Source organism: Bos mutus, chromosome 2 (genome assembly GCF_027580195.1).
Source record: "Bos mutus isolate GX-2022 chromosome 2, NWIPB_WYAK_1.1, whole genome shotgun sequence".
Taxonomy (NCBI): domain Eukaryota; kingdom Metazoa; phylum Chordata; class Mammalia; order Artiodactyla; family Bovidae; genus Bos; species Bos mutus.
In genome coordinates, this window is record NC_091618.1 from 66,652,377 (window position 1) to 66,724,465 (window position 72,089).

Below are 72,089 nucleotides of genomic sequence, written 5' to 3' on the forward strand. Positions count from 1 at the left end.
AGCCCACCAGGCCCCTCCACCCACAGGACTCTCCAGGCAAGAATACTGGAGTGGGTTGCCATTTCCTTCTCCATCTAAATTCCATATATATGCATTAATATATTGTATCGGTGTTTTTCTTTCTTACTTACTTCACTCTGTATAATAGGCTCCTGTTTCATCCAACTCATTGGAACTGATTCAATCTTCATCAAGTCCTGGGGATTATACTTCAAAAACAGATTTTCAAATTACCCTGTAGCAAGTCCTCTACTCCATTGTCTCTTGCTTGGATTACTGAGTTAGTTTCTTATCTGGTTTTCACACATTCACACTCACCTTTTGGCATTTACAACCTATTCTCCTACTGAGAAGTGAGAATGATCTTCCTAAATTAAGTGTGTCATGACATTCTTTTTCCTTCTAACATTTTACTTTGAAATACTTTTAGTCTTGCAGAAGGGTTGCAAACATATTCATCTCTTATTGTACAGAGATTTCCTGTAATTTGTTTACTGAGTTCTTCTAATGTCAATGCCTTACATAGCTATGATACAATAATCAAAACCGAGAAATTAACACTATTAGCTAAACTAAGGACATTTCTGGAATTTCTCCAGTTTTTCTACTAATGTCCTTTTTCTGTTTCAGAATCCCATCCTTGTAACACTCTTCTGCTTTTAAAAGCTTACAAGAATTTTCTACTGTACTTAGAATAAAACCCAAATTTCTAATCATGTTTTAAAAAGCACCGCATGGTTTCTGCTCAGCCTTTCTTTGCAACTTCATTTTTCTGAATTCTATCCTTTGCTGTGTTCAACCTTCTGAGCATCTTTCATTTTCTTGAATACCCTGTCTCACACCTCAAGGCTTTTGCATGTCTGTTCCCTCTGCATGGGATGCTCTTACTCTGGTTCATTGAGCAGCCAGCTCCTCTTCTTTCTTTTGGTCAGCTTAAATATCACTTTTACCTACAAATCTTAACACTTAGGCCCCTTGGACATTCTTTCCTTCATCTGTTTGCTTACTTTTACAAAGCAATTATTTTATATTTTTGTAATTATTTTGTCAGCTTACTCTATTGTTTTCTTGCCTACTAGAATATAAGATCTAGGAGAGAACAGATCATGTCTTTATTAGTTTTCTATTGCTGCTGTTACATGCTCCTGCAAACTCTGCATGTTATAACAACACAAATTTATTGTCTAATAGTTCTGTATGTCAGAAAATCAGTGGATTCAGTTAATTTCCTTGCTCTGCCTCTCAAAAGCTGAGATTAAGGTGTCAGCAGAGCTTTCTGGATGCTCAGGGAGAGAATATGCTTTCAGAATATGGTTCCAGAATATGGTTCATTCAGGTTACTGGCAGAATTCAGTTCCTTTTGGTTGTAGGACTGAGTTCCTGTCAGCTGGGGTCCTTCTTTTCCTTTTTCAACATTAATCACTTTATTGTACATGGAAACCTGTGGTAGGCTGATTACACAATAATATAGCAAACAACCAGTGGTATTTTTCTGATATCAGAATAGTATATAAGACTGAAACATCACCAGAAGTACTTCAAAAACCCAACTGCATTCTGTGGTTCATGGCCCATTCCATTTTCAAAGCCAGCTACAACAGACTGAGCTCTTCTGATGCTTCAGATCTCTCCTCCCTTGTTTTGCACTCCATCTCTCTAACTTTAGTTGCGGGAGAGTCTCTGCTTTTAGGGGCTCATGTGATTAGATTGGATCCATCTGTATAACTCAGGATATTGTTTTTTATGGACTAATTTGTGTTCCCCCAAATTTCATAGGTTGAATCCCAAGCCTTCAGTGTTTCTGTGTTTGGAGATAGGGTCTTGAGGAAATCAAGTCCTGCCATAAATCTGGGACCTTACTTGATAGGACTGGAGTCCTTATGAGAGCAAGAAGAGATATCAAAGATCTCTCTTTATCTCTCTCTGTGCACACACAGAGAAGAGGCCATGTAAGGACACAGGGAGATGGCAGCCATCTACAACTCATGAAGAGAGGTCTCACCAGAAACCCACCCTGATGGCATCTTGATCTCAGACTTCCAGCCTCTAGAACTGTGAAAAAATAATTTCTGTTGTTTAAGCTACCAGGTCTGTGTATCTTGTTAATACATCCCAAACAGACTATTTCCATTTCTAGACCCTTAACCTTAATCACATCTGTAAAGTACCTTTTCCATGTAATATAACATACTCACATAGACAGGGATTAGATCATAGACATCTTTGATAGGTCACCAGTTAATCTGCCACATATCTGTCTTTTTGACTGTTTTATTACCAGGTCTAGCTCGTGTAGACATTAAGTAATTGAATAATAAATGATGTAATTGAAAATTGTTTTAAGAAAGCCAGCTGATTTAATCCCAGATACCACAAAGCCCCTCTCATCTGCTCCCTGTACTGATGCCTCATGTTGCTTCACCCTCTGGTATGCTCCTGAGCCCTGACCAGTGGATGGTTCAATTCTATTTATCAGAAAAATTAGGACAGTTGGAAAATGTTCTCAGTCTCTTGAGTTTACAATTGTTGAAGCAGGGATTCCATCAAGGGTATTTCTAGAACTATATTTCTTATATTGAAAGGCTACTAGAAACAATATTTATTTTGGGACTTCCCTGGTGGTATAGTGGATAAGACTCTGCCACGCAGAGGATGTGGGTTCAATCCCTGGTCTGGGAAGATTCCACATGTTGTGGAGCAACAAAGACCATGCATGGCAACTACTGAGCCTGGGCTCTAGTGCCTGCGTGCTGCAACTGAAGCCTGTGTGCCTGGAGCCCATGCTCGTCAACAAGACAAGCCACTGCAACGAGAAATCTGTGTACCGTAACTAGAGAGTAGATTCCACTCGCCACAGCTAGAGAAAGTCAGCTTGCTGCAATGAAGACCCAGTGCAATCAAAAATAAATAAATAAATTGAAAAAAAAGAAACCTTTATGTTTTGATTTTTAAAAAAAGCAAAACAGAAATCCACTTGTCTCCACTGTAAATTTTTTCTGCAATCTACTATCTCATTCTCTGTGCAGTTTAATTTTCTGAACATGACACAGAAAAACCACACCAAACCCCTAACTTCTTTGTTAACTTTTGTTTGAGAAAAATCATTTTACACATCCCTTTGTCTTGGCCCTCTGACTGGGTCTTCACATTTGTTCCCTCCTTTCCATCTTCGCTGCTGCAGCTGATGCCAATGTAGGGGTTAAACCCATGAACTGTGGAGACTGTAGCTTGTGCCAATCCTTTGGCATTTAAGTGTGTACCAGCAGCTGTGAGACAGTGAGTTTCCTCAAACTGTGATTTTCAACTTGCTCTCTTATTTAACTTTGTGTACATATCTCTTGGAATGGTACGGTGAATGGTAAAAAGCAAATGTTTTGCAATCATCAAACTTAAATTCAAATTATGGCTTTAAACATGAATACTGATATATCCTTTAAAGTGTGTGAGCCTTAATTTCCTTGTGTACTTCCCATATCAAGTACCAGGATAATGGTGCTTCCCTCCTTGTGCTCTCATAAGGATTAATTCATGTAATTGCTGCTCAATAAACTCAGAAATAATGTAGGAATAGAAAATTTTCTATATACTTTATATCTTTAGATTCCACAAACACACATACACTCACAGCCTTACATTAAGTTGGAGTCAACAGAGGTTATCGTTTGATTTGGTCATGGGGAAAGAGGTTTGCTGATGATAAGAATCAGAAAGATGAGGTAGCTAAAATGAGTAAGAGAGGGAAAGGAATTTGTACAAATTGTTGGGTCCAGAGGTCCAGAGGGACTGAGGGCAGATCCTAGGAAAGATTTTAAATAGCTTGTCTCTTACTGTGAGAAGGGGGCCCCCAAATTTAAATTGGACCTGACTCATTCTTGGCATTTCCATACAATAGATCGATTTTAGAAAAATAAATAATGTAGGGTGGGGTGGGAGGAGGTGGAAAACAAAAGAGAGATTTTTAAAAGTATTTTTTGCAGTTTTTTTCCCCATACCTTCCCATACTCCTATAATTTTCATCCTGGAAGCTCTCAGCTTTTCAGCTCATCTTGTCTCATAGCTACATTTTGTAAGGCAATACAAATTTCTGAGATACTCTTGATCCCACACTAAAAGAAAAATATGCAATATTAGCCACAAAAAGAAAGAAATAATGCCATTTGCAGCAACATGGATGGACCTAGAGATTATCATACTAAGATAGTAAGGCAGAGAAAGACAAATATCTTATGATATCACTTATTGTGCAAGGACATCCAACCAGTCCATTCTGAAGGAGATCAGCCCTGGGATTTCTTTGGAAGGAATGATGCTAAAGCTGAAACTCCAGTACTTTGGCCACCTCATGCGAAGAGTTGACTCATTGGAAAAGACCCTGATGCTCGGAGGGATTGGGGGCAGGAGGAGAAGGGGACGACAGAGGATGAGATGGCTGGATGGCATCACTGACTCGATGGACGTGAGTCTGGGTGGACTCTGGGAATTGGTGATGGACAGGGAGGCCTGGCGTGCTGCAATTCATGGGGTCGCAGAGAGTCGGACACGACTGAGTGACTGAATTGAACTGAACTGATTGTGGAGTCCAAAAAGAATACAAACGAACTTATTTACAAAACAGAAATAGATGCAAAGATACATAAAACAAACTTATGGTTAGGAACAGGAAAGAAGGGAGGAGGGATAAAGTAGGAATTTGGGATTAGCAGATGTACACCACCATATATAAGATAAATAAACAACGAGGTCTTACTGTATAGCACAAGGAACTATATTTAACATCTTTAAAAATAAAAAAAAAAAGTGTTGAGATGTCCTTGTCATCAGGCCTCCCTACAAAGGCACAGTGGCAGCCAGCACCCCTGGTAACAGGTACTCAGAGGAGCCCTTCCATCACAGACACTAACAGACTCCGACCTTGGGCTCCCCAAGGAGGTTTTCAGTCGTCACCAGCAGAGAAAGCTGAGTGAGGCTGTAAGGAACTGGCGAGTTAAAGATGTCTGTTTTTCTCCAAACAGGTTTCTGGTAATGGAGGAGGAGGTTATGCCTTTTGAATAACAAGGCCTGCTGAGAGTGAGACTAATGCTGAGTCAGGGAGGTGAGGGAATCTGTGCTTTCAGAGAAAATGAGTAGAAACCCTGGCAGCTAAGATGCACTAACATGTTCTTTTGTTTTTCAAAAATAGGCTCGTGTCTGAGCTGGAGATCAACACCACAGGAATCAAAGTCCGCTGCTGACAGATAAGTATGTTCAGAAGAACAATGGCTTGTTGAAAGTTTTGATGAGGAAAAAATAGAGATTATCTTTTCAAAATAAACAAAGAGAAATATGTAGTTTGATTATTTTTCCTAGACTGAAAGAGCCTTGAGAACTAAAATTATTCCTACATAAGATCTTACCCCGTGTAGAATTTGGATGCTATTGCAATATATGTAATTGCTTGTTTAAATTTGAATGTATTTGTTTTTAGGGATCTTTATAAGAAGATAATGATTTCTAGTACCAGGATCAGGCCTCTCGTGTTCCTCCTCTTCTCAGAACTCACATTTTCAGTGATGCTGCTGCTGCTGCTGCTGCTAAGTCGCTTCAGTCGTGTCCAACTCTGTGCGACCCCATAGACGGCAGCCCACCAGGCTTCCCCGTCCTTGGGATTCCCCAGGCAAGAACACCGGAGTGGGTTGCCATTTCCTTCTCCAATGCATGAAAGTGAAAAGTAAAAGTGAAGTCGCTCAGTTGTGTCTGACTCTTAGCGACCCCATGGACTGCAGCCCACCAGGCTCCTCCGTCTATGGAATTGTCCAGGCAAGAGTATTGGAGTGGGTTGACATTGCCTTCTCCGTCAGTGATGCTAATACTTGTAAATTCTTTTAATTTATATCTTCTTAGGCAAGTGGGGGAATTTTACCAGTGTAACTATTAGGGCACTAAGCAGGTTAAAGGGAAATTCATCTTGATTCTAGAAAGAAGATCTAGATAAAAAGGTTAAAATTAAAACTTTGTTAATTGTTTAAAGAAAAAATTAAAATTTAAGAGTCATTGATACTGAGGATTAACCTTAAGCCATCCCTCTTGCTTGCCATCTACATGCCTCTCATGTGAATCAGTTGCTACAAGAGCAGGTGGATTTGAACCATCTAAGTCATGGGCTGGATTCTTTCCTAGCACAAAAAAATAGAAATATCAATAAAAGCCTAAAGTTCAAGTTCCAATATTTTCTTCCTGGTCTGCTTCTTGTTTTACTTTTAATGATCTTGGATGGGCACCTGAAAGCCCAGACACTTGGGGACTGATCATGTGCAGTAGTATCTCTCCACTGGCTCCAGAATCTCTGCTGTTCTCTCTGAACTTCACTCCTAGGACCACCTGGGCTTCTTGGCTGCCACCCATTTGAACTTACCTCCACTTCCCTGGTGATTCAGATGGTAAAGAATCCACCTGAAATGTGGGAGACCTGGGTTTGATTCCTGGGTTGGGAAGATCCTCTGGAGGAGGGCATGGCAACCCACTCCAATATTCTTGCCTGGAGAATCCCCAAGGTCAGAGGAGCCTGCTGGGCTACAGTCCATGGGGGTCACAAAGAGTTGGACATGACTGAGTGACTAAGCACACATACATACTACTTTAGAATGGCCTCTTTCAAATATGGGAATCTGGCTACTGGATTTCTTCCTGGTTTGCACTCCAGTTAATTCCTGGACCAACTCTTGGCTCTGGTGACTATGTTCTACCACATATGTGGATTAAAGGCATGAACACTGTAGATGCCTCACTCTACCCTGTGGCATACCCTAGCATGGAGTCCCTTCCTAGTCCTTTTAAGAAGGGAAACCATAGAGAGAATGAGTAATGAAGTGGTTAACAATGATACTGAAACATCAGCCTCTGTGCAGTGGTAAATCAAATCTTGGAGACAGGATTTCGAGTGAAGTAGAAAAGAATAGCTTTATTGCTTTGCCACTCAGAAACTGTGTCCCAACCTGGGAGGATTTGGTGATGAATTTTATATCACTGGTTCAGAGGTGGGCTTGCTGATAAGGATTAGGGTGTGTAAAGGGCCTGTTCTCTTTTAATCTGACCTCAGGTGGTCTCCTAATGAACTTCTCTTGTTCCTTTAATCCGGCTGCAGGTGGTCTCTTGATGAGCTTCTAAAGATTATCAAACTATAATTTTCCCTGGAATGAAGAAGGCTAACATCTTTCATTTTGGGGGGATTTTAGTTCTGTAAAGAGCTCAAAGATATTATTATGTGTCCCTTGATGCTGAACCAGGACCTTGCCCCAAGGTTACACAATTGTTTCTTGGCTGCTCCTTCCTTGTCTCTGCATCCCTTCCCTTCCCTGATTAGCAACTGTTTGAAAGGCTTCCAAGCCCAGGAGTCCCACAGGGCCCTGCTTGGTTTCACCAATATTCAAGGAACTCCTAACCTAAGAATGTATGAAGCCTTTAGTTTTCATCTTTTGTTTTTCTTTTAGGAGATATAAGTTCAAACATATGTATCAGCAGAGGAAAATTGCCAGAAAAGAAGAGAAAAGACTGTGTCACCCTGATGACTTCCCAATTTGATATTTTATAGTGCACAATGAAGCAGAGTCACAGTATAAGTCATGTTGAGGCCCCATACAAAGTTGATTACATATATATTTCATAAGAACTTGAAAAAATGCTGGGGTCCAAAAGCCTGGCCTCTTATCTCAATTGGAGACAACTTTAAAGGGCCGTCCCAACTGCAGCTCTGTTGTTGGCTTTGGGGATGGAAGATGAGTGATGGGGATGCAATTAGATTGGTATCTATAGGGCTTTTTACTCTATTTTAAATATTCTATTCCTTAAGCAAAGTGGCTAGATGTTCATTATATTACATGTTACCTTGTTACCTGAAAACTGGGTACAACTCTTGGTGGGTTATGAGCCAAAAGACACAGCCAAGTCAAAGAGTGAGAAGCCAGAAGGATTTTGTTATTTGAAACAAGAAAAGAGAACACTGAAGATATTTTCCAAAGTAGTATCTCTCTGAAGAGCAAAATTGGGGAAGTTTTAAGTTAAGAGTTCATGCATATTCATGAGGGGCAGGTATAGTCATCTAGGAAGAGTGAGACTTACCTGTGCTTGCATGGTGAAGAGGTAATGTCAGCACAGAATTGGGACCAAAGTCACTTCAGATTGACAGAATCCAGGCTCTAGTTAATTAAGTCACAAGGACCAGCAAAGATCAGCATCATCAATTTTGGCTTCAGTTACTCTGGTGGTTGAATACTCAAGAAGATCCAAACTCTACAACAGGGGTCCCCAACCTCCTCCTGGCCGCATAACAGGAAATGAGCTGTGGGCACTTGAGTGAAGGTTCGTCTGCCACTCCCTGTCACTCCCCATGCCTTGTATTACTGCCTGAACAATCACTCACATTGCCGCCTGAAACACCGCTACTCTCTGCCCCTCCAATGGAAAAATTGTCTTCTAAGTAACTGATCCCTGGTGCCAAAAAGGTTGGGCCTGCTGCTCTACAAAATAGCTCAAGAATGTGCAACAGACTAACCTTTACCTTTGAAACAGAACTGAGAGTCTTTATGACTGATTTATTATTTCTGTTAGGGTTGCATTTTTTTTTTAATTTTATTTTATTTTTAAACTTTACAATATTGTATTAGTTTTGCCAAATATCAAATAGGGTTGCATATTTTCCCTGGCAATAGCTGTTCTTACATTCTTATGTTCCCCTAAAGTCATTAAATACAGAGACTTGTTCTTCTGTATGGGTGAACATTATGGCCAGGCTTGGATTACCAAGTGGTTTCTCTTATGTCAGGAAAGCTATATCTGGTCCTCTTCCTTTGCCTATACAATCTTTGTGTGTTTCTGAAATATTTAATGATATTAAATTAATTAATATTTAATTAATTAAATTAATTAATGAATTAATAATTTAAAAATGAACTGATATCAAGAGCTTGCAATTTACAGTCAAAATAGATCTAAGCCCAGATTCTATCTCTCCATCTCATTTACTTGATAAATCATACCTTACCGAAACTCAGTTTCCTTTCCAATCATTAAGAGTATGGATCTTATTATGCTTATTTACAGTGCCTACCTTGGTATCTAGCTTTTTAAAGATGCTCAATATATGTTAAGTTAAACATAAAGGTTTGGGAAAGAGATCAGTTGACTGCAGTGTGGAGATGATGGGTCTGCAATTTAAACCAGAAAAGTCCACTCATTGAGTGATGAAAGCCCTGTAATATTCATCTGAAAACTTCAGTGAAGAGCAATAACTATGTGAATTGTAACTCAAAGGGTGAGAATAGGAGTCATGGTCTCCTTTGGAAATGCTTTTTAGTGAAACATGTGGCTAGGAAAAATTCAAATTGCAGTTAGGATGAGATGACAGGAGAACGGGGCTTCCCAGGTGGAGCTAGTGGTAAAGAACCGACCTGCCAATGCAAGAGAGGTAGGAAGAGATGTGGGTTTGATCTCTGGGTAGGGAGGACACCTTGGAGCTCATGGCAACCCACTCCAGTGTTCCTGCCTGGAGAATCCCATGGACAGAGCCTGGAGGGCTACACTTCATAGTGTCTCAGAGTCAGACACAATTGCTGCAAGTTAGTATGCACACATGCAGGGCAGCAGAATATCTGTATAAAGCCATGGGCTTTCAGGAGTTGAATTTGCAACTTAAAAGTCTCTGCAGCAAGCTGGAGTTGGTTGAGAGAAAAATAGCCTGTGGAATGTAGATAAGAACAGGCTTGCAGATCCCTGGTAAGGGCAGGAGGTTGCACACGGAAGACAAATTTGAAGGACCAGGAGGACAGAAATAAAGAGTAGAAGGAAGGTTTAAGGATGTCTTAGTGTTGAGGAATTAGGAGGATCTGCACAGATCTGACTGGGAAGAGGTATTGGCCTTTGCACCCTTTTTCTCCAGAGTCTGATCTGGAAATGTTCTTTCTTGACTCTTTTTTGTCCCTGATAGGAAAATGCAAACATTCTAAGTTAAAAAACCTTAGTGCCATTAGACACTTTCTACTCTAATATTCAATGACACTAAAGAAGAGGAAGAAAACCTATCCTGTCAAATATCCTTCAGGATACTGGCATGACATCATTTTACCTAACAGAGATCTCTTTAAACTAGATACGGAGATTCTCAACCTTGGCTACACATTAGAATCACTTGGGTGCTTAAAAAAATTTCCATGCCTAGGCCCTCACCCTCAGAAATTCTCAAACACCAAACACTGGGGATGGAGCCCAGGCACGTTAAATTTTAAGAGCTTTGCAGGTGATTCTAATTTGCAGCCAAAATAGGTCTAGAATTTCTCAAATCATAGTCCATATACAAACAGCTTTCCAGGCCTGATCCTCAAACCATCAAATCAAAATCTTGGAATTCGGTGGCTGAATCTTGGAATCATAGTGTTCTTATACGCTCTGCAATTGATGCTTATGGAAAATTATGGACAGGTATGGGAACCACTGCTTTCACACTAAAGCATTTAGTTAATTCAGAAGAAAATACATCATTCCTAACCCTTTAAAAGTTTAGATGGATTTTCCAAGAGGGATCAGAACAAAGCCCAGCATCATTTTAGTTTGAATTTCATTCATCAAATTTCATGAGTTGAATAAATTCCTTTCAGAATTAGCATAGTCAGCACAATCTTCAGCCAAACTGAACGGTGTTCCTTGGGGAATCAGTTTTCAAAGATCCTTGAGCTTGGCTACAATAAAGGACTCTGGCTCCAACTGGCATCTTGTTCTCTGATTTCTTTCCTCAAGCAAACATTTGATGTCACGCTGAGCTTTCACTGCTGATCACAAAAAAATCCACTTTGTTGCTCAGCTGCCTAATTGAGTGTCTTTTCTCATGAGATGATCTGCTGCCTCCTGAAGGGTAAGACTTCTGAAACCCACACAGGCTAAGAGCAATAACCTTTTGCTTGCTGCTAAGTCACTTCAGTCGTGTCCGACTCTGTGTGACCCCATAGACAGCAGCTCACCAGGCTCTGCCATCTCTGGGATTCTCTAGGCAAGAACACTGAAGTGGGTTGCCATTTCCTTCTCCATTGCATGAAAGTGAAAAGTCAAAGTGCAGTCGCTCAGTCGCGTCCGACTTGTAGTGACCCCATGGACTGCAGCCTACCAGGCTCCTCCATCCATGGGATTTTCTAGGCAAGAGTACTGGAGTGGCTTGCCATTGCCTTCTCCGCACCTTTTGCTTAGGAGTCCTTAAAATTTAAGTTCGACTAGCAAGACATGGGGAGAAGGCAATGGCAACCCACTCCAGTACTCTTGCCTGGAAAATCCCACATATGGAGGAGACTGGTAGGCTGTAGGCCATGGGGTCGCTGAGAGTCGGACACGACTGAGTGACTTCACTTTCACTTTTCACTTCCATGCATTGGAGAAGGAAATGGCAACCCACTCCAGTGTTATTGCCTGGAGATTCCCAGGGATGGGGGAGCCTGGTGGGCTGCATTCTATGGGGTCGCACAGAGTTGGACATGACTGAAGCGACTTAGAAGCAGCAGCAGCAGCAGCAAGACATGACTTGTCTACACTAAAATAATACACTTCAGCAATAAGTATTAATTTAACAGTAGAATTGTTGAAACACCTTCAATAATTTTTTTAACTTTACAACAGTTCATACAGTTTAGCAAGTTCTAATTATCTTTCTATTTGGCAAATGAAGAACACGAAGTTCAGAGCTGTAAACTAACAACTACATAAACTCAGAGACATACTTGTGTAGTTGAGACTTGAACCCACTTCATCCTGAAACCAAGCCTGGGCTCTTTCTGAAACAGCACACTGCTCTGTGCAATTTAGTGAGGATTAGTTCATGAAACTCACTTGCTGGGTTTCTTTGCATTTATAAATCCTCATGGAGTTTCAGTTATCTTGTCTATAAAAATGTGAATGTATGTCTAGACAGAGGATTAGAAACTGAAAACTCACATCCAAATCAAGGACTAGTTTTATTTGGAAAAGTCAGGTTATGTATGCAGTTAGAAAGTGTGTGGTAATCAGTACTGCTGCTGCTGCTGCTAAGTCACTTCAGTAGTGTCCGACTCTGTGCAAATCAGTACTAGTATTAACCAAATATCTCCATTTGTCTTCCTCAGGCATATAATTAAATTAATTGTATTTGTGTGAGTTGCTTTGACCAATTAAACACACAGCAAAGATTTGAGAGCCAGTGCACAATTAGACACATTCTTGTTTTTCATGACAAGTGACAGTGTTTGGGGTGGTTGCTGCTTTGTCAGTCTGGACCCAGGAGTGAAGGATGTGGAACAGATCCTGCAGCCGATCCACAGCAGACATGTAGTCTTAGCAGAAAATAGTCTTATATTGTTATAAATTTCTAAAATGGTGGTGGGTGGTTGTTACAGCAGCATAACATTGCCTATCCTGGCTGTTATAGAAGTTAGTGCTGGTAGTGAGCTCTACATTACAACGCATCCATCTGTCCTTTGCATGGATAAGTGATTTCACTGACAAAACAGCTGGTCGAGTGGGCACACGAGCCTGGCAGGGCTTAGAGCTCATGATCTGAAAGTCCTCCTGTAAAAAATTCCTCCTCCCTGTCAAAAATTGCTTGTTGCAGTTAAAACAAGTTTGCATTTACCTCATCCTCAGTGTCGATAAACTTCCCACTGATTTTCAGAGATCTGAAGACTAACTTTCCTCAGAATTTCTTTGGAGGCCAAGTTATAGACTCAATCTGTACCCATCAAAACCAATCCATATATAACATCATAATTTTATCAGTTTTTAAAAATTATTTTCACTTAAATGCTTTGCCAAATAACATACCTCTATGAATGAATTTTTTCTATATACTAATAACTTTGTTTATATCTCTATTGTAGCACTTAACCCAATGTGTCTACATTAGAATCAGTTTTCTTTTACATTAACTTGTCAATGCTTTGAAAGATTATGTCTAAATATACTTTTGTACATATACAGATAACTTATTCAACTAACAGGTTGGATTTAGAATATTTAACTAAAATTAACAAATTTAAGTTGGTATATTTAAACTTAATTCAAATTAAAAGTCATTCATTCCATTTTTTTCAATGATTCAAAAATAGTACCAAGTAAATCATTACTTTAAAGTGTGCACTCTGAATTTCCAGCAATGACTTTTACATCCCATCTGAGTTGTGGAGAGTATATATTAAAGCTATTTCAAACAACAAAAATGTACTTTACTCAGAAAGAAATTTGTTTACATTGGTTCTTCCTGACTTGTAGTTTAAATGAACTTGACTGAAATCAAAATCGGTCACCACATATCTTTAAATCAATGAATAAAATACTGGATATGATTAAAATTATTTTTGTTTTTTGTCTCTGATTTCTCTGAAAACTTGTCAACCTCTATTTTTCTTTTACTATTTATATAATAAATAAAAAAACTAATTTATTCAATAACATCAATTTGTGGGACTTGATTCCCTGTAACCCATATTTCAACCAGTCCATCCTAAAGGAAATCAGTCCTGAATATTCTTTGGAAGAAATGTTGCTGAAGCTGAAACTCCAATACTTTGGCCATCTGATGCAAAGAACTGACTCATTTGAAAAGACCCTGCTGCTGGGAAAGACTGAAGGCAGGAGAAGAAGGGGATGGCCGAGGATGAGATGGTTGGATGGCATCACTGACTCAATGCACATGAGTTTGAGTAAGCTCCGAGAGTTGGTGATGGACAAGGAAGCCTGGTGTGCTACAGTCCATGGGGTTGCAAAGAGTCGGACATGACTGAGTGACTGAACTGAGCTGAACTGAACCCACATTTCTAAATAAAGGCAACTCAGACTTAATCTACTAAGTCTTTATTTTTAATCTTTATGTTTTTCTTGGGTGAGATTCTATAACACATAGCCACACAATCTTTAAGTATTGAAAATACATAAACACTGAAATAACTTGAGCATTTCTTGCTAACTCAAGATGAAAAGCTCATTTTCATACTCCACAGAGCTACAAGGCAGGAACTATTGAGATACATGTAGCAATTAGCGAGGTATGTGCAGATCTGCTTGCCCTAATTCTAAATGATCCCAAATTGTGGTGTGTTTGTATGTCTTTTACTAGATTCATTGTATTCTACTGTCAGCATTGTATCCACATGCTATCAGTTCCTCCACATTTTAGTCATAGCCTAAAGTCAGTAAAATCAGCTGAGCTATTCCAAATCCTGAAAGATGATGCTGTGAAAGTGATGCACTCAATATGCCAACAAATTTGGAAAACTCAGCAGTGGCCACAGGACTGGAAAAGGTCAGTTTTCATTCCAATCCCAAAGAAAGGCAATGCCAAAGAATGCTCAAACTACTGCACAATTGCACTCATCTCACACGCTAGTAAAGTAATGCTCAAAATTCTCCAAGCCAGGCTTCAGCAATATGTGAACTGTGAACTTGCTGATGTTCAAGCTGGTTTTAGAAAAGGCAGAGGAACCAGAGATCAAATTGCCAACATCTGCTGGATCATGGAAAGAGCAAGAGAGTTCCAGAAAAGCATCTATTTCTGCTTTATTGACTATGCCAAAGCCTTTGACTGTGTGGATCACAATAAACTGTGGAAAATTCTGAAAGAAATAGGAATACCAGACCACCTGACCTGCCTCTTGAAAAATCTGTATGCAGGTCAGGAAGCAATAGTTAGAACTGGACATGGAACAACAGACTGGTTCCAAATAGGAAAAGGAGTACGTCAAGGCTGTATATTGTCACCCTGCTTATTTAACTTATATGCAGAGTACATCATGAGAAACGCTGGGCTGGAAGAAGCACAAGCTGGAATCAAGATTGCCGGGAGAAATATCAATAACCTCAGATATGCAGATGACACCACCCTTATGGCAGAAAGTGAAGAGGAACTCAAAAGCCTCTTGATGAAAGTGAAAGTGGAGAGTGAAAAAGTTGGCTTAAAGCTCAACATTCAGAAAACGAAGATCATGGCATCCAGTCCCATCACTTCATGGGAAATAGATGGGGAAACAGTGCAAACAGTGGCAGACTTTATTTTTCCGGGCTCCAAAATCACTACAGATGGTGACTGCAGTCATGAAATTAAAAGACGCTTACTCCTTGGAAGGAAAGTTATGACCAACCTAGATAGCATATTCAAAAGCAGAGACATTACCCTGCCAACAAAGGTTCGTCTGGTCAAGGCTATGGTTTTTCCAGTGGTCATGTATGGATGTGAGAGTTGGACTGTGAAGAAGGCTGAGCGCCGAAGAATTGATGCTTTTGAACTGTGGTGTTGGAGAAAACTCTTGAGAGTCCCTTGGACTGCAAGGAGATCCAGCCAGTCCATGCTGAAGGAGATCAGCCCTGGGATTTCTTTGGAAGGAATGATGCTAAAGCTGAAACTCTCGTACTTTGGCCACTTCATGCGAAGAGTTGACTCATTGGAAAAGACTCTGATGCTGGGAGGGATTGGGGGCAAGAGGATAAGAGGACGACAGAGGATGAGACGGCTGGATGGCATCACTGACTCGATGGACGTGAGTCTGAGTGAACTCCGGGAGTTGGTGATGGACAGGGAGGCCTGGCATGCTGCGATTCATGGGGTCGCAAAGAGTCGGACACGACTGAGCGACTGATCTGATCTGATCTGAAAATCAGTATATTTACTGTGGAGAAAAAAGTTAGAGCTAAGTGAGAAAGTACTGAAAGCAATTTTCTCAAAAACCCTGGCTCATTACTTATTTGCTAGATTGTTGAAGAAACATGAAGTGTGATATTATTTAATTAGTTTAGGGTAGCTTTTTGTTGTGGTTGTTCTTATAGAGGTTGGTTAACTTTTTTTAAATATGGCAAAATATACTGAACATAAATGGGCTTCCCTTGTGGCTCAGTTAGTAAAGAAACTGCCTGCAGTGTGGATAGACCTGTGTTCGATTCCTGGGTTGGGAAGATCTCTTGGGGGAGGGCATGGCAACCTTCTCTAGTATTCTTGCTTGAAGAATCCTCATGGACAGAAGAGGCTGGTGGGCTATAGTCCATGGGTGACTAAGGGTTGGACACAACTGAGTGACTAAGCACCAAATATAGAACTTAGTATTCAAACTGCTTTTGAGTGTGGCATTAGTACATTCATATTATTGCCAACCATCACCACTATTCATCTCCATGACTTTTCTGTTGAGGTCCTTTAATGGACTGGAACCTGGTGGTCCAGATTGACTAATAAGAAAGTAAAGGAGAGAGAAAGAGGCTGATATTCCTTGGTTTACACAGAAAGCCAATAAAGCCCCTGCACGGGGCTCACTCTGTTCACGAAGGCCTCAGGTGCCTTCTTGAGAGGGTCTTAGAAGCCAGGGCAGGAAAGTGAACTCAGAGAGCCTCTGTGCTCCAGGGCATGAGCCAGAAAAAGAGGGGGGGGGGAGGGGAGAGAGAGAGAGAGAGAGACACGGAGACCAGAGCTCTGATGGAGCAAAGGTGTTTTAATCAACATGGTGTGGGCATATACACTGTCTTACAAGGTAGTTATCCTCAGCAAAGATAAAGATTAAAATTCCAGACTTACAAAACATAGGCGATCCATATTAAAGAGACAGAGAGTTGTAAACAATCACTTTTACTGTATGGTTCACAAGAAGGAAGAGGGTACTTATCACTGTATAGAAAAACTAAGGAAGGAAATGCCTGGATTCTTCAGCCCCCTGGAGAGGCTTGCTTCTCTTCTTAATTCCTGAATATTCAGGAATTAATAAGGAACAGAGGATTCCTGACAGATCCAAAACAGCACACAGGAAGCCTCCTGTTAAATGCTTCCTGCCACTTTTTCATCATCCCAAACTTAAACTCTATATACATTAAACAGGGACTCCCCACTACCTCCTCCCCTTGTTGTTGTTGTTGTTCAGTTGCTAAGTTGTGTCCAACTCTTTGTGATCCCATGGACTGCAGGATGCCAGGCTTCCCTGTCCTCCACTCTCTCCCGGAGTTTGCTCAAGTTCATGTCCACTGAGTTGGTGATGCTGTCTAATCTCATCCTCTGCCACCCTCATCTCCTTTTCCCTTCAATCCTTCCCAGTGTCCCCTTTCCCTTAGTTTCTTGTAATTATTATTCCACTTTCTGTCTCTATGAATTTGATTATTCCAGATGCCTCATATGGGTGATGGAGAAGGCAATGGCACCCCACTCCAGTACTCTTGCCTGGAAAATCCCATGGATGGAGGAGCCTGGTAGGCTGCAGTCCCTGGGGTCACAAAGGTTGGACACGACTGAGTGACTTCACTTTCACTTTTCACTTTCAAGCACTGGAGAAGGAAATGGCAACCCACTCCAGTGTTCTTGCCTGGAGAATCCCAGGGACGGGGGAGCCTGGTGGGCTGTCGTCTATGGGGTCGCACAGAGTCGGACACGACTGAAGCAACTTAGCAGCAGCAGCAGGATATGAGTGAGAGCAATATGTTAATTTCTCCTAGCATAATGTTTTCAAGGTTCATCCATATTGCAGAGTGTAATCTTATTCCTTTCTAAAGATTAAATAGTGTTGCATTGTATATGTGTGCCACCTTTGCTTACCCATTTATCCATCAATGAGCATTTGGGTTGTTTCCACCTTTTGGGCCATTGTGAATAATGATACTATTAACATTGTGATAGAAATATCTGTTTGAGTCCCTGCTTTCAGATATTTTGAGTATATTCCCCATAGTGGAATTTCTAAATCATATAATTCTGTATTCAAGTTTATGAGGAAATGCAAGTTCTTTCCACAGCTGCTGCATTATTTTACATTCTCACCAAAAATGTATAAGGCTTCTAATTTCTTCACATCCTCATCAACACTTGTTATTTAAAAATTTAATAATAGCTATCTTAATGGGTGTGAAGTAATGCTTTAGATGAGTTTTAAATAATACATTTTAAAATGTTAACTAATTGGGCTAAGAATTATGAGGATATGCAGCATTTGAACAATATTTAAGTGTACCCATCCCCAGGTAAAAGTTCCCAGATATAAAATTAAACTAAGATACACTCATTAACTGAATAAGTATTATACCACTCACTGTGTTGAGAACCATACTAGGCATGAGAGTGTTGTCAGGGTCCATGACAAGTTTAATGTACTTGGGAAATTAGGTTAAATGTCTCTTTAGCAACAGCTGTAACAAGAACAACTTGTCTGTTGAGATGTAAAGGCAATAATATTATCTTACATTTTGTTGTTCATTTCAGAGCTTGTAAGCTATTTTGACATATATATCATATTTGATAGAGTCTTTGTCCTTAAAAGTAAAACAGTGATAATCCCTCCTCTAGAGGTCAGAGTGTAAAACTAAAGTGTATATTGACTGTTATCTGATGGCTTCTTCAGACCCTTAAACATCCTTTGAGCTCTAGAACTTTTGATTACAGTCTGGTTATGTTCTTCAGATTTGAATGCACTTCAGATGTAATATCTTAAATCTTCACTCCTCATATGCCATCTCTCTTCCTTAATAGTTTGCATCTCTTTTAAGGCCATAAATATTGTGGTGAGAAGAAATATAGGTTGGCCCATGGCCTGACATTAATTAATCATGTACTATCCTTTTGGGCCAGTATGTCACTGCAGCATCTTTCTTAATATACACTCTTAACAGCCACTAGCAATTATTTCTATTCGGTTCTCAAAGCTACCTACCAGCCTCCCTTTATTGATATAATGATCTAACATTACAGATGGAGAAACTGAGACTCTGAAAGTTGATTTGTACATTAGTGCTCCTATTATTAGTCTTTTATTAAAGGGTGAGGGATCTAGGCTCAGATAGACTTGGATACTTGGCTGAGATTCTGGGATTCCTGAATCATAAGTCAGTTATATTCCTAGTGGGTATGAATGTGTGCTCAGTCATTCAGTCATGTATGATGCTTTGAAACTCCATGGACTGTAGCCCGCTGGGTTCCTCTGTTCATGGAATTTTCCAGGCAAGAATGCTGGAGTGGGTTGCTATTTCCTATTCCAGGTGATCTTCCCCACCCAGGGATGGAACTTGCATCTCTTCCATCTCTTGCATTGGCAGGCAGATTCTTTAACACTGCGTCCACCTTGGAAGCCTGATTTTCCTACTACCATTGGAAATTACTGACAAAGATGGAGTTTACCTTTCCTTTTGATCCATGATTAAAAGCAATAAAATATATACCAGAACCGTTTTCTTCTTCCTGCTGTAAGCCAAATATCTTTACTAAGACACTAAAGTTTAGGACAAAAGTTCTGACTATAAATTTACATTTTCTTTTTTGCTGAATTAATATTTGTTCAGTACAAGTTTATCTTGAGATTTTTCTGCTAATATTGTGATTTTAAGCCTTACTGAATTCTTGTGTAATTTTTAATTCAACAAAATAAAAAGGATAAATACATCTGAGAATCAAAGCTCCAAAATGTGATCTTCCATAAGTTAAAAATATTGCAGCCTGGCCATGTCTTCTGAACTTCAAATATTTATCTTAGGAGCAATCTTTCTTTGCCTGGCAATACCGGGCCAAACTTTAATTTGGCAGGCAACCAAACCCTCCCAGGTGACTTCGGTCCCTGAGTGACTGACTGCCTTTAAATGGCTCATGTTTTATTAGAGTGTGTGATTAAAACATGAAGACAAGTAGTAAAATCATGGCCAGGCAGACCATCTGAATATATGGTGCAGTCTCAAGAGAGGATTGATTTGGGTTCTATTAAAGTGAAATTATGCTGGATCATAATGTAGAGAAGTTGTGCCATGAGGCTTGTCACAGAGTATTTCCATATGGATGGCACCACCATGTACACAAGTGATCACAATGGCAGATTCATATATAATACCAGACCATCACCTAGAGAGGTTGCTCCCATCTATGGAGCTAACTTCCACTCAGACTTTATTTTTAAAAAATATTTTAATTTTTTAAATTATGAAAGTATGATAACATTTACAAGAGACATGGAAAATACATCAGTTCAGTCACTCAGTCGTGTCCGACTCTTTGCAACCCCATGAATAGTAGCACAGCAGGCCTCCCTGTCCATCACCATCTCCCAGAGTTCATTCAAACTCATTTCCACTGAGTCGGTGATGCCATCCAGCCATCTCATCCTCTGTCGTCCCCTTCTCCTCCTGCCCCCAATCCCTCCCAGCATCAGAGTCTTTTCCAATGAATCAACTCTTCGCATGAGGTGACCAAAGTACTGGAGTTTCAGCTTTAGCATCATTCCTTCCAAAGAACACCCAGGACTGATCTCCTTTAGGATGGACTGGTTGGATCTCCTTGCAGTCCAAGGGACTCTCAAGAGTCTTCTCCAACACCACAGTTCAAAAACATCAATTCTTCGGTGCTCAGCTTTCTTCACAGTCCAACTCTCACATCCATACATGAGCACTGGAAAAACCATAGCCTTGACTAGACAGACCTTTGTTGGATATGTATAGTTCCACTATATATTACAGTTATTTTTTAGGTAGATAAATTAAGATTTTTATTTGGAGTTTTGATATCAAACTTGCAAAAATTAATAAAATGAATATACAGAGAAGTAGAAGGATATAGTAGATCTGAAAAGCACTTTGAATAAATTCAACATAATTAAGATTTACACAATTTTCACACAACAGTAAGATACAAATTCTATTTAAGTTCCCATAGATTATAAACTAGAAGACACTGGAAGGTATCCGGGGACATAAAGTGCAAAAATTTCATGGTCTAAAGGTATTGAAACCATACAGAGTCTGTTCTGTTCTCCTATCACTGTGGAATTATGCTAGAAATCAATATAAAGAGATATTTGAAAGTAATCTACTTATTTTCCACTCAGCCTTTAATAAGCAACATTTGTCTTTATCTATAGTCTTCTTACCTGGTGGCTCAGATGGTAAAGTGTCTGCCTACAATGTGGGAGACCCGGGTTCAATCCCTGGGTTGTGAAGATCCCCTGGAGAAGGAAATGGCAACCTGCTCCAGTATTCTTGCCTGGAAAATCCCATGGGCGGAGGATCCTGGTAGGCTACAGTTCATGGGGTCACAGAGAGTTGGACATGACTGATCGACTTCACTTTCATAGTCTTCTTTGGCCCCCATGCTGGGTGCAGAGTTGTTCTCCATTCTCACATTGTGTTCTGTGAGTATCTTTGCCATGACTCTTATCATGCTTGGTGTAAATGTTAACTTTCCTGCTTGTCACATCTAGGAGATTATGAGTTCCTTAAGAATGGGGAATAATTTTCATGTGCTTTTATATTTTGAGTGCCTAATGTAATAGAAAGTCATCAATAAATATTTGCTGCATGAATGAGGATGACTTGGGGGAAAAACTCCATAGGCTTATTTCTTAGTTGGTCTTTTATCTGTGCCTATCTCTGTCATGGTACTAGAGTATGTCTTTGTTTAATAACTTACTTGTCACTGTGATATATTGTAAATAACTTTGGGACAGGAACTGTAAGATTCTCATTCAGGTGCCCCTGGTTTTTCACCATATTAAGGACCCAGCATGTGTTTGTTAAGGACATCATGACCTGCTGCTACCCTCCTCTCCAGCCTCATTTTTCATCACTTCTCACCTCTTCTATGTCAGTTTACACTAACCATCTCTCAGAAGGTTCACTTTTGCTTCTGTATGTTTGTACTTGTTATCCCATTTCTACTCTGAACACTCCTTTCCTCCTACCCTACCCCATAATTTCCCTTTAGGTCCAGCTTAACATCACATCTTTCATACAGACTTGTATCCCAACCTCAGAGGGATGCTCCTATGACATGCTCATACTGTCCCTGGCATTTGCTCCATCATCACCCTTTTTCTACTGTGTCATTAACTTGGAATAGAATATCTTTCTTTTTGAACTGACAAGTCCATGGATCTTGTACTCCAATGTTTCCCTAGTACCCACCACAGTGCCTAGCATCTATTCAATGAGAGATAAAAATAAAAATTCCCACAATCTGGTTCAGCCCTCCTTAATTTGCCACATACCTCAACTTAACTTCCTTATTTCATAAAATTTACAGTTTGTTTTCTCCCTACTGCTCTGTCTGCAATCTTTTACCACTTTTTCCTAACTCTGGTAAACTGTTTTCTCCAATAAATTTTTGTTGGCTTCATTAACACTCATTTATTGCCCAACTCTTAGAAGTCTGTGATATTATCACTTGCACCGCATAGACATTTTTGTGAGAAAATTTTACCTAGCACAGCTTGTCTGAATGTGACAAATAGATTCAAGGGATTAGATCTGATAGATAAGTACCTGAAGAACTATGGACAGAGCTTCGTAACATTGTGCAGGAGGCAGTGATCAAAACCATCTCAAAGAAAAAGAAATACAAAAAGGCAAAATGGTTGCTGAGGAGGCCTTACAAATAGCTGAGAAAAGAGAAGTGAAAGGCAAAGGAGAAAAGGAAAGATATACATATTTGAATGCAGAGTTCCAAAGAATAGCAAGGGGAGATAAGATAGCCTTCCTAAGTGATTGATGCAAAGAAATAGAGAAAAACAATAGAATGGGAAAGTCTAAAGAACTCTTCAAGAAAATTAGAGATATCAAGGGAACATTTCATGCAAAGATGGGCACAATAAAGGACAGAGATGGTATGGACCTAACAGAAGCAGAAGATATTAAGAAGGGGTGGCAAGAATACACAGAACTGTACAAAAAAGATCTTCATGACCCAGATAACCATGACGGTGTGATCACTCACCTAGAGCCAGACATCCTGGAGTGTGAGGTCGAGTGGGCCTTAAGAAGCATCACTATTTTTTTTTTAAATTTTTTTTAAAATTTTATTTTATTTTTAAACTTTACATAATTGTATTAGTTTTGCCAAATATCAAAATGAATCCATCACAGGTATACATGTGCTCCCCCTCCTGAACCCTCCTCCCTCCTCCCTCCCCATACCATCCCTCTGGGTCGTCCCAGTGCACTAGCCCCAAGCATCCAGTATCGTGCATTGAACCTGGACTGGCATCTCGTTTCATACATGATATTTTACATGTTTCAGTGCCATTCTCCCAAATCTTCCCACTCTCTCCCTCTCCCACAGAGTCCATAAGACTGTTCCATACATCAGCGTCACTTTTGCTGTCTCGTACACAGGGTTATTGTTATCATCTTTCTAAATTCCATATATATGCGTTAGTATACTGTATTGGTGTTTTTCCTTCTGGCTTACTTCACTCTGTATAATAGGCTCCAGTTTCATCCACCTCATTAGAACTGATTCAAATGTATTCTTTTTAATGGCTGAGTAATACTCCATTGTGTTTATGTACCATAGCTTTCTTATCCATTCATCTGCTGATGGACATCTAGGTTGAGAAGCATCACTATTAACAAAGCTAATGGAGGTGATGGAATTCCAGTTGAACTATTTCAAAAGTGCTGCACTCAATATGCCAGCAAATTTGGAAAACTCAGCAGTGGCCACAGGACTGGAAAATGTCAGTGTTCATTCCAATCCCAAAGAAGGGCAATGCCAAAGAATGTTCAAGCTACCACACAATTGCACTCATTTCACATACTAGGCAAAGTAATGCTCAAAATTCTTCAAGCTAAGCTTCAACAGTACATGAACCAAAAATTTCCAGATATTCAAGTTGAACTTAGACAATGCAGAGGAACCAGAGATCAAATTGCCAACATCTGTTGGATCATAGAAAAAGCTAGAGATTTCCAGAAAACATCTATTTCTGCTTCATTGACTATGCCAAAATCTTTGTGTGGATCACAAGAAACTGTGGAAAATTCTTAAAGAAGGGAAATACCAGATCATCTTATCTGCTTCCTGAGAAATCTATATGCAGGTCAAGAAGCAACAGTTAGAACCAAACATGGAACAATGGACTGGTTCCAAATTGAAAAAGGAGTACATCAAGGCTGTATATCGTCACCCTGCTTATTTAACTTATATGCAGAGTACATCATGCAAAATGCCTGGCTGGATGCAGCACAAGTTGGAATCAAAATTGCTGGGAGAAATATCAATAACCTCAGATATGCAGATGACACCGCCCTTAAGGTAGAAAGTGAAGAGGAACTAAAGAGCCTCTTGATAAAGGTGAAAGAGGAGAGTGAAAAAGTTGGCTTAAAACTCAACATTCAAAAAACAAAGATCACAGCACCTGGTCCCATCACTTCATGGCAAATAGATGGGGAAACAATGGAGATGGTGACAGACTTAAGTATTTTGGGCTCCAAAATCATTTCAGATGGTGACTGCAGCCATGAAATTAAAAGACGCTTGCCTTTTGAAAGAAAGACACTTTTTGACATTGACAAGTCACTCAGTCGTGTCTGACTGTTTGCGACCCTATGGACTGTATGTAGCCTACCAGGGTCCTCTGTCCATGGGATTTTCCAAGCAAGAGTACTGGAGTGGGTTGCCATTTCCTTCTCCAGGGGATCTCCCTCACCCAGGGATCAAACCCCAGTCTTCCGCATTGTAGAAAGAAGCTTTACTGTCTGAGCCAAGCTATGACAAACCTAGACAGTGTATTCAGAAGCAGAGGCATTACTTTGCCAGCAAAGGTCCATATAGTCAAAGCTATGGCTTTTCCAGTAGTCATGTATGGATGTGAGAGTTGGACCATAAAGAAGGCTGAGCTCTGAAGAATTGATGCTTTTGGACTGTGATGTTGGAGAAAACTCTTGAGAGTCCTTTGGGCTACAAAGAGATCAAACCAGTCCATCCTAAAGGAAATCAATCCTGAATACTCATTGGAAGAACTGATGCTAAAGCTGAAGCTCCAATATTTTGGTCATCTGATGAAAAGACCCTGATGCTGGGAAAGATTGAGGATGAGGTGGTTGGATGACAACACCAACTCAGTGGACATGAGTTTGAGAAAGCTCTGGGAGATTGTGACGGACAGGGCAGGCTGGTGTGCTTCAGTCCATGGGGTCACAAAGGGTCAGAAACAACTGAGCAACTGAACAACAAATTGCCCAACTCTATAAGTCTACTGTATTATCACCTGCACCACATAGATACTTTTGTGAGAAAATTCCATCTAGCACTGCTTATCTGAATGTGGCATTTTCCTCTCCAGCTAGAATATTTGCTTTTGTAGCTTCCACTGCAGTGCTAATCCTACTCTACTGTAATCCCTTCCCACATCAAAAAATATAGACTGGGTTGATCAAATTCCATAAACACAATCTTTTATTATAATAAATGGCCAAAGGGAAACAGAAGGCATGAAAAACAACTTGTATAAATTTATTTTTGATATTAAAAAAGCGGTATCAAAGTAGTCATCATAGACCAAAAAAAGAAAAAACAAAACAAAACAGGATTTTATTGAATTTCTTTGCCCTAATTTTATGGTTTTATGTTGATTTTTTCCTCTCTTTTCTTTCTTTCTTTCCTTTTTTTTTTTTTTTTTTTTTTTACGTTGTCTTTTCTGTGTTTGAGGTCTTTACAACTTTAAATCTGGCTCTAGGGTAGGTTTACAACCAATTAACTTTGCTCTCAATTTCAGACTCTTTTAAACTCTACTGGGAGGTGGGAGACTTGAAATCTGGTCTTCTCAAAATGTCTCTAAGTAGCTCTGTGTTTTGCTGCAAGTCACTTCCCTCTGCATCTTCACAATGAAAGATGATATTGAATGATCTTGAATGGCCTGGGAAAAGATGGCACATCTTTCTAAGTCTTTCACCACTCTTCTCTCTCACATTTATTTTTACACTTGGCTAGTGCAATTTCATTACCATTTCTCAGCCAGGAATTTCACCAGACAGGAAAGCCATCTTGATCATTTTCCACCGAGTGATGTCTACTTCCCTTACCCATCATGATTCAGCATTTGCCCCTTGAAGACATAACTAAGTATCCCACAAAGATGCCAGTTATTTCCTTGTGCATAGTTCATTTAATAGAATCTTTAATTTGCTGATTTGTTTTCCTACAGACTTCTGTAGGAAAGGGTGGGATGGAGAGGGTGGGATGATTTGGGAAAATGGCATTGAAACATGTATAATATCATATATGAAATGAATCGCCATCCAGGTTCAAAGCATGATACACAATGCTTGGGACTGGTGCACTGGGATAACCCAGAGAGATGGTATGGGGAGGGAGGTGGGAGGGGGGTTCATGATGGGGAACATGTGTATACCCGTGGCGGATTCATGTTGATGTATGGCAAAACCAATACAATATTGTAAAGTAATTAACCTCCAATTAAAATAAATAAATATATATTTAAAAATTTTGATATCCAAAAAAAAAAAAAGAAAGCTGAGCACTGAAGAATTGATGCTTTTGAACTGTGGTGTTGGAGAAGACTCTTGAGAGTCCCTTGGACTGCAAGGAGATCCAACCAGTCCATCCTAAAGGAGACCAGTCATAGGTGTTCATTGGAAGGACAGATGTTGAAGCTGAAACTCCAATACTCTGGCTACCTGATGCAAAGAACTGACTCATTAGAAAAGACCCTGATGCTGGGAAAGATTGAGGGCAGGAGGAGAAGGGGACGACAGAGGATGAGATGGTTGGATGGCATCACTGACTCAATGGACATAAGTTTGGGTAAACTCCGAGAGTTGGTGATGGAAGGGAGGCCTGGCGTGCTGTGGTTCATGGGGTCGCAAAGAGTCGGACACGACTGAGCGACTGAACTGAACTGAAATCATAATCTCAAATTTTCATCAGCTTTTTATCTTCTAACACATTTATAACTTCTGCATATATGCAATGTGATTATCTTTCAATAGTAGAACCAGAGGGCTTCCCTGGTAGCTCAGTTGGTAAAGAATTGCCCTGCAATGCAGGAGACCCCGGTTCGAATCCTGGGTTGTGAAGATCCTCTGGAGAAGGCTTAGGCTACCCACTCCAGTATTCTTGGGCTTCCCTTGTGGCTCAGCTGGTAAAGAATCTACCTGCAATATGGGAGACCTGGGTTTGATTCCTGGGTTGGGAAGGTCCCCTGGAGAAGGAAAAGGCTACCCACTCCAGTATTCTGGCCTGGAGAACTCCATGGACTGTATAGTCCATGAGGTCACAAAGAGTTGGACATGACTGAGCGACTCTCACTTCACTTCACTACAGTAGAGACTGAACAGAGAAGTTCAGGCAAAATGATAAAGTTGGCAAAAAGGGCTTTGCTTAAGCTTTGTACAGAGAAAGGATTTAGACAAAGAAAGAGCTGACTTCTTTTCTTTTTTTTTAAATTTTATTTTATTTTTAAACTTTACAATATTGTATTAGTTTTGCCAAACATCGAAATGAATCCACCACAGGTATACCCGCGCTCCCCATCCTGAACCCTCCTCCCCCCTCCCCCTCCCCCCGCCTCTGGGTCGTCCCAGTGCACCAGCCCCAAGCATCCAGTACCGTGCATCGAACCTGACTTCTTACTTAGGGAGGACAATGCCATATTAAGAATGACAAAAAGCATGTTATGTCCAACTCTTATTTTCTTCATATCTGCTATGTTTAAGAGGCTGGGCTTTAAACTGCTAAAGATTAAGCAGCCACCTCAATCACTGGGAAGAAGGTAAGAAAGCACCCAGTTGCATTAAATGGTTAAGATTCTGGATTAAAATCAGAGAAATCATATAAGATTTCATATAGAAAGGATATAAGACTTCATGTGTATTTTAAATTAATGCTGAGAAATCATGAAAGATGAGAGAGCTATGAGAAGGAGGGAGGGACTGGGAAAGTACGGGAAGTCCATCAGATGCAGCAGCACACCAAGAGACAGGGCAAGGTAGTGGGTAGTGCCAAAAATAATGCTTTCTGGCCCCAGAGATTTGCATCCTGGTTCTAGCATTCTGGCTGTTGGCGTTAGGAAAGTGATTTACCCCTGTGCCTCCATTTCCTGAGCTGAAAGATGGACATGGTAACAGTGACTTTTTGTTGGTTGATGTGAGGACTAAGTTAATAATAGTGGCAAGTTTGTAGGTTAGTAACCACCAAAGTGTGACACTCAAGAAATGTGGACAAACATTTCTTTTTGACATAGTTCTACAAAATTCTTGAGCAGAACACTGAATTGGTGGCATTTAAATATTTTGGAAAGAAAATGTTAATTACTGGGTATCCAGAACCTGTGTTCTTAGTCAAGCCCAATTACACTCCTTACCTTGAGGACATACATGGTGGTAGATCAGTAGAATTCTACACTGTCTGTTTACATTCAGCCAAGCATGAAAAGAAGCTTCTTACAATGATCACATAGACATGATGGGGAATCAAAGGGAAAGTTCATAAGCCCATTGCAAAGAGATGAGAAGATAAAACAACTTCTCCCAAATCTTGTTGATTAATAAACTACTGTCAGCCTGCAAGAAAAGTGCTACCTGTAGGACACAACACTCTGTTCTTAGTATCATCTCATTCAAAATGCTCAACAATATCTGTGTAAAACATGAAAGACAAGGTAATTAAATCAAGTCTGTGTCTTTCACCCAAAGGAGAAAGCTTTTATATAAAGGAAAACAGTCCAAAGATTTTGATTATCTGCAATGTTATAGGAATACCAAGATAGTTTTAGGGGTTAAATATAAAATATTACATTTATGGGAATTTCCTGGTAGTCCAGAGGCTAGGACTCTGTGCTTTCACTGCTGAGATGCAGGTTCAATCCCTGATTGGGGAACTGAGATACCACAACCTGTGCAGTGCAGCCAATAGATAAATAAATAGAATGCTACATTTAGATTGAAAGGAGTGAGAGGTTTGGCCTGGCACCAATTCTAGCTTTCCAGAGAATTAAAGTCTAAAATTTGGTAACAATATAACATGTCTTCAAGACACTTATAGAAAAACACTCTCTGGATCTGTTTGGAAGATCCATGGAGAAGAAGCAGAGACAGACCTGTTCAGCGCTTGTCATTTGTCAGGTACTGTTTTAACCAATGTGCAAATATTGATGGATTTAAGTCAGTGCCAGGTTCTTGGTGTTACATTTTATTTTAGTATTATTGTTTTTAAAGTCATTATTGAATTTTTAAAATACAATATGGCTTATGTTGTTTATGTTCTGGTGTTTTGGCTATGAGATATGTAGGATCTTAGGTCCCTGACCAGAGATAGAACTCGCATCCCCTGCATTGGTAGGCAAAGTCTTAACCACTAGACCTCTAGGGAAGTCCCTTAGTGTGACATTTTAAAATGGAGGTTAAGGAACTAGACAGGGCCCACAGGAAGTAACCAGGTTGGTAAGAAGTTAGGATGACCCTCAGTGATGAAGATGAAGATGGTACAAATACTTTTAATTTGTTTTAAAATACAATCTGGGGGGAAAAGGAGCCAGGATCAAGAGATGGGTATAACAATCAGATTCAATTTAAAGAAAATCTTTTACTGAAACTAGAGAGAGCTCTCTGACTCCACAAGGGCCCAAGTCAAGCTGGAGAATCTCTAGTGAAAGAACCTTTGTGTGCGATGCTGCCCTGGGTTAGGTTAGATGACTTCTGGGCTTCTTTCAATTCTGTATCCTGTGACAAATGATGACTGAAGACATTTAAGGGCTCCTTTCAATTCTGTATCCTGTGACAAGTGATGACTGAAGACATTTAAAATTTAAAAAATAAGATGTCACGATTTATGACATTACATTTGAGCCATAAAGTCTGTTTTCACTCTCTAATGGTTCACCAGCTTCTTTAACCACAAATATCCTGTTAAGATGAATCACAATTTTTGATGAAACAGAAGTAAAATAATGACCTAAAAATGTACGATATCCAGAGAAATGGCCCTGGTAACCACACTTTTTTCTTCAAGTCCATGAAGAAAAGAGACTTCAGTCCCTCATCTGATGCCATAAACACTCTATCCCCAGGAACTGAGATAGGAAGCTGGTGTACTGTGATCCTTCTCTGTGTTTTTAATCTTTCAGCTTCACAGAGGTGTGTTACTGAGGGGAGATGATTATATGCCATCAAGCACTCCTGGAATATCAAAATATGGCTCTCCTTAACAGTCTTTTCCCCTCTTTAAGTGTGCAACTCACAGAATTGTTTTTTGAGGTATGGCTCCTTTACAAAATTTTCTCTTCACTCACCATTTTTTTTTTTTTTTTAACAAACCCAGGATAGGGCCATACATTTTTCAGCTGGCTTCCCATATCTTTCTGCTGTTATCTGTCACTTCACTTTTCAGATGAAAATGTTTGCTTCTAATGTCTTTTTAAGACAAATAGGCTGCCTAAAGTGTACCTGTTCAAAAAATTGTTAATAATTCTTCACTGCACCCTTTTTCCTTCTAAAGTAAATGGCTTGTTGCAACCAATGAAAGCCTGATTCTATTTATAAGGAGGAAACTTCCTTTTCTAGAAGATTTTATCATTCTTTGGCATGAAGATAGACCTTGGTTTATTGGTTGAAGATGATTTTCAGCAAAATTGTGTCCACATAACTGTAGAAGTAATTAAGCCCACGTTGGGGCTATCTGTTCTGCTGTCAGGGAACAAGGAAAAGTCCCTGGTGCAATTTAACATAGGAAATGCTGACACTGACTCCTGAAGATAGCTGATAAAGAGACATGCTACATTGCAGGCATCATTTTTCCTCCAGCGGGTCATTGCCACCCATTATGAAGTTGAGACTAACTGAACGGAGCAAAGTACAGTGAATTTAGACAGAAACCACAACTGCCAAAAATTCTGTGTTAAAGTTCAGTAGAAGAACTTTCAGAGGAAACATGATGGTATGGTTCAGATTTGTCACCCCTGCTAAGCATGGGGCCTGCAGGATAGTGGTGATGTTACCAAACAAGACTTAGGTCCCCGTACTTACACACAGTAAAGCCAATCTACTGCACCAGATTGTAGTGAAGGACAGTGCAGCGTTTATTGCAGGGCAACAAGCAAGGAGCCCAGGCAGGTAGTGTTTAACAGGCTTGAACAATGTGAAGGTTTTCAGGGAAAGGTTTTAAAGACAGGGTGAGGGAGGGTGGTTGTAGGGTGAGTGACCAGCTTGTGGACATTCTTCTGAATGGTTAGTGGTGAGGTAATCAGGAGTCAGCATCATCAGCCTTCTGATTCTCACCAGTCTGGGGTCTATGTGCTTATGGGCAGCATACAGTTAACTTGTTCCACTTGAGGGGGTTTCAGTATCTGCAAAACAGCTTAAAGGACATGGCTCAGAATATTATCTATAGTCCCTGCTGCTGCTGCTAAGTCACTTCAGTCGTGTCCGACTCTGTGCAACCCCGTAGACGGCAGCCCACCAGGTTTTCTGTCCCTGGGATTCTCAAGGCAAGTATACTGGAGTGGTTGCCATTTCCTTCTCCAATGAATGAAAGTGAAAAGTTAAAGTGAAGTTGCTCAGTCGAGTCCGACTCCTAATGACCCCATTGACTGCAGCCTACAAGGCTCCTCTGTCCATGGGATTTTCCAGGCAAGAATACTGGAGTTGCCTTCTCCGATAGTCCCTAAGGAGGAACTAAAGGTTCTTGACTTTGTTTATGGCTAAACTGTTACTATTTCATCTTGTTTGACTCTTTTCCTTTCTTCCTGCGTTTTCTCACCTCTCTGATTAAATTTACTCTTTGGAATTCAGGGAAGCCCTAGGAGACTACAAAGAAAAGTCAGGTAGAGGAGATGGGGGAAGTCTGTTCCGGGAAGGCCCCATAAGGTTCTGCTCAGTTACAGTAAGAGGGTGGGCTGGGTTTGATTTCTGCCTAGGAATCAAGTCCCAGGTCTCCATGATACTAGATATCTGTGCTCTGTCCACCACATCAAGCTGCCTGCCTCTGTGCCCTTGTGCTTACTTGAGAACCCAGAACATATTAAGCCTTTATTACAGCTGTGTGAAGCAAGTGAAGAGGCCAAGCTATAGCATGGCCTATTCAAAACATACCACCCTAGTTCAAGTCTTTGAGTTCCACCTCTGCTGAGAAATTTTTGTAGCCATAGACAAGTCACTTTGGCTTTTGAGCGCTTATTTTGTGATCTTTTAAGTGGGACTAATAGTACCAGCTCTAATGCCTGGAGTTCTTTGAGGATAACATGGCATTATGGGTATAAGAAGACCTTTGATAGTATTTTTACTCTGGTGAAATAAGTTATTGATAGAAGATTACCAAAAATGGCTAGATCTGGGTAGCAGCCTGAGTTGCCAGTCTTCCAAATATGACAAAGCCCAGGACAAGATAACCATGCCTGTGTGTGTCCCCAGCCTTAAGATGATGTGAGCAGGAAGTTTCTTCACTGAGACCGTGTGTTAGGGATTTCTTTTTCCTGCTTCTCTGTGTATTGCATACTAGAATTTCCAGCCAAAGACAGTAATGTGGACACACTTAACATCTTCAGTGTTTCAGCCTCCAAAGGAGGCATTTTTTGGAAAAATAGAAGCAATTATTATTCTTAGATGTGCAGTGTGCATGCATGCTAAGTTGCTTCAGTAGTGTCCAACTCTTTGCAACGCTGTGGACTGTAGCTTGCCAGGCTCTTTTGTCCATGGGATTTGCCAGGCAAGAACAGTGGAGTGGGTTGCCTCCTCTAGGGTATTTTCTCCACCCTGGGATTGAACCTGCATCTCTTACATCTCCTGCATTGGCAGCCAGGTTCTTTACTGCTAGCACCACCTGGGAAGCCCCAGGTGTGCAGCAGAGTGATTCATATATACATATATATATGCATCAGAGCAGATCATATCAGTCGCTCAGTCGTGTCCGACTCTTTGGGACCCCATGAATCGCAGCACGCCAGGCCTTCCTGTCCATCACCAACTCCCCGAGTTCGCTCAAACTCACGTCCATCGAGTCAGTAATGCCATCCAGCCATCTCATCCTCTGTCATCCCCTTCTCCTCCTGCCCCCAATCCCTCCCAGCATCAGAGTCTTCCAATGAGTCAACTCTTCGCATGAGGTAGCCAAAGTACTGGAGTTTCAGCTTTAGCATCATTCCTTCCAAAGAAATCCCAGGGCTGATCTCCTTCAGAATGGACTGGTTGGATCTCCTTGCAGTCCAAGGGACTCTCAAGAGTCTTCTCCAACACCACAGTTCAAAAGCATCAATTCTTTGACCCTCAGCCTTCTTCACAGTCCAACTCTCACATCCATACATGACCACAGGAAAAACCATAGCCTTGACTAGACAAACCTTTGTTGGCAAAGTAATGTCTCTGCTTTTGAACATGCTATCTAGGTTGGTCATAACTTTCCTTCCAAGGAGTAAGCATCTTTTAATTTCATGGCTGCAGTCACCATCTGCAGTGATTTTGGAGCCCAGAAAAATAAAGTCTGACACTGTTTCCACTGTTTCCCCATATATATATATAAATCTTTTTCAGATTTTTTCCATTATAGGTTATTACAAGATATTGAATGTAGTTCCCTGTGCTATATCATAGGTCCTTTTTGTTTATCTATGCAGTCCATGGGGTCACTAAGAGTTGCACACGACTGAGCAACTTCACTTTCCCTTTTCCCTTTCATGCATTGGAGAAGGAAATGGCAGCCCACTCCAGTATTCTTGCCTGGAGGATCCCAGGGATGGGGGAGCCTGGTGGGCTGCCGTCTGTGGGGTCGCACAGAGTCGGACACGACTGAAGTGACTTAGCAGCAGCAGTGTGTATATTATTCCCAAACTCCCAATCTATCCTTCCCTCCACTCCAACTTTCCCTTTTGTTCCCCATAAGTTTGTTTTCTATGTCTGTGAGTCTATTTCTGTTCTGTAAATAAGTTCATTTGCATGTGTTTTTAGATTCTGCATATAAGTGACATCATATAATATTTGTCTTTCTATGTCTCACTTACTTCACTTAGCTTGGTAGTCTTCAGGTTCACACATGTTGCTACCAATGGCATTATTTTATTCTTTTTTATGGCTGAGTAATATGCCATTATATATATATATATGTATTTATGTATATATGTGTGTATGTATATGGGCTTCCCTCATGGCTCAGATAGTAATGAATCTGCCTACAATGCAATGGACCTGGATTCTATCCCTGGGTTGGGAAGATCCCCTGGAGAATGGAATGGTCTCCTACCTCAGTAGTTTTGCCTGGAAAATTCCATAGACAGATGAGCCTGGCAGGCTAGGGTCTATGGGGTTGCAAAGAATTGGACATGACTGAGTGAGAGTTGGACTGTGAAGAAGGCTGAGCACCGAAGAATTGATGCATTTGAACTGTGGTGTTGGAGAAGACTCTTGAGAGTCCCTTGGACTGCAACGAGATCCAACCAGTCCATTCTGAAGGAGATCAGCCCTGGGATTTCTTTGGAAGGAATGATGCTAAAGCTGAAACTCCAGTACTTTGGCCACCTCATGCGAAGAGTTGACTCATTGGAAAAAACTGTGATGCTGGGAGGGATTGGGGGCAGGAGGAGAAGGGGATGACAGAGGATGAGATGGCTGGATGGCATTACTGACTCGATGGACGTGAGTCTGAGTGAACTCCGGGAGTTGGTGATGGACAGGGAGGCCTGGCGTGCTGCGATTCATGGGGTTGGAGTCTGACACGACTGAGCGACTGAACTGAACTGAGTGACTAACACTTTCACTTTTCACTTTCATGTATGTATTTATATGTTTGTATATGTGTGTGTGTATGTATACATATATATATCATATATATATTTGCATATATATATAGATATATATCTCACAACTTCTTTATCCATTCATCTGCTGATGGACATTTAGGTTGCTTTCATGTCTCAGCTATTATACATAGTGCTGCTATGAACACTGGAGGGCCACTTAGTTTTTTGAATCAAAGTTTCATCTTTTCCAGATTCAGGTCCAGCAATGGGATTGCTGAATCATATACTATCTCTATTTTTAAATTTTAAGGAGCCTCCACACTGTTTTCCATAGTGGCTGCACCAATTTACATTCCCATCAATAATGTAGGTGGGTTTCCTTTTCCCCACATCCACTCCAGAAATTATTTGTAGACTTTTTGATGATGGCCATTCTAACCAGTGTGAGAAAGTCAATCTCATTTTCAACTCACAACTCTCCCCAAATCTAGTCTCATTGCAACACATATAAAAATCATTTTTATCAGTTATGATAAGGACAGTGGTTCTATCACTTACTGAGGATTTAGTATGTGCTAGATCCTGTGCTTTACACAAATGATTTCATTATGAAAAGAGCATTAAGAGAGATATATATATTCACTCCCCTCCTCTTTTTTAATAGATGAAGAACTTGAGAAAAAAGCATTTAAATACTTGATATATCAAGGGAATAGCAAAGGTACTATGTTATACTGCCTAGGAATTACCATGATGATCTTATTTTATCACTTTGCTTCAGACTGATGCAGCTACAGACCCCAATGCTTGATTTTAAGTTTGGTCTCCACCCTTACCTCCTGTCGTCTCCTATCTCTGCCAAGTTTGTATTTAAGCTCTGTCTCAGTATCTGCTTTCCTCCTGCATCCTTCATGTGGGCAAGTTTAAGCAAGGTTAAGTTCACTCTAATCTTGATGCAAACTGTAATATCTACAGTGACTATGGAGATTTAATTAGGCCAGTGTATAACATTAGTGAGTGGTGGGGACTGTGGCCTGGAAAGCATCTACCCCATCTAAATGGGACAGTTGCTGTTCAACTCGAATTTTTGGGGTGAGTGAGCAAGTGTCGTCAGTGAAGCTGAAACTTGGGTTTGCATAAGAAATATGCTTATTTTGGGGACACAATCAAGTCCAAACTACCACAGTTGTTTACTCATAGCTTGTCAGACTTTGAGTTCTAAATTTGATAACTAAATTTCAAAATATTAGGAGCTCAGGTGTGTAGTTTAAAACATTGATATGGCAAGTGTCTCTTTATGCTTATAATATCATATGAAGTGGGAATTGACTTATTTATGGCCTCATAGCGGGTTAGTGGCACAGCTGAGACTCAATCCAACCTCTCATCTGCCTGCAAAACTGCCATGCTCAGTTACAGTTCTGACAGTTTCCTAAGACTAACCAGACATAACCTTTCACAGTTCTGATTGGATTTAGAATTTAAAGAAGGCAGGGCAAGAAAATGATTGGATTTAGGTGGATTACGTGTTTGATTCAACTTAGTATTTCTTAAGATACTGTGTAATTGAAATTATCTTTATAATACACTCACTCCTTCATAGGTACTCAACCTTTGAGGGTCATCACCATTCCCACACAAATCAAAAAAATATATATTATATAGGGTTAAAACAGTTATCTCTAATAATTGACAATGCTAAAAATCTCAATAGTGTACAATGTACTTTCTTGTTGACACTAATTCCAATGCAGAAATTCCTGGCTGGGTGGCTCCCCCTGGGAAGAATTTCCCCAAATTTCTTAGAAACCCAGATTCATTCCACCACAGGACACTATGTTGTCCTCACATGGGGTCAATAAAGAAAAAAATTTCACATCTGGAAGACTTTTTTAGTGGGTTCAGGTTGGGAAAGGAGTACCTCATTTCTCCCACATTCCATTGGCCAGAACATAGGCCGATAGAATGGTCTGGTCATATGATGCACACCTAGAGGCAAGGAGAGTGGTGAATACACTTTTCATATGTTCCAAAGACTAAAAAGAAATGGATTGGAAAACATATGATATTATTTTTAGGAAGGAAAGATTTAAAAAAATAAAAAAGGAAAAAATGGCATTATTCTGCAAATATTTTTCTCATTGGAGACTTGATTCTCTATGGTTAAATTTTGAGAATTAAATTCTCTTGCTGGGAACAGAATTATTACTACACATGCACAGCAGCAGGTGAAACATAAGAGACTGAGGATGAGAATGTTAAAAGCTCCTGTCAATTGTCTCCAGAAGGACATTTACAGGTGTGGTGGATCCAAGATTGCTATGCAATCCCCTCAAGGGATCCCTTAATAGAAATGTTCCATGAGGGGGCAACAAGTCAGAGACCCTTCATGGCCTTGTTTCAGCCTCCTACAGGGAAAAGGGTATGCAAAAAGCCCATTTTCAGAGCATGAATCAATGTTTCCCTGATTGGCATTTTTGCCTTCTGAAAACATTATACTCTGCCATACCTTGGGAGGCTTGAGGCTTTGTTTTACAATTACAGTTTTTTCCACCAATTTTCAAAGACAAATAGCTGCTATTTTTTTTCTGAGGCTAATAGAGAAAAATTAGTTAAGAAGTGAGGGAAATAAGATGCCCTATATGCGACTACAATGGCTATAACTAGAGGGAAAACATCAAGCATACAATGGTCTTTAATTAAGAATAAAACTACTAAGCAGACTTGTACAAGAATATCATCTTTGCAATTAATATTCAGATTAAGTTTCAAGCCTCCAGATACTGTCTAAATTGAATTACTTCCCACCACATAAAATATCCATAATTCAGGAATAATAAGCTGAATAGTAAGCCTAACCTCAGCAGTAGTAAGCTGAGTTTACTCTGATCCACTCCTGTGTCAGGATATTTGGCTCACTATGGACATTTGTCCTCACATCTTTGTTTCTGTGTGCCTGGGCAGAAGCTCTCTCAACAAAAGTCACCATTCAAATGCTGAGAATTCTAAAATTCAGAATCAAATGTCTCAGAACCTATATTAATCTGCTAGGGCTGACATAACAAGTATCTGGGGGGATACTTGTATGTGTGGCTTAAGCAATAGAAAAAAATTTTCATAAGTTTGAAGCCCAAGATCAGGGTATCAACAGTGTTGATTTGAAGCATCTTTCTTCCTTGGCTCACAGATGACTATATTCTCCCTGGGTCTTCACAGGATTTTCCCTCCGTACCTATTTATGGTCAGATTTCCTTTTCTCAAAAGGACACCAGTAAAACTGGGTCAGGGCTCATCCTAAAGACCTCATTTTTAATTTAATCACCTACTTGAAGATCCTATTTCAAAATATAGGCACATTCTGAGGTACTGGGGGTTAGGGCTTCAACATTTGAATTTTGAAGGGGTTGAATTCAGCCTGCAACAGAGCCCAATTTTCCAAACCCTGGACAGTGTCCTATGGGGGAGTCAGAAGGTCAAACACAAATAATGCACGCATGTGCTATCTTCTTAGAGCTTCATGCTACACACAATGCCTGAAGATATTCTCCTAGATTCTTCAGTTCCTTGAGTTGATACATTCTCTTCTTAGTTAAGTGCATTTAATTTTGGTCTACTTTTGCTGGCTACTTGAAGAAATCTGACCTGTTTACATACCATATTCATAGGGAATTCCCACCTAATATGCTCCTCCAGTTGACAAAGATGACTCTTGTTCCCGCTCTTCAACCTAAGCTCTAAGTTGTCTTATCTCTTGGTTTTCCCTTAGGTGCCTAATGCATCTCTCCTTCTTGAAGGCTCTGTTCTTCCTAATTTTCCTTCAGAGGACCTCCTTCCCACTTATTTGGAGTAAGCATGAGGTTATTATAAAAGCCATCCCTTATTCGGATCAATTGGGATGTCTCAAGAAAGGAGTTCTCCAGACTTTGGGGAAGGCAGATACACAATACTGCTATTTGCAAACACGAATGTTGCTCTTTCAAAGTTTGTTCCAAGTCTAATCTCATCTTTGATGACCAAACATGCTATGGCAGACAAAATTGCCACTTCGTAGTGATGTGTTTGGCATAAAATCACCTGAATGTGGAATAGGAAACGACTCACACCACTCTCTGTCTCCTCTTTGATCCCATATACTCACACAATCCTTTCAAGTAACCTATAATCTCTGCCAAATTGTCTTTCTATTGGCCTATTCTAATAAATATAAAAATATTTAATTATGTTTATACAATCTTCTCTTTTCTTCCTGTGTTCCTGAACCAAGATCCAGAGAGTGGGAAGGAGTTGATTAATGTCTGAGAACTAGTTCCTAGGATAGCTCAACTGGAATCCAAGGTCATGGTTGCTCTACCCTGCTGAATGATTTGGACACAAGATGACATTTCTGATCTAAAATCAGCCATTCCTTCACTTGGAATGGTCAGGGGCTGCTTATGTGATATCACCTATTAAATCAGAGACACCATTGGCTGTTAGCTGGGAGCAAGAGAACAGAGAAAATCTAGGTGTCTTTGGGGTCAAGGTCCAAAGACATCTGTACTTTCAGTTGTATCAACACTTAAATAGACCAACGGACTGTAGCCAGGGGTTGATTTTGGACATACGCAGCAGTCAGTGGCAGCTTGCAGCAAGCAGCAGTGAGCAGTCGTCAGAAACAAGTTCTTAATTTCCCAGGCTGAGTGTCCTTACCAATGGACCACAGGAGCCAGCAGTTACGGCTAAGGTCCCTAGTCTTTGCCTGCCTAGTTAGAAGGAATTCAGGTGAGGAGGCAGAAGGTAAAGAGTAAGTAAAAAGTTTATTGAAAAGTATATGTGGAAAGGCTCATGGGTGAGCTGAGAGAGAGAGACCCTCGCCTTTGGGAAGTGTAAATTCCTTTATAAGTGGGCAGTTTTCTGGATATTTGTCTTCCCTTAGGCCAGTCATCTTGCTTTGTCCCTCCCCTAGTTATTCATCTCAGAACCCTTCCCTGTGGTATGCACACACACCTTAGCCAAGATAAACCTCAAAGTTAAGGCTTCTGGGAGGAGCAAGACTCATTATGGCCTGGAATTATTCTCTGACTTTTGACTCCAAGGAACATTTCTGTGTATGTGTATTGTCTCCCTTATCCTTTACTCAGAAAGATTTTTTTTTGCCTCACTTTGTCCTTGACATGATTATTCCCTTGAAATCTTTACAAGAAACAAAGATTGGCTATTTACCCTATTTCTGTTGTTACTTCCATTTTGGATAGCAAACGGGGCTGGTTGTAAATTCCTCAACTGGAGCCCACCTATCTCTTATCTCAGGAAATGCAAAGAGGAACTGGCTGATTGTGAATTTTCAGCCTGGAACCCATCTATCTCCTACCTCAGGATCACAAGAAGAAATGAAATATAATAATTAAATAAAAATCAAGGGGGACCCAGGAGTCAACCAAAAGATCAGGAATCATGAAAAAAGTAAAATCATTTACTTTTAGGTAGAGCTGAGAGACATTTACACTGTGTCATCAGGGAGTAGCAGCAAAGCATCCCTCTCCCCAAAATATATCCAAGTAATCCTGCCATTTCCCCAGCCTGTGCATAGATTGTTTTGATTTCTGGGTCTTCTCTGTTTTTTTTTTTTTTTTTTTAAGCCCTTTACTGAAGCAGAAATAGTCCTGGAAAATATGACACCATCTTAGGAATTAATTTGTCTGTTATGAATTGAATTATGTCTCCCATCCCCCAATTCATATGTTGAAGCACTAACCCTTGGTGTGCTGTATTTAGAGATAAGGTCTTTAGGAATATATTTAAGGTAAATTGAAGTCATTAACATCAGGTCCAAATCCAACAAGACTGGTGTCCTTACAAAGGGAGGAAGAGAGGCTGATCTGTCTCTCAAGCCTACAGCTCTCTTTGTCTCAGATCCCAGGTGGCCGCTGAGGCAAACCTATCCCATCCATCAGGGAAAAAAGCTCAGGTGGTGGTGCACCACCCAGTCCTTCCTGGGTTCTGGTTAAGACTTAGAGAAATCCCCCCCTTGTACTGCTAAGAATGCAACTCTCAGGACCTCTTGAGTTTGGGCAAATTAAAGTTAAGTTACTGAAGGGCAAGCTGTTGCTTTTAAGAATCCAAATGATTAGCTGGCTCTCGTTTTCAGCAAGCTGAAGATTAATAAAGGGCAAATTTGCAAGGCATATTTTACATGCCCCATTAAACTGGTGGGATTAAGTGTGCACAGAAAGTAATTGCCTTTTGATGTGAATAAAGCACAAAAAGCTCAGATAGAGAAAGCATGTCCCCTAATTTATGGTTCTATCAGAGACTTTCTCTGTAATTATCATCTTAACGTCAAAGGGCGTAATATACAGTAATGCTAAAAGGTACACAGCACTAAAGTCGCTGTGACTTTTGCGTCTTCTTGGAGGGCAAGCTGGTTTCTCTCCTGGCCAGGGCCTGCGGCTTCTCTCTCGTGCTGACAGTGTTTACAACAAAGGAAGTCAGTCGTTTTCTTACTGATGTCTCTCTGGAGTGGAAGTGGGAGGTACCCACTTCCTTTTTTATGGCAGGCTATTTTCAGTAGGCCTCCAGACGTCCTTCTGAGCAGATGTGACTAATCATATCCTCATATACCAATGCTTCCAATTATTTAGAAATCGTAGTGGTCAATCAGTCTTGAAAATGACAGAAAGCTTGGATTTTTCCCCCCAAGGTTTTAATAATTTGAATTTTCTCAGAAAAATTCTAAGAGATTAGCGTGAAGGCATGAATGACTGCCTAAAGAAATCCTTTAAAAAGGAATGAATAATCCCTGAAATACTTCAAAGTGCAGTAAAAGCTATACTAGGAAATATTTTGAGAAAGAAGAATCAGAAGGATAAGCTGAGTCACTGAGTCTATACCAGAATATTGCTTGGGTTTCAATCACTGTTAATGAAAATGTCTGTGTCCTTCATAAAAATACAGCAGAAGTTATTACCACTTAGGTGTTGGATGTCCCGTATTTAAGGATTTGAATAATAAATTTCTACTTAAAATTTTCTGGTCCTTTCTCCAATTCTCCCAAAAGATTTGCTTACTTATATACATTTTTTGACATAATAATCAAAAGATTAAAGACCTGTTTACAGCCCAAGTATTTCAATATATTCAATTTTGAAGTTTTAAAGACCCAATTCTGCCAAAAGGACTCCATTCTATTTAATAAAAAAAATTCTTGAAACTTTATTAAACAATACTTTACAGGACAAATAAGAGAAGAAACTGCTACATATGTACCAGGAAATATACATGGAAATAAATGTTCTTAAATGTCTTATCACACTCTCACTTGTATACTGTATTCTCACTTGTATACTGTCACAAGTCCTTTATGAAGTTGACAGAGTACAAATATTAAATCCAATGTCTTGCTTAGAGTCTATTCAACAGCAGAAATCATGGAAATAAAAGGATTGAAATTGGCTTGAAGGTTCATCTAATCTAGCCCCCGTCAGAATGTTGAATTCCCTCAGTGAAGACATACAGATGGCTAACAAACACATGAAAAGATGCTCAACATCACTCATTATCAGAGAAATGCAAATCAAAACCACAGTGAGGTACCATTTCACACCAGTCAGAATGGCTGCTATCCAAAAGTCTACAAGCAATAAATGCTGGAGAGGATGTAGAGAAAAGGGAACCCTCTTACACTGTTGGTGGGAATGCAAACTAGTACAGCCACTATGGAGAACAGTGTGGAGATTCCTTAAAAAACTGGAAATAGAACTGCCATATGACCCAGCAACCCCACTGCTGGGCATACACAGTGAGGAAACCAGAATTGAAAGAGACACATGTACCCCAATGTTCATCACAGCACTGTTTATAATAGCCAGGACATGAAAACAACCTAGATGTCAATCAGCAGATGAATGGATAAGAAAGCTGTGGTACATATACACAATGGAATATTACTCAGCCATTAAAAATACATTTGAATCAGTTCTAATGAGGTGGATGAAACTGGAGCCTATTATACAGAGTGAAGTAAGCCAGAAAGAAAAACACCAATACAGTATACTAATGATATATATGGAGTTTATAAAGAAGGTAATGATAACCCTGTATGTGAGACAGCAAAAGAGACACAGCAAAAAACTGTATTGAACAGTCTTCTGGACTCTGTGGGAGAGGGTGAGGGCAGAATGATATGGGAGAATGGCATTGAAACATGTAAAACACCATATGTGAAACGAATCACCAGTCCAGGTTTGATGCATGATACAGGGTGCTCGGGGCTGGTGCACTGGGATGACCCAGAGGGATGCGATGGGGAGGGAGATGGGAGGGGGGTTCAGGATGGGGAACACATGTACACTCATGGCAGATTCAAGTCAATGTATGGCAAAACCAATACTATATATATATATATAGAAGTTGACAGAGTACAAATCTTAAATCCAATGTCTTGCTTAGAGTCTATTCAACAGCAGAAATCATGGAAATAAAAGGATTGAAATTGGCTTGAAAGGTCATCTAATGTACCCCTGTCAGAACATTGAATTCCCTCGATGCATTACTGTTAACGCTTCTCTCACTCATGCCTGAACAGTGAGTGAACCCACAGTCCTTCTGCTGTGTGTCACTTTTTCTTTTTTGGTGTATCTTATAAGTTCCTTGATGGTGTAGAGTGTCCCACCATCAGTAACACAGCAGTACCACATGATTCAACACTGTCATTTTTGTTTGGACATATCAAGCCATAATAATTGTTTCTTGACTTGAGTCAAGTGTCAAGTCTCCTCGCCAAGTCAATAATAATATTTGAAGTATTCCTCACTGATCATTTGGTTAGGCAGAAGAGCAGACCCCAATGACATATACACCATAAACCTCAGAATCTTACATGGCCAAAGAGACTGCATTGATGTGATAAAGTTAAACTTTTTGAGATTGGGAAATTATCTGAGTGGCTCAGTCTAATAACTAGGGTCCTAATAAGAGAACAGGAAGGTCAGAGTCAGAGAGAAGATGTGACAATGGAAGCAGAGGTCAGAGAAGAGGGATTGGAAGCTATGCTGCTGGGTTTGAATATGAAAGGGAGTCTTTTCTCAAGAAGGCTGACAGTCTCTAGATGCCAAAAAGGCAAGGAAATGGATTTCTCTCTGGAGGTTCCAGAAGGAACATAGCATTGCTCTTTGTTTTAGCTGGTTTCTGACATCTGACCTCTAGAAAAGCAATATGTTATAGATTTGTGTTGGTTTAAGCCACCAAATTTGTGTTAATATGTTACACTGGCAATAGGAAACTGATGAAATAATTTTATTCAGCCCACAGTCATCCTTCTGAATCTTGGGCTGGCTATAGAGGCTTCCCTGGTGGCTCAGATGGTAAAGCATCTGCCTGCAATGTGGGAGAGCTGGGTTTGATCCCTGGGTTGTGAAGATCTCCTGGTGGAGGAAATGGCAACTCACTCCAGTACTCTTGCCTGGGAAATTCCATGGACAGAGGAGCCTGGTGGGCTACAATCCATGGGGTTGCATAGAGTTCTAGAGAGGCTTTCCTGGTGGCTCATTGGTAAAGAATCTGCCTGCCAATGCAGAAGATGTGGATTCAGTCCCTGAGTTGGGAAGATCTCCTGGAGAAGGAAATGGCTACCCACTCCAGTATTCTTGCCTGGGAAATCCTGAAGACAGAAGAGCCTGGTGGGCTCCAGTCCATGGGGTGGCAAAAGAATTAGACACGACAAAACAACAACAACATATTTCTAGAAGAAAAGAAGAAATAAAAGAAATGGGCTGAAATTTGTACTGATTAGAAGACATAGATGGAATGTTTTTAGTTCTCTAGAAGCTTTCTAATGTAAAAAAAAATTATTTTCTGTTTTTATTAACTGAGAACTAAATATATTGTTTCAGGTATTTTTAGATTCTAGTCAAGTTAGGGTCATTCCAAACTTTAGTGTACCTTTTTCTCTGTGTAACTTGTTGTTCAGTCACTAAATTGTGTCCAATTCTTTGCACTTTCATGGACTGCATCATGCCAGGATTCCCTGTCCTTCACTATCTCTCAGAATTTGCTCAGACTCACGTTCATTGAGTCAGCAATGCTATCCAACCATTTCATATTATACCATACATCAGATCAGATCAGATCAAATCAGTCGCTCAGTTGTGTCTGACTCTTTGCAATCCCATGAATTGCAGCACGCCAGGCCTCCCTGTCCATCACCAACTCCCGGAGTTCACTGAGACTCACATCCATCGAGTCAGTGATGCCATCCAGCCATCTCATCCTCTGTCGTCCCCTTCTCCTCCTGCCCCCAATCCCTCCCAGCGTCAGAGTCTTTTCCAATGAGTCAACTCTTCGCATGAGGTGGCCAAAGTACTGGAGTTTCAGCTTTAGCATCATTCCTTCCAAAGAAATCCCAGGGCTGATCTTCAGAATGGACTGGTTGGATCTCCTTGCAGTCCAAGGGACTCTCATAGGCAATACTTGACATGGAAAACTACATATGTATAAAACATTTCAAACTTCTAAGACTGAAAATAAAATGAGACTGCCTTTTAGTATTCTAATTAGTATCATTTTTAGGTCAAGTATCTGTAAATGTAAATTAAAGAAATATATCATCAGACTGAAGATGGGGTATAAAAAATTCCCTCAAAAATTTCCATTCTACATTTCAAAATAGACCATTCAATTAACAAAATTAATTGAACCAAAATGATATATTATTTCACATTTATTTATCAAAATCAATTATATTGGGCAGAAATGCTTACAAAAGCTGGACAATGGGGTATGGAGGGCAGCCACTGAAGATGATGGCTGATCTGATCAGCAACACCTGAATGTGGTTAAACTGGGATTTTATATCCATATTCAATCCTACTGAAAATAAAATGTGGAACATGGAATAACATGCAAGCCTTGCTTATGATGCAAAGCTAGACTTGTGAGTAGGCTTGTTTACCTTCACACAATCTGTAAAGAGAAGGCTACAAGGACAAGACATTTGTGAACTTCATGCTTTAAATAATTTAATGAGCTGGCTCTGCTTCAGTGAGCATGCAACTCAACCTAAACCTTAGAATGACCCGGTGAGGTAGGCATGGTTGGAGAGATGCAAAAATGATCCTTAGGATGTGAAGTGACTGGCATTAGGTCATTTAGCTGCTCTGGGAGGCAGTGACCAGAAACCAGTACCCCTGCCACTTGCCCTTCCTGCCACATCCTGAAGCCTCGAAAGGGAGAAGTTCTTTGAAGTCCAGAATATCAAATAGCATATTCTCACCAGTCAAAAAGAAAGCATATATTAGAGAAAAGACTTCTAAGGAGGAAAGAGGAAAATCTTTGCTGTTTTACTTTCTGATGCTCCACCTTCCTCTTGTAAGTTTTGGACACAGGCAGAACATCTTCCTCCCTCACTGCTGAAACTTTTCTCTGCATTACTTCCTCCCTGATATCCTTCATGCTATGTCTGTGCCTGGAATCTTCCAACAGTGTATCTGCCAGACCAGAATTCCTGCCTCCAGGTGAAAAATCCTCTAGGAAGTTTTCTCTACTCTTTCCCTCCCTTGATTTCCTATTTGACTCACACATTTTGGAAATTGTTGTGGCTTGTTTGGTACATCTTGCAATCATCACTTAGAAATATGCCCTCACCCATGGTTTATGGTGAAAGGCAGTTTCAGGTAGTCATGGAGTGCTGATTGGATTTCTAGCCTAGGAAGGTGGACCAGCAGGCTAGCATTGAGGTTAGACTCCAGTAGCGATTTCAGATGAAAACTCTGACAGATTCAATATTGGCTCAGCCATACTTGGCTAAGAGAAAGTTAAAGAAATTGGGGGATGAAGGAGGGAGAACATTTTGAAGAGATAATTGGAGACAGATGTTTCATATGAGAGAAGGAATCTGAGAAACAAAGTAATGTGAACGAGATGGAGAAACAGTTCTGATTGTTTGGTGCCCAATTCAGTGTCTGTAGACTCTGGCTACCCAATCTGACCTTAGATAAAGTTTTGATATGAAACAAACTGGGTTTGCCTCCCAGCTCCACCTTTCCCTGTCTCTGCAAACTTAGACAAGCTACTTAGTAATTATAAAGCTCAATTTTCTCATTTACAGAGTGGGGATATTAATAGTACATAGTTCATAATTTGCTTGTTAGAATTAAATAAGAATATAATTAAAGTATTTATCACAGCACATGGCTTATATTAAGTATTCAAAAATAGTAGGTGGAGCTATTGATATTTTTATTATGATTTTTATCCACATCTCTTCCTTGGATTTCTCTCTTACTTGTGGTAATTTGTAGATTTCTTTTCTTTGCAGCTGAAAAAGATTTGAAGACATTTACCTTGCAATGGTCTCTAGTCATTAGACTTGCATTTTTAGACAGTTGCTCTGTAAAGACTTCAGTGGCAGATACTGTTGATTTCCTCAAAACCCTTGAGAAGTTAGAGTGAAATTGCAGCATTGCTGAAATTAACATTAAATGGATATCCTAACAATTTAATTACAGAGTTATCAAGAAATACCTGGTTTGAATTGATATGTGAGAATAATTCTAGGTCTCTCCCTTTTACCTTATGGTTGTTTTTTATTTGTAAATGACAAATAGAGTAACAATCATTATATGAAATCGGGTGCTTACAGAACTGGCTTTTTTTTGTTTGTTTGTTTTTAATTATTTGAGTAGTGCAATTGCAGGAAAAGATAAAATGCAAGCTTCTTCTTTGTTAAGTCATGTTATAGAAGTTAGTTGCTATATGTATACTTTCAGATTCAGTTTTTAGATATAATAATAATAACAGAATAGTAATAATAAAACCATTGAGGAAGCCTGACATAGAAACAGAGACAGAGTAAGAAACAAGTAATCACTAGCGAAGTTTGCTTGGTCCTATACCCTGTCTTATAAGCCAATGGCTGGTGTCACCCATACCAAACACAGAGAAAGGCCATAAACTGAGGTATAATGCTGATTCACTAACTCTACTTGTGCTAGAAGACCTCAGTTTTAGGCCAGACACTTTAATTTTGGACCTAAGATCAAGACACTCTTTTCCACAGATCCCCTTCCTCTTTGCTCTTTAGCATACTTAACATGGTCTACAAGGGCTTCCCTGGTGGCTCAGCAGTAAAGCATCTGCCTGAAATGCAGGAGACCTGAGTTTGATCCCTGGGTTGGGAAGATCCCCTAGAAGAGGGCATGGCTGATATTCTTGTCTAGAGAATCCTATAGACAGAGGGGCCTGGCACAGTCCATATGATTGGATAGAGTCAGACACAACTGAAGTGACTAAGCAGCAACAGCATGGTCTACAAGGCTGAAATTGAGCCAGACCTGATGGGCCCAGCCTTGGAAAAACGTCCAGGGAGAACATTTGTTTAAAAAAAAAATATGCCATCTTGACAGATAAAACAATTGGAATTATGTGTGCCTTTATTCCTCGACACCCCACAAGTGCCCTAAACCACTACAGTCAGGATCCAGGGTGTAAGATGTCAGAGAAACCCAATTCACAGCTAGTTAAAAGACGATGTCCCTAAACAAATGGTGGCCCAGACGGTAAGGAATTTGTCTTCATTGCAGAAGACACAGGTTAGATCCCTGGGTTGGGAAGATCTCCTGGAGAAGGGATTGGCTAACCACTCTAGTATTCTTGCCTGGAGAACTTGATGGACAGAGGATTCTGGTGAGTTACAGTCCATGGGGTCACAAAGAGTTGGACAAAACTGAATGACTAACATTTCCACTTTTTCTTTTCTTCCTTGTCACTCTTCCATATTACCCTCAATCCACAAATGCTCTTAGCTACATACAGTCAGTATCTTTGGTCAGAGAAATCAAATTCACAGCTAATTAAAAGGATATTCTTAAACAAATCAGATATAGATGGATACAGGTGTTCAAACTATCGTCAGTAATCTCTTTCTTAAATTTACTCTATTTTCCGTAGCATGGTCTACATGTGCTGGATTTATTCTTCACTCAGCTCCCATATGTAATATCAAGAGTGGCTGCCAGCAACTCTAAGCATAGGCTCTATCACCTTACCCTAGGGAAAGACTAGAACTGGTACCTGATCATTACAGCAAAAAGTCGTGGGATGACTCTCACTGGTCTGGTTTAAGATTGATGTCCACATCTGAGCTGTGTGTCTGACAGGCTGGGAACATGCTTCCAACCCCTGCCTGATGATGCCAGAGTGTGGGGTCAATCCTCCTGAACCCATGAGGGCTGATACGGTGCGGGGGCGGGGGACACTGGCTTCCTGAAGACAAAGCTGAGTGTTGCCACCCAGAGGAGGAGGAAGGGAATCTTAGGAGACAAAACAAGGGCTCAAACATTTCACTCCAACTCCTTATATCCTGGTCCCTTGTTACTTCATGTTTGTTAGCCCTTATATAGTTCTTGGTCACTCAGCTTTCTTTTCAGTTTGTTTGCTTGTTTATGTTCATGCTATTCAGTCTTTTTCACTTTTTCACTTTCACTGAAAGTGAAGTCACTTCCAGTAATCTCTGCATATAGTGACTGCAGCCATGAAATTAAAAGACACTTGCTCCTTGGAAGAAAAGCTATGACCAACCTAGACAGTATATTAAAAAGCAGAGACATTACTTTGCCAACAAAGGTCCATCTAGTCAAAGCTATGCTTTTTCCAGTAGTCATATATCGATGTGAGAGTTGGACCATAAAGAAAGCTGAACGCTGAAGAATTGACGCTTTTGAACTGTGATGTTGGAGAAGACTCTTGAGAGTCCCTTGGACTTCAAGGAGAACAAATCAGTCAATCCTAAAGGAAATCAACCATGAATATTCATTGGAAGGGCTGATGCTGAAGCTTCAATACTTTGGCCACCTGATGACCTGATGTGAAGAACTGATTCATTGGAAAAGACGCTAATGGTGGGAAAGATTGAAAGCAGGAGGAGAAAGGGACAACAGTGGGTGAGATGGTTGGATGGCATCACCAACTTGATGGACATGAGTTTGATCAAGCTTCAGGAATTGGTGATGAACAGGGAAGCCTGGTGTGCTTTAGTCATGAGGTTGCAAAGCCGGACATGACTGAGTGACTGAACTGAACTGATTCTCTCTTTTCTCCTGTTTCTCTGATTCTCTCCCTGCCTACCTCCTGGTTCCTAATTTCTGCCACCACCACCTCTCTTCCACCCTTTCCCTCTCCCAAACAATGTGGAAATGGACCCTTTCTGTCTGTAGTCTTCAGCTTCTTAATATAGTATCCATCTCTATGGCACTTTATACTTTACCTTTTATGTCCTCATTTTCCTGATCTTTGCTATTTTGGGTTGTTCATACGTGCTGATCTGGAAGCTCCATGATTGTGAAGGGACTGTATCTTGGTCACTCACTCCTGAAACACCAAAACCTTGCAGGATGCCTGCAAACGGGAGAAGCTCAAATGCTCTGTGTTGAATAAATAAGCAAATGACAGCAATGAAAATAGTTTGTATAGATTTGGCAATGCACATTTTACTTCTCAAGATATATTCTCCTAACGAGCCCCAGGAGATGAGAGAGGAGGAAAATGATTAGTTGAGATCATGACCAGTGAATTCTTATAGCCATCCTAAGGAAGTCATGCTTTCAGGAGAAGTAATAAATCAACAGGCTTCTAATGGAACAGTAAATTTCTACAAATATGCAGATTGACAAGCTCAGTGTAAACTGACTGTTAAAGATCTGATACAAAAACACAACTGTTTAGCAGTAACCCCGTAGAAGTGCACATTTGATTCAGTAGGACTTGCTGTAAAATCAAAGGTATTTCTATTTTCAAATTAACAGTTGCCAGCTGCTGGATGTCAATGAGTTTGGCCTAAAAATAGAGAGACCAGGCAAAAGCAACTCAAAAAATCCTGTACTTTTATCAATACTTCCACATTGTTGTTATTATTGTTCATTCACTGAGTCATGTCTGACTTTTTGAAACTCCATGAACTGCAGCATGCCAAGCTTTCCTGTACTTCATCATCTCCTGGAGTTTGCTCAAATTCATGTCCATTGAGTTAGTGGTGCCATCCAACCATCTCATCCTCTCCTGCCTTCTCTTGCTCTCAATCTTTCCCAGCATCAGGGTATTTTCCAGTGAGTTGGCTCTTTGCAGTAGGTGACCAAGGTATTGGAGCTTCAGCTTCAGCATCAGTCTTTCCAGTGAATATTCAGGGTTGATTTCCTTTAGAACTGACTGGTTTGATCTCCTTGTTGTCCAAGGAACCCACAAGAGTCTTCTCCAGCACCATAGTTTGAAAGCAATTCTTCAGTGCTCAGCCTTCCATGTAGGCATTTGTAAAGATAATCATCTCATATGGATTCAGATCCTGAGTCCATTTTCTTTTCATAAAACTTGAAAATTTTCTGTTAAGTCATCACCACAGGTATCTGGATGGTAAAACTTTAAATGGTACCTCTTTAGTTCCTCTACTGGATGGAACTAAGTACAAAAAGCCCTGTGGTTCACTTAAGCAAATTAACTCAGCTTCTACAGCATGCTGGACAAAGTAGGACTTGGGTTATTTCAGTCACCCATGGGAAATCTCATGTTAATCTTCTAAAAGAGCTAAAGAGACGCAGTGACCTGTGTAGTGTATGCATATACATCCATCCACGTGATGATCAGTTTTAAGTATCTGGGCAGGAGGGGAGCTAATTAGAACAGATTCTCTGGCTCTGTGGTGTTTCTGCAGGCTCAGTTTTGAGTTCTTCGTGTTATTCGTGGTGGTTATAATCATTAAGTATGGATTGGGGTAGAGTTGGCATCCCACTCCAGTACTCTTGCCTGGAAAATCCCATGGATGGAGGAGCCTGGTAGGCTGCAGTCCATGGGGTTGCTAAGAGTCGGACACAACTGAGCGACTTCACTTTCACTTTTCACTTTCATGCATTGGAGAAGCAAATGGCAACCCACTCCAGTGTTCTTGCCTGGAGAATCCCAGGGACGGGGGAGCCTGGTGGGCCGTCGTCTATGGGGTCGCACAGAGTCGGACACGACTGAAGCGACTTAGCAGCAGTAGCAGCAGCATTCAGAGACTGAGTTTTGAAAAATGGAAAAGTGAAAGTGAAATAGTTAGTTGCTCAGTTGTGTCCAACCCTTTGTGACACCATAGACTGTAGCCCACCAGGCTCCTCTGTCCATGGAATTCTCCAGACAAGAATACTGGAGTAGGTTGCCATTCCTCTCTCTAGTGTATCTTCCTGACCCAGGGGTTGAACCTGTGTCTCCTGCATTGCAGGTAGATTCTTTACCATCTGAGCCACAGGGAAGCCTGAAAAAAGGAGAGAGCCATTTCATCAAGATTAAGAAATACATATATATATATATATATATATATATATATATAGCACATGCATGGGCTTGTCTGGTGGCTCAGATGGTTAAGAATCTGCCTGCAATGGGGTAGACCTGGGTTTGATCCTTGGGTTGGGAAGATCCCATGGAGGAGGGATAGGCTACCCTCTCCAGTATTCTTGCCTGGAGAATCCCCATGGACAGAAAAGCCTGGAGGGCTAAAGTACGTGTGGTCATAAAGAGTTGGACATGACTGAACAACTAAGCACAGCAAATGCATACAACAGACATGATCATACGTATAACATACATATGTATTTGATAGATGTGTGTGTGTGTGTGTGTGTGTGTGTGTGTGTCTTACAAGCAAAAACTAAGAAGTTTAGAGAAGACAAACTAGTGGGATACATTGAGCAAGGAAAGAAGCACTAGGCTGGCACAGAAGCCTAGGGGGAAAGGTAGGTATAAGTAGTTTAATTTCAGCACTAGTGGATGGATATTGTGTCATCAAGACAAACAACACTCAGAATCTTTCCAGGTAAGCAAGCAGCCAAATCCCTTGGAGCTATCAACACCCCAGGAAATTAAAGAGCTAGAAACTTCAGTGGTCATAACAAATACACGTGTTGACTGTTGCTTGTACAGCTCAAGTGGAAGGAGAATAAGGAGGAAGGATGGAGACAACTGGACCTGGCCATGCTCTAATGCTGATCCATTCTGCATAAGAGGAGTTACTATTTCTTTTTTATTCTTTCATTATCTTAAGACAAAATCAAGGTTTCATTCACTTAGCTGGTCTGAGTTTTCATAGGCTCTTCATGGGGCTAATCAGTCTCATCTAAAAGTGGAAATGATCCTTGTATCATTGGGAGTCTCAAAGACACCAGGGCAAATGAGAAACAACAAAGGAAAGTGAAGTAAGTGTTCTACTAAACTTTCTTCTATCACTTATACATTACAATAAAGAAATACACTTAGAAATTTAACATACAAAGGATAGTAGCCTTTTTAGTAAAAAAGCAGTCCTTGATATTGTCATGGGAGAACAATAATATTTTTCTAATGGTCACTTATATCATCTTTAATACATACCAGTGGTACATTTATTACAGGAACATCACAGCAAAATATGCTATAATGAGAAAACACAGGCACATTACGCCCACAATCCATTTCATTACTATGATTGCTTTGCAACTATTCTATATTTGGAGGAAACATCTTTCACCCTAATGTGTAATCCTTCTGCTTTAGGACAAAGTAGTTCATGGATGGCAGCAAAACAGAATCATAAAACTAGAAAAATAAAGCATGGCTCTCAAACTTTGGTTATATATGTAATATCAAATTCTGAAAACAACAGCACAGCCTTCCAGCACCTTTTAGAGGCTAACAAGAGTTAGCATTCACGACTTGCTTCTTGTGCCCAGTAAAGAAAAGTGAACAGAATCAACGAGGAATTAAAATGTGATTTGAGCCTGGTATCACATCAGGGACCAACACTGACATTAAAAGTTCCATAAACTGTAGGTGGTAGTTGTATGTCCGTGTCTATTACTCATGATTTGATTTCCCACACTAAACTTCAGTCACTGCTTTATAATAAAAGCCTCTTCCAAAAGTCTTTGTTTGAATGAATGTTGAGAGGTTGACTTGCAAATGTAGTTTACATAGAACTGTAGGGAACTGGTGGACAGAAATCTGTGCTTAGGGCAAGTTGTAGAGCCAATACTGTGTCAGAATGAGGTTGGGAGTATGTGTGTGGAGTAGGGCTGCTCAGGCATTGCAGAAGCTACTCTACTTAAGCCAATGGAACTTAAATCAACAAGAGGTGAAAGTTAGAGAAGAACAAGAAGTACAGTAAATACCAAAGACCCAGGCAGACACCTTCTGGAGTCTGTTAAATCTATTTAAAATGGATAGTATCCTATTCAATTCAACATGGAAACCTTTATTTTGTGTATTTACTATTTATGAAGTACGACTACAACCATTGCACATGAACACAAATTTAGTATGCTTCTCCCTCTCCCCAAGGATAGATGGGCATTTCATTATTGACCTTGTGTGTATGTGTGTGCGTTAGTCATTCAGTCATGTCTGATTCTTTTGTGACCCCATGGACTATAGCCCACCAGGCTCCTCTGTCCACAGGATTTTCCAGGCAAGAATACTGGAGTGGGTAGTCATTCCTTTCTCCAGGGATCTTCCCAACCCAGGGATTGAATGTGGGTCTCCCACATTGCAGACAGATTCTTTACCACCTGAGCCACAAGGGCAGCTCCAATTATTGACCTTACCATAAGGCAAATTGAAATATGCTCTTTAGAGTTTCATCAAAACCATAATAGAAATTGAGAGTAAAGATTGATTTGATTTTAACCTGGGAAATCTAGAATGGAGATGACATCAAGTAGGTCCTAAAGAATAAGAATAGCATCACCTAAAGATGCTGATAGGAAAATAACCATTTGAGTCTGGGGAATGGCATAATATTTTAAAACTTTTTGGTAGTTATAGACCCCTTTAAGAAGCTGAATAAAGGCATATGTGAGCTAGCATATATAATTTATATGAAGTTACCAAGAACTCATGGTTCCTTGAAGCCCATCCTTGGATGCCTAGATATATGGATCACAGGGCAAGGACCCTTGAAAGAGTAGGAGTAAACAGGTGGACACAAACACAGTCATCAAAGTGACAAGTATAGTGTCTAATGAAGCTAGAGTGGAAGTTTGAGGGAGGTCTGGTAAAGAGAGGTGTTGATCATCACATCAATGGTAGAGGAAAAGAAAATTAAATTTATATTTACTATGACTAATAAAAGCATTCTAAAGCTATTGTCAAATGGTCAGCCCTAGGAGAATTTGGATGCTAATAGATCTACTTGGCCTGATAAAATCACCATCCTAGGTAGAAAAAATATAATGAGGTAGTAAGTATAAAAACGTGTATGAAGAGAGGTTTCTATGATGCCATTTTGCCTTTTGCCCAGGCTCTGTTCCAGCTGTTCTGCCAAAGTCCTTGCAGATGTGTGCATGTGGTGCACAGAATCAGCAAGGAACTTTCTGACAGAGGAGTTATGTCTGTCCTTTCCTGATACTGTTATGGTACTAGTGATCATCCTCTACCTGCCACATTTACTTGGTAATGATTTCTCTCAGACAGTAAAATATCTGCCTGCAATACACAGGACCCAGGTTCAACCCCTGGGTCAGAAAGATACCCTGGAAAATGGAATGGCTACCCACTCCAGTATTCTTGGCTGGAGAATTCCATGGACAGAGGAGCCTAATGGGCTACTGTCCATGGGATCAAAACAGACTTGACTGAGCAACTAATATTTTCACTTTCTTTCACCTGCCATGTTTACTTTGTAATGGGTCCAGCAAGCAAAAAATAAATGTTGCCAATGAATTTTGGGATATTGCTGGTCAATTATTTGCTGACTTTGTTTCTGCAGGTCTACTTTTCCTGACTTCAGGGTTGCCTGTTCATTCTCTCAGTTTCCATTACATTACTCTTTCTTTAGGTCAGCTGCTACTCCTTTGATCACCTTACCCTGCTCCCTGATTTCTAGGGTGATGGACGCCCAAGTTCATGGGTGCTCACCTATTTTTGTATTCTTTCTTGCTTGTACTTCTCTGAGTCCATCCTTGTATTTGTTACCTGGCCTCTGACAAACCCCCTTAAGCTTTAGCCTTTACCTCTTCAGTATCTTCTCAACTTCTGTGCTTATTTTTCTTCTAGTAACTCACTCCTGCTTTTACTCACCAGGTAAAACACATCAGCTCTGTAAATGTTTGTGCCAAGGCCTACCACAGTAAGGGGGCATGTCTAATATGTTGGGAAAAGTGGGTACACCTCTCATAATCAGATCTTGATGCAATAAAGTAGGGCCTGGATTCCCTAAGAGTGTACACATCATCCCCTTAATCAGGAAGTGAGTAAATGAACAGGTGTCTAAAAGAAGGAGGCATTGAGAAAGGACCAGTCAAGCTGGGCAGGGAACAGGAAAATAGAGGAATTGGGGCACAGATGGAAGCCATAGGAACCAATGATTTAATAAAGAAGAAAAAGGTATTTAGAGGAAGGTGGAACAAATTATGGAAAGAAAAGTAAATGTGAATATTTTTTAAAAAGCATGCAAAGTGGTATACATTCTCCTTCTCTCTTTTATAAATACGTTGAAACCTGAAAAATGGCAAATTTTAGATTTATGTCATCAATATCTTTTTGAGTGTAAGTTCTGAGAAAGGAACTTCTCAAGGTCCTGCTGACTTCATCACAACAAAGATTTCTTTCCTCACAAAACTTTCATACAGTCAGAGGCCCCCTTCCTGATCTCCATTGCTTTCATCATATGTGTGTGTGTGTGTGTGTGTGTGTGTGTATATATATATATATATATATAAATTTTTATTTATTTATTTGGTTGCATAGGGTCTTAGTTGTGGTACGCAGGATCTTTGTTATGGCATTTAGGATCTTTCGTTGTGGTGTAGTTCTCCAGGGCATGAGGGCTCAATAGTTGTGGCTCATGGGTTTTGTGGATCTTTGGCATGTGGGATTTCAGTTCCTCAACTAAGGATAGGGATTGAACCTGTGCCCCCTGCATTGGAAAGTAGATTGTTAACCATTGGACCACCAGGAAAGTCCCCCCATCATTTTAAATGAATCTAAATTGGACTTTTGAATCAGAAACTTGGATCTGGATCTTTATCTTTGACTTTTTTAATCAGGTAGATTTTGACAAGTCACATGGAAAATTCTAAGCTTCAGTTTCTTAATCTATAAAGGGCTCTGGCGCTAACTACTCATGGTTGTGTAAGAAGCACTTGAATGAATACATTAAAGCTCTTCTACTCAATGTCTGGCATTTTGTAAATATGTATGGCTATTATTATGTACAGTTATTATTGTGGATGTCTGTTAAGACACTTTCGAGTTATATTTGTGATTCTATTTACTTTCTTAGATACTGCATAAGGCACAAATGGTATATTTGGCACATAGAGAATAGAATAAATTTTAGAAACTTAAAAAAATTCAATATTTCCCATTGCCTAGAAGGCTGTCTGTGGTCTGGCTTTGGCTCTGGCCTTGACCTCTCCTCAAGTAATTCTTCTTTTTGCCTAATAGACTCTTGCCACCATGGCCTTTTGCTTTCCCTTGGAAGTTCCCAAAGCTAGTCTCCTTTCTCAGAGTCTTAGTACTTAACTGATACCTTTGCCTAAAACTATATTCTCCTTGGCCTTCAAATGATTGTCTCTTTCCCCAGCCACTTCATGCTTTTTGCTCCCCACTTGCCACTCTTCTTCATCATGTTTCACATTTTATTTTCTTCATAATGCTCAGTTCAGTTCAGTTCAGTCCCTCAGTCATGTCCGACTCTTTGTGACCCCATGAATTGCAGCACACCAGGCCTTCCAGTCCATCACCAACTCCCGGAGTTCACTCAGACTCATGTCCATCGAGTCAATGATGCCATCCAGCCATCTCATCCTCTATTGTCCCCTTCTCCTCCTGCCCCCAATCCCTCCCAGCATCAGAGTCTTTTCCAATGAGCCAACTCTTCACATGAGGTGGCCAAAGTACTGGAGTTTCAGCTTTAGCATCATTCCTCCCAAAGAAATCCCAGGGCTGATCTCCTTCAGCATGGACTGGCTGGATCTCCTTGCAGTCCAAGGGACTCTCAAGGGTCTTATCCAACACCACAGTTCAAAAGAATCAATTATTTGGTGCTCAGCTTTCTTCACAGTCCAACTCTCACATACATACATGAGCACTGGAAAAACCATAGCCTTGACTAGACGGACCTTTGTTGGCAAAGTAATGTCTCTGATTTTCATAATGCTGCTGCTGCTGCTAAGTCGCTTCAGTTGTGACCGATTCTGTGCGACCACATAGACGGCAGCCCATCAGGCTCCCCCATCCCTGGGATTCTCCAGGCAAGAACACTGGAGTGGGTTGCCATTTCCTTCTCCCAATGCATGAAAGTGAAGAGTGAAAGTGAAGTCACTCAGTCGTGTCCGACTCTTAGCGATCCCATGGACTGCAGCCCACCAGGCTCCTCCATCCATGGGATTTTCCAGGCAAGAGTACTGGAGTGGGGTGCCATTGCCTTCTCTGTTCATAATGCTATTACTCCCTAAAAATTTTATTTAATTTTTGTTCACCTGTTCACAGTCATTTCCTTTGTAATGCAAGTTCCATGCACACAGAAGTCTTGTCCGTGTTGTTTATCCCTAGAAAAGTCTAGGAGAGCGCCTGCACATAGCATCCCCCCCAAAAATGTTGGACAAATACAGCAAATGAATAGATAAATAAATAAATATCTTGTTTGGAAAGAAGCTTACAATTAAATCCCTTGATCCCATTCTCATTCTGATATCTTGTGACTGTGATATTTTCTATGAGCTCCAAAGATGGGAATACCATATGCATAAATGTTCATCGTCCTTATTTTCCTCTTTGCTTTCTCTTCCTTTTGCCTGTTATCATGCAAGCCTATCATGCATCATTTATTTTACTTGTTCATTGACTTATTTGGCAAAAAAAATATAGATGCTTTTGTAACAACTGTGTGAAGACATCTTGACGAAACTATACAATTAAATAATATTCCAAAGTGCTTTTCTCAGAAGCCAAAGAGACCATCAGCTTGACACCTCAGCTCTGTAAAAAAACTGGGGAAGGTCAGCTGCTAGACAGTTAATCACACTTTTTACAGTTGTGGAATGTTGCCTTTAAAAAGTCCTCAGAAATTATCTAATGCAGATTCCTCATTTAGCAGGTGAGCATACTACAGACCAGAAAGGTCAGGGGTTGTCACCAACAGCATGTTTGTTAGTGGCAAGGACAGGTCCAAAACACTGGCCTCTTCACTCTGAGGTCAGGGCTACATTTGCTCTGTGCCAACAAATGAGGAAATAGTATTATTGTTGTCTTGCTGCCTAGGGAGATCAGGTTAAGGAAGAGCTGATGGCAGCTGGAGACCTCGAGCAACAGTGATTTTAAAATCAGGCTGAACCTTGATGGATATTTATAAATATTCAAACTCTTGTTGAATGATTATTCAGCAAACATCCATTTATGTAGCATCCATGCTTTTCACATGTGTTATAAAGAGCTCTGTCTTTATATCTAGGACTTAGGTAACAAAGGATAATAAAGAATTTCACTTGTGTAATTTGCAGTAGATTTGCTTTCATCAGCAGGTGAGGGGGAAAAAATCAGATTTCTCATGAAATACCAATCAACATTTAGAAGCTCTGTGCTGTTGTAAGTGAAAACAGCCATTGTTCATGTTCTGCTTCAAAGACGAGTTGATTTTTAAACAGGGTTTTTCATGAGCAGAAAATTGCTAAAAATTAGACCATTTTATGGGTAGGAAGCCATAAAAATTAGTCCACTTTAAACTCTGGCTTTGTGTAAATTTCTGTAATTGTGTCTTACATACATTATTTATTATTGACAGTTAAGCTGCCAACAAAAATGATACAGACTAAGAAAAACCTCTTCTATCTAAAAATCAGAAAGGCAATTTACATTCTCTTTTCAAAGAGTGGAGGAGTGGTACACTTAAGTTGAAATATTTTGTGTACTAAAGTTGCAGTTGGTGGGAATTAGAATAGCTAAATTATCACCTTACCTTGCAGGGTGGATAATAAAATGTCAACAAGCCTTCCACAAGTGGTGTGCTCCCAAGGTGATGTCCTGTCCTAGGAGGTGGTTCTTATCAATCTATCTAATTATGTTTCTATATTCACTTACAGGCTCCCTCAGCCTCCTGAATATTTTACAGAATGTGTGAAGACACATTTTTTTTTTTTTTTTTAATCACAATGCCAGCCTGAAGAAGTAGGAACAACCTAGTAAAAGTCTCATTTCAGTTTGTGGAAGTAAATAACAAACAAAAACAGACCTTTGGTTCTTTATTAAAGGGACAAGGAGATGTTCACCAAAGTCAGGAGAGAAGGATCATCAGTCCTCTCCAAGGTATAAAACCTGAATGTGGAAATGGCCAGAAACCCACTTAGGGCTCTGACTACCATCTCTCCTCTCTGCTTCTCTAAGCATCACGCTGTTTCTGAAAACTAGCTTTCTCTTTCATGAGCAAAAGCTGGTCTAAGACACTGTCCTGTCTCCCTGGAGTATTCTTCTCCTTGGGGCAAGAGTCTTGCTGAAGTAGAAGGACTTCAATTTTAAAGTCCTTCTTTAAAGTCAAAATTGGCTTTCAATTTTAATTTCATACTCACAAGAGATAAATTGTGGTGGGTTTGGCTTAGATCAGTTTCTCCCTCTTGATCCAATCAGAGGGCATTGAAGCAGAGGTCAGCTAGCCCTCTGGCTCCCTAGGTGTTGGAATGGACACTAAGGAAAGGGGCTTATTATGGGCTGCGTCTGTAGTTTTCAACCAGGGGCAATTTTGTCCTTCAGGAAAAATTTGGCATGTCTGAAGATATATTTGGTTGTTACAAATGAGGGGATGTTACTCTCATCTAGTAGGTAGAGGTCACAGATGCAGCCAAACATTCCAGAATCCACAGACTAGCCCTCAACAACAGAGAATCAGCTGGCCCAACAAGCCAATAGTGCTGAGACTGAGAAATCCTGAGCTGTGCTAACTTTCCCAAACTAGAAATGATGAGTGCTAGCCTAGCACTGGCAAGGGTATGGGGAGAACATGAGAGAAGACAGAGAAATAAGTAATAATTGCTATGTTTAATCCACATTTACTATGTTCTAAACACCATATTAAACATTTGTGCTAAGTCGCTTTAGTCGCATCTGACTCTTGGACTATAGACTGAAGCCACCAGGCTCCCCTGTCCATGAGATTCTCCAGGCAAGAATACAGGAATGAGTTGCCATGCCCTCCTACAGGGGATCTTCCTGACCCAGGGATCAAATCTGCGTCTCTTGTTTCCTTCACTGGGCTCTTTACCACCAGCGCCACCTGGGTAGCCCTATATTAAGCATTGAACCAACATCATTTCATTGATTCTGCACAACAATCCTACAAAGCAAGTAATATTATCTCTGATTTATGGAAAACCAAATATGACTCTCCCAGCAAAGCTCTTATTCTTATCTAGAAACTAAGAGGTGTGAATGAAAAATCACCCTATCTTGTGAGACTTTACCTGGGTTCACATAAAGGAGCAAAAAAGATATGAACAGATTCTTAAGCTCTGAACTTGTGTATCTAACAAGTGATAACATCACTGTCATCTGCTGCCAGGAAGCGCCAGAAAAGTGACAGTCAGATCACATCACCTATCAAAGGGATGTGACTGTAACATAAACAGCCACATAAATATGCAGGTCTGTGAGAGTAGGGAATGGGGAGTAGAAAACTCAGGCATGAGGCATGTTGCAACAGAACACAGGGTCCCAAAGCTGACATTCTCAAGGAGCCCTGCCTCTCAAACTTGTAGGTCCTGCACTCAGTCCATGCCAAAGTTCATTTCCACAGTGTCAAATAGGGATGTGCACACCAGATTTGTAGGACTGTGATGAAAATTAAATTCAGAAATGTGTATAAAGTAGGGACTGGCAATTGAATCCAAAGTGGCCCATTGTCTGCTTTGGTAAATGACATGTTATTGGAACACTGCCATGCTGTTGAATTTATGTGTTACCTATGGCTGCTTTTGTGTTACAATAGCAAAGCTGTGTAGCCATAATAGAGATTCAGGATATGTGGCCTATTTTTCCAAGATATTTACTATCTGCCCATTTACAGAAAACATTTGCTAACTCCTGCTGCATAGCTGTGGTTCACCTGACCCTAGGGGTGATGTCCTCCCCCACCCCCCATCCACATTGGGAGATTGTACTACATGCCTGTTAAAGCTGTTCCAGCACAACTGGCTGGAACACTTTTGGCACTGACCAAATAGTGATCTAAGCACAGAATTAAAGGGCACAGTGAAAGGCAACCAGATGAAAACACATTTCACCTGCAAGAGGTGGAGATGGTTTGTTTATGCTCGGCAGCACAAGGTGAGTGGGATAGTGACTTTGAACTTAATAGTACTAATTACAAGGCAAGGTAATGAGATATGGGGGAAAGCGAGAGGTTCAAATCTTAGCTCTTCTGCCTCTTAGTTGTGCGATATTTTGGTCAAATTTCTTAAAAATCACTCTTCATTGGTTTTCTCATCTATAAAATGAGGTGAACAATACTACCTTTCTGTGGATTAAATCAAATAATCTATGTAAGAACTGAATAAGTATTGAAATGTGGTAAATGTTGTAATAATTATGCTCGTGTTTCATACATATTTACTGACTACCTTTTATAGAGATACTTCAGATTAAAATCTCTGGCCCCACTTTCTCCTCCATGGCAATTTTTGTTGTTATTCAATGACTAAGTTGTGTCTGACTCTTTGCAATCCCATGGGCTGCAGCATGGCAGACTTCCCTGTTCTTTGCTAATTCCAAGAGTTTGCTCAAACTCATGTCCACTGAGTTGGTGATGCCATCCAACCATCTCATCCTCTGTCACCCTCTTCTCCTCCTGCTCTCAATCTTTCCTAGCATCAGGGTCTTTTCCAGTGAATCAGTTCTTTGCATCAGGTGGCCAGACTACTGGAGCTTCAGCTTCAGCATCAGACCTTCCAAAGAATATTCAGGGTTGATTTCCTTCAGAACTGAACTGACTAGTTTGATCTCCTTGCTGTCCAAGGGACTCTGAAAAGTCTTCTCCAACACCACATTTCAAAATGATCAATTCTTCAGCACTCAACATTCTTTATGGTCCAACTCTCACTTCTGTACATGATTACTGGAAAAACCATAGTTTTGACTAAACAGCTTTGACCTTTGTTTGCAAAGTGATGTCTCTGCTTTTGAATATGCTGCCTAGGTTTGTCATAGCTTTTTTTCCAAGGAGCAAGTGTTTTTAATTTCATGGTTGCAGTCACCATCCACAGTGATTTTGGAGCCCCCCAAAATAAAGTCTGTCACTGTTTACATTATTTCTTCATCTATTTGTTACAAAGTGATGGGACTGGACTAGTTTTTTGAATGTTGAATTTTAAACCAAGTTTTTTACTTTACTCTTTCACCTTTATCTAGAGGTTCTTTGGTTCTTCTTCCAGTACCCATTAGGATGGTATCATCTGCATATCTGAGCTTGTTGATATTTCTCCTGGGAATCTTGATTCCATCTTGTGATCCATCCAGCCTGGCATTTTGCATGATGTATTCTGCATATAAGTTAAATAAGCAAGGTGACAATATACAGCCTTGACGTATTCCTTTCCCAGTTGGGAACCAGTTCCTGATTTGGAACAAACACACACATTGTTTCATGTCTAGTTCTAACTGTTACTTCTTGACCTGCATACAGGTTTCTCAGGAGGCAGGTAAGGTACTCTGGTATTTCCATCTCTAAGAATTTTCCACAGTTTGTTATGATCCACACAGTCAAAGGCTTTTAGCACAGTCAATGCAGCAGAAGGAAATGTTTTCAGGAATTCTCTTGCTTTTTCTATGAGCCAATGGATACTGGCAATTTGAGCTCTGATTCCTCTTCCTTTCCTAAATCTAGCTGCTGAAGCTAGCATGTGAAATGAGTGCTGCTGTACAGAAATTTGAACGTTCTTTGACATTGCCTTTCTTTGGGATTGGAATGAAAACTGATCTTTGCCAGTCCTGTAGCCACTGCTGAGTTTTCCAAATTTGCTGCATACTGAGAGCAGCACTTAAACAGCATCATCTTTTAGAATTTGAAATAGCTCAGGTGGAATTCCATCACCTCCACTAACTTCATTTGTAGTAATGCTTTCTAAGGCCCACTTGACTTCACACTTCAGAATGTTTGACTCTAGATGAGTGACCACACCATCATGGCACTAAAATACTGTAAAAAGGTTTAGAATATATTGACTGTTTCTTATATACTCTGCTATTTTATAAGTGCTTTATTTATATTGAAAAGTTTAATCCTTACAATAATCCTTTGAGGTGTGTACTGTTAACTGACAATTCTGTGTTGGAGATAAAGGAACTAAGGCACAGAGAAGTTAAGTGAATTATCCAAGGTCACACAGCTAAGTTAGGCTGAATTAAGATGATGCACACAAGTCTAACTGCAGAGCCTACAGTCTCAACAATGCTCTGAGCATCACGTTTACCAGGAATTCATTTTAAGTCCAGATAGTCTTCATAGTTGAGGCTTCTGGTGTGTCTGGGTATGTGTGTTGAACTCACCTGGCTCCAGTTCTTGGCATGGGCTCTGTGGAATCTTAGGAATAGGAACAACACAGGAATGACATGTGCTCAGTCGGTAAATAACTCACCTGCAATGCAGGAGACCGCCAGCAAGGCAGGGGTGCCAGGTATGATTCCTGGGTTGAGAAGATTCCCTGGAGAAGGAAATGGCAACCCACCCCAGTATTCTTGCCTAGAAAATCCCATGGACAGAGGAGTCTGGTGGCTCCAGTCCATGGGGTTGCAAGGGTCGGACATAACTTAGCAACTAAACCAGCTTCCAAAAATGTGTAGGAATTCCCAGTGACATGTAGAAGGGGTTACTAGACCCTATTCTTCAGAGTGTAAGTCTAGACCATGGGGAGAGAGAAAGAACTGTTTCTCTGTGATCTGAATTGCAGTGGTACTTATCAGAGGCTGAATAATGTCTCCCCAAAATGCATATGTTACAGCCCTAATCCTGGTACCTTAGACTGTGACTATATTTGGAGACAGGGTATTCAGAGGGAATTAGGTTAAAATAAGGCTTTTGGGGTGGACATTAGTTCAGTTTGATTGATTCCTTTATAAGAAGAGAACAGGACCTAGAGAGAGACACCAGGGATGGGCATGTGCAGAGAAAAGACCATGTGGGACAAAAAAGAGAAGGTAAGCCGAGGAACAAGGCCTCAAAGAGACCAACCACGCCAGAACCTAGATCTTGGATTTTCAGCTTTCAGAGCTGCTGCTGCTGCTAAGTCGCTTCAGTCATGTCCGACTCTGTGTGACCCCATGGACTGCAGCCTACCAGGCTCCCCCGTCCCTGGGATTCTCCAGGCAAGAACACTGAAGTGGGTTGCCATTTCCTTCTCCAATGCATGAAAGTGGAAAGTGAAAGTGAAGTCGCTCACTCATGTCTGACTCTTTGCGACCCCATGGACTGCAGCCTACCAGGCTCCTCCATCCATGGGATTGTCCGGGCAACAGTACTGGAGTGGGATGCCATTGCCTTCTCCGGCTTTCAGAGCTGTGAGAAATTAAATTTCTGTGGTTTAAACTAACCAGTCTATGGCACTTTATTGTGGCAGTCTGAGCAAAGGGATACAATCCCCTGCTGTACTGCCCTGGGACACTTTTACCTGAGTCCAGAACAGAGGCAGGAGTCTCTGTCACTTTGCCATACACCACAGAGCAGATGTGACTTCTGGAGTGTTCAGGGTGCTACCTGCTGAAAAATGCTGAGCTGGGAATCAGCAAGAGGCTCTTGGCACCCAGAAGGGCAGCACGATGGAGTGACAGTGCCTATTGTGCTAAACTGAGCCATTTTCAGAAACGGCTTCACCATGAAGAGCAGTTGCAGAGAAACAGCCCTGCCAAGGCAGCAGGAGGCCACTGCCTAGTGGCTGTGGCCGGCCTAGTGACAGACTCCAAGAAAGGGACGGCATATGTCACACATACCTCTAGAGATTTTAAACATTCTAAAGAACTAATTTTTAGGAAGCTGGGGTTCATGCATCAGCAGTTTGGGGAAATGAGCCAGAAAAATTGGGTATTAATATTAGTGCTCCCACATATGTACCCAGAGAGTGGTGAGGCTTCTGGAAATTACTGTTCCACACAGTTGACCCCAGAGCAGATGTCTATGAAGATCTATCTGAAAAGCTAAAGGAGGTTTATTGGAAGAAACAAAGGGACAGGCAAATAATGGTGAATCGGGGGGAAAATAAAGAGGAGGAAATTTGAATAAGAAGTAGAAAGGGAGGTCCAGAGGAGGAAGATTTAAGCTGATCCAATGACTTCATGGCAAATAGATGGGGAAAAAATGGAAACAGTGACATTTTATTTTCCTGGGCTCCAAATCACTGTAGATGGTGACTGCAGCCATGAAATTAAAAGATGCTTACTTCTTGGAAGAAAAGCTATGACAAACCTAGACAGCATGTTAAAAAGCAGAAACATTACTTTGCCAACAAAGGTCTGTATAGTCAAAGTTATGTTTTTTCCAGTAGTCATCTACAGGTGTGAAAGTTGGACCATAAAGAAGGCTAAGTGCTGAAGAATTGATGCTTTTGAACTGTGGTGCTGGAGAAGACTCTTGAGAGACCCTTGGACTGCAAGGAGATCCAACCAGTCAATCCTAAAGGAAATCAACCCTGAATATTCATTGGGAGGACTGATACTGAAGCTGAAGCTCTAATACTCTGGCCACCTGATGCGAAGAGCTGACTCATTGGAAAAGAACCTGATGCTGGGAAAGGTTGGGGGCAGAAGAAGGGGACGACAGAGGATGAGATGGTTGGATGGCATCATTGACTCTATGGACATGAGTTTGAGCAAATTCTGGGAGATTGTGAAGGACAGGGAAGACTGACATGCTTCAGTCCATGGGGTCACAAAGAGTCAGACATGACTGAGTGATGAAACAACACCACCACCTCTCAGATTATTTAGGAGGACCTAGTTAAAAGGACTTTGTAAATAGGAAAAGCTATGTAGATGTTTATTAAGTAAGAAAGCTGACTTTTATTCAAGATGATCACAGGCAGGGATTCAAGGGCATGAATAGGAAATACACTTGCATAAAACAATAAGCTAGAGAAAGAAAGCACAGTAAATTGGGCATATTAAAAAGGGATAGTTAAAAAAAGAGTGGTGATGAGAGAGATTCAGATGTAAGTGTCCTAGGGATGGAAGAAGAGGAGAAAATAGTAATGTGTTGACCTATCTGTGAAGGAGCAGATAGAAAGTGAGACCCAGCTTAACTCCCAGACCAGAAGAATAGAGCTGAAGAAGGCTGCTGGCTACACCATAATCAAGGCAGTGGGAGGGCTTGGAAGTTAAAAGACAGACACAATCAAACTCTCCCTGAAAGTGAGGCATTCTGTCCTCCAGTTGTCTGTTTTTATCAGAGAAGAAGCTTGGAAACTGAAGGCAAGAGTCAGTTGCTCTTGTTTCCTCTTCTCTACTGATGCATCCTGAAAGCAGGCAGAGAGCTCACTGACTTTGGAAGCTGAATATTTTTCCTACAAAGTGACTGAGACACTTAATACCCATTCCTTCTGTTTTTATAAAGGAGAAGAGACTTCCCCGTCTCCAGGAGAGCACAATAATGAAAGAAACATTCCAACTTCTCTGGGTCCCTGGGCCTTTCCTCTGCCCACAGTGGGGAAGAGTAACATAGGGTTGGAGGAGTTGGGTAGCCTCAGCTCCCACTTACTTCCTTTTCCTCTCAGATATGCCTGTTAAATGTCTACTCTAAGTCCATGTAGTAACATGCTCAGGGTGGAAAATGAACTCTTTTCAGCTTTCTTGAACCTGCTCTCTCAATGTAGGTTGAAAGTTTCCCTGAAGGTAGATGGATGAATTTGTCCCTAGACTTAGATTTCAAGATTAGATTGCTAATCTTGATTAGGAATGTAGCCGGAGGACTAAGGCGTATTTTTCAGCACAGTTTCATTGATGAAAATCTTGATCTGTGCCTGGTATCTGCCCTCTATTGCTTAAGAATTTAGGAGAGAAGAGGCCGCAACTATTTTGCAATATGTAAATCACCAATAAACTACTTACTACCTAGACAGCCATCAGAAAATCACTTCTTTTTTTGAACCTCAATTTATTCATCTATCAAGTCAAGAAAAATAATACCTATATGGGAAGGCTCTTTTGAGAATTATGTTAAACAATGTATATGAAGGTAACAAATTATAGTTGGCATACGGTACATATCTGTTCTTTTCATGTAATTTGAAGCATTTCTTCTAAATATTCTATATTTCAGCTTCCCAGCTTAAAAATATGATGCTGCTAATGTTTAATCCTTTTTTGACAAACATAAGAATGGGATTCTTGGCAGTTACTAACTCAGGTGGAATGGTTTCCATCTTAAACCAGGCAAAATTCTATAATCTGAAGGATCCAGCCACTGTTATGTCTTATACCTATGCAAACTAGCAAACATATGATTTGATTTAAAAAATGCTCAAGTTTTAGATGTTTTTAATGCATTCAGTGCCATACCTTCAGAAAACCATTAGCACCTCTAGCAGCTTAAAGATAATGGCAGAGTCTGGCTTTAACTTTTTTCTCTCCAGAATCACCCAAATGCAAAAAATGATAAATGGAGATGCAATTTCTTCTTCAATGAAAGCAGGAAAGAACCAAAACTCTGAACTATGAAACAGGTGGAAGGACTATAGGAGCCCACGGGGAGTGTACAGTGAGGATGCCCCAGGCTCCAGATCTCTGGGTACACTTCTTCAAAGAGACGTCCACAGTCTGCAGTACAAAATTTGAATCTCTTGTTTGCAATAATGGAAACAAAGTGCATAAACTGGTGGCAGGAGCTCTTATACACATAGTTTGGAATCAAGAAGCAGGTGAAGTGGAGCTAACTAGTAAATCACACAGGTAGGATGTTTTGTCATCATAGCAAAGGATGTAGAGAGTCTTTCCCTGTGAGCAGTCCCTGTGGTGCCTTGCTCCTTTGTCTAAGAGTCATTAGGGGTTGAATAAATACTAACACAAATGTTTACAAATAAAAATCTTACTCTTCTGAAATATAGTACAGAACTCTCAGAATAATAGAGAATATACAAAAGTGCAAAATAAAAAATACAAAGAAATAAAGGGAAACAAATGAGGAATGAAAAGTACTCATTGGGATAATATTTTCACAGATGAGATGAAAATTGGATCCCTCAAAACTTATCATATAATTACAGAATTTAGCAAAGCAGGCACCCTTCTAAAGCAGGAGCACCAGACAGAGATTCCAGAGTACAGGGATGATGTTCCCTGACAACAGAAGCAGTTGAAATGTGAGGGAGTAGAGTTTCAGGGAAATCGTGAAGAAATAGTAAACTCCACAAAAATGTTAAGATAAATTGGAAGTAGATAAAGAAATAGATAAATAACATTGAAAAAATAAAACAAATGTAAATTTTAAAATAAATAAAATCTGTTATATGCATTTCATCTTCTTGAAGGTGAAAAGTGAGTGTTAGTTGCTCAGTCGTGTCCAACTCTTTGCAACCCCAAGGACTGTATGTAGCCCACTAGGCTCCTAATTCCCATGGAATTCTCCAGGCAAGAGTTTTATAGTGGGTTGCCATTTTCTCCTCCAGGGGATCTTCCTGACCCAGGAATCAAACCCAGCTTTCCTGCATTGCTGGCAGATTTTTCACAGTCTGAGCCACCAGGAAAGGTCCCACCTCCTCCACTCCCCCCAAAAAATAAACGAATAAAGCTCACCAGATGCCGTTAGAACCACAGCATTTTTTTGGACACTATAAAGTGTTAACCATGATATATTTAATACTCTAGGGAATGGTCTGGGTTCTTCATTAGCAAAATTATGTTCTGTCCTGTGGAAGTAAGGAAGGAGATCTTCAGTGACTATTGGGATTTTAAGCTGATTTTCTTCTCTAAATTGTTCAAATGTGTTACATTTTTGCTAACTCCTTTGATTTAGGTTTCCTTCTCATCCTATTGCCTTACTGTTCATTGGGATTTTCTTATTTTCTATGTACCTGTTGCTTGTCAGTCCTCTCCACATATTTTCTAACCTATTATTTTAAAAACATTTTATATGTTAAAAATAACATCTATAGCCAAGTGTAACCACTGTGTAATAAATACTAGCTGATGACAATTTAGCAATAACTTCAGTCAGTTCAGTTCAGTCGCTTAGTTGTGTCCGACTCTTTGTGATCCCATGAATCGCAGCATGCCAGGCCTCCCTGTCCATCACCAACTCCCGGAGTTCACTCAGACTCACGTCCATCGAGTCAGTGATGCCATCCAGCCATCTTATCCTCTGTCGTCCCCTTCGGCTCCTGCCCCCAATCCCTCCCAGCATCAGAGTCTTTTCCAATGAGTCAACTCTTCGCATGAGGTGGCCAAAGTACTGGAGTTTCAGCTTTAGCATCATTCCTTCCAAAGAAATCCCAGGGCTGATCTCCTTCAGCATGGACTGGCTGGATCTCCTTGCAGTCCAAGGGGCTCTCAAGAGTTTTCTCCAACACCACAGTTCAAAAGCATCAATTCTTCGGTGTTCAGCTTTCTTCACAGTTCAACTCTCACATCCATACATGAGCACTGGAAAAACCATAGCCTTGACTAGACGGACCTATGTTGGCAAAGTAATGTCTCTGCTTTTGAATATGCTATCTAGGTTGGTCATAACTTTCCTTCCAAGGAGTAAGCATCTTTTAATTTCATGGCTGCAGTCACCATCTGCAGTGGTTTTGGAGCCCAGAAAAATAAAGTCTGACACTGTTTCCACTGTTTCCCCATCTATTTCCCATGAAGTGATGGGACCAGATGCCATGATCTTCGTTTTCTGAATGTTGAGCTTTAAGCCAACTTTTTCACTCTCCACTTTCACTTTCATCAAGAGGCTTTTTAGTTCCTCTTCACTTTCTGCCATAAGGGTGGTGTCATCTGCATGTCTGAGGTTATTGATATTTCTCCCAGCAATCTTGATTCCAGCTTGTGCTTCTTCCAGCCCAGCGTTTCTCATGATGTACTCTGCATAGAAGTTAAATAAGCAAGGTGACAATATACAGCCTTGATGTACTCCTTTTCCTATTTGGAACCAGTCTGTTGTTCCATGTCCAGTTCTAACTGTTGCTTCCTCACCTGCATACAGATTTCTCAAGAGGCAGATCAGGTGGTCTGGTATTCCCATCTCTTTCAGAATTTTCCACAGTTTATTGTGATCCACACAGTCAAAGGCTTTGGCATAGTCCATAAAGCAGAAATAGATGTTTTTCTGGAACTCTCTTGCTTTTTCCATGATCCAGCGGATGTTGGCAATTTGATCTCTGGTTCCTCTGCCTTTTCTAAAACCAGCTTGAACATCTGGAAGTTCATGGTTCACATATTGCTGAAGTCTGGCTTGGAGAATTTTGAGCATTACTTCACTAGCGTGTGAGATGAGTGCAATTGTGCAATAGTTTGAGCATTCTTTGGCATTGCCTTTCTTTGGGATTGGAATGAAAACTGACCTTTTCCAGTCCTGTGGCCACTGTTGAGTTTTCCAAATTTGCTGGCATATTGAGTGCAGCACTTTCACAGCATCATCTTTCAGGATTTGAAATAGCTCAGCTGGAATTCCATCACCTCCACTAGCTTTGTTCGTAGTGATGCTTTTTAAGGCCTACTTGACTTCACATTCCAGGATGTCTGGCTCTAGGTGAGTGATCATGCCATTGTGATTATCTTGGTCTTGAAGGTCTTTTTTGTACAGTTCTTCTGTGTATTCTTGCCACCTCTTCTTAATATCTTCTGCTTCTGTTAGCTAGCTTATTATTTAAATTTCATTAAAGTTGCCATGTGGTATTTGTGACATTAAAGGGGTGTTGAGGGGCCCCTTTTGCTTGAGATGATGTCCTAGATGGCTGAACTGTCAAGAAAACTGACCTCCTGGAAAAGAAAGTAATGTTCTATTATGATTATATTTATGATTAAAAATGTCTCCATTGATAGTTTTCCGTTGCTGTTGTTATATTTGTCTCTTCCTCCTTCCTTCCTTTCTTTCTTTTTAGTAAGGAGTGAATGCTTACTCTCTGAAATCAACAGGTTGATATGAATGACACTTATAGAGTGAATTTCTAGAGAATTCTATTGTAATTCACTACTTGTAATGGGGCTGGATAAGATAAAATACAACTTGGAATAAGGTTGAATAGTATTGTGGTTGTATCTGAAAGCATGAGACCCATGCTGTCTGGAGTCAGGTTCTGGTTCCCTAATCATTGGCTAGAAGACTAAGAGTGAGTAATTAAATATCTAGTGAGTAATTAAATTAAATTCAGTTTCCTCATTGGTATAAGAGGATAATAAAAATGTCCACCTCAGAGGATTAATTGTTGCCACTAGCTGTGCTGATGCGTGTTTGGCATTCAGTAGATCTTGCTATGTAGCCACAGAAAGTACATAATAAATGCCAGTGGAAATTATTCAAAACATTGCAGTCTAACTAAAATTCATAATACTAATGGGAAGTTACATTTAAGAAATAAAACTTCATTATGAAGGGTCATAAATATGCTAAAAGTTTGTGCTCAGAAGAGTTAAATGTTAGAAAGAACTGTAAAGTTATATTAAGGAAAGGCTGGGAAAAATATTCAGCTGTGTTATGGGGTCCTGGAATACGATTATTGT